The 72,089-nt window shown below is 36.8% G+C and overlaps 1 protein-coding gene across 2 annotated transcripts; it reads left to right on the forward strand.

The window, feature by feature from the left end:
* The first annotated feature begins 27,516 nt into the window (after positions 1-27,516).
* On the forward strand, positions 27,517-58,120 carry LOC145693542 (dnaJ homolog subfamily C member 27-like). Of its 2 annotated transcripts, none has more exons than XM_081769623.1 (6): positions 27,517-27,730; positions 33,541-33,693; positions 41,721-41,839; positions 43,072-43,237; positions 52,257-52,459; positions 57,600-58,120. In XM_081769623.1, the coding sequence occupies exons 1-6, from the start codon at positions 27,656-27,658 to the stop codon at positions 57,733-57,735; spliced, it is 852 nt and encodes a 283-aa protein (XP_081625749.1). In that variant the 5' UTR covers positions 27,517-27,655; the 3' UTR covers positions 57,736-58,120. The 2 variants fall into 2 exon arrangements, with proteins under 2 accessions (XP_081625749.1, XP_081625750.1); XM_081769624.1 differs by lacking the exon at positions 27,517-27,730 and adding an exon at positions 27,756-27,879.
* The last annotated feature ends 13,969 nt before the right edge of the window (positions 58,121-72,089 follow it).

Genomic DNA, 72,089 nt, shown 5'->3' on the forward strand with positions numbered 1-72,089 from the left:
ATACGAAAGAGGGTGGTAAGTAACTCACGGACGCCATGGACAACAGACAAAGGATATTCGTTTGTCTGTGTTCACCACGTGCTAACCGAGAGCGTTACTTTCGAAATTTCCACTTAACCCTTTGAGGCACGGTGAGAAAGGAAAGCTTACCACTTAAATATTCTGCGAAGTGTACGATGGGAAGCAGCACTTACCAGTTTATTTTTTAACCCGAATTTCCTGTTTATGGAAAACTTCATAGCTTTCCCTACTTTTTTGTTCAAATATTAATTGGTAGATGGAAAGCAAGTATTTTGATTACATGATTTTGCTATAGCAGAACTAGAACAACCATTCAATGTCAAAGTCATTGTGATATCATTGTTATGAAGTATTGGTATTGTTAGTAGGTTATTGTTGTTAACAATTCCTGAAGTTTATGATTGAACAAAATCAAACGAGTTAAGGGGTTCTCGCCTAATACTGTGAGAAGTGTAAAAATAATATTTCCTGCTCACTTGATCCTACATGTTGTAGGTAGTTGTGCTTCCCACCACACAAATTGTTGCTTTTTTGGTTATTGATGTACATATGGCATATGTTATTTGTGTGAATCATTTCGTAAACTTTCTTTTATTGTCTTATGAGCGTGAGTTGAGTTGAGTTGATTTTAGTTTAGCGTCCTTTAACGTGGAATCCGAACCACATGAGCTCCCGCCAGGAATCGAACCCGGGTCTCCCACGCCAAAGGCGCGTACGCTAACCGGTTTCTTATGAGCGTACCTTGTGATTGTGAATGTTTTTGAGTCATTTCTCTAGACAATTTTCCATATCAGAAATTTTTTGTCAATAAAAACTGTCGCAATTTCTTAATAACGAAGAAATTTTTGAGATTTGGGAGCAAATGCCGAGTGACTCCGATTGTGGTTCATCTGATGACTCTGATAATGATCGAACGTCCGAGCCTACAGGAAAGAAGATATTCCCTAAGCCTCTTGATGGACCTGAAACAAACTTGTTCAGTGTACATATTAGTGATTTATCTTGTGATAGTGAGAACACTAAATTCAATGAAATTATGATAAAATTCAACGGCCGAAATTTAATGAAACAATTTATTCGTGATAAGCCAATCAAGCGATGATTTAATGTATGGATTTAGTATGATGAGACAGAGCATAACCTGAAATTTGAATTGTATACTGGAAAAACCACGGACAAGGTGGGGGAGGTGTTGGTACTAAAGCTCTAATTTTTATGTTCAACAAGAACCACTTATTGCTCATTGACAACTATTTTATGTCCTCAGAACTGCTCCTCTTCTTGCGCAACAATGGAATGTTTGCATGTGGAACTGTGAATCCCGACAGAAAAATCTGCCATAGATGAAGGACGAGAAGAGGAAGAAGAAGAAGGGGAATACGATTGGAAGCATTGTCAAGGAGGAATATGTGTATTTAGATGGAAAGACAACAAAGGTGTAAATATGCTGTCAAACTGTCATCATCCATCTGATTCTGTTTCAGTATAAAGAAAAGAGAAGAATGGCACAATTAAAGAAATACTTTGCCCTACAGAATACAATTTTAATATGAATTATATGGACAATTTTGAACGCCTCAAATCTGACAACGTGCTTGATCGTAAGCCCCGTAAATGGTATTTACGTATTTTCTTTCATTTGATCGGCGTTTATTCTGCATAAAGAATTGATTAGTCCTGAAAAGCAGCTACAAACAAAGAATTTCGATGTGAAGTTTACAAAAATCTCTGACAAAGCGGCAATTAGTTGTGTCGTCAGCCAAAGCAGCACAACCAGTTCCTGTGGTGCAGATAAAAGGTGACAAACCCCATGTAGCTGAAAACATTAGGTACCAGGAGACAAAACATATGCCTCAGCATTCTACAATGAAGCGGTGCGCTGTCTGTAGCACAAAAAAGAAAGAAGTGAGGACAACATGGACATGTTCCACTTGCAAAGTATCACTATGTTTAGGAAAAGATAAAAACTTTGTTACCAATCTTATCACACTCGTTAAAATTTCCATTTGTACATTGTATGGTAATAAATGGACAGGTAAGGAAACTATTTTGAATGTTTGTTCTCTCTTTATGTATCTTTAGTAGCCTCTGGATTAGTAAAGTAATCAACTGAAAAAAAAAAAAAGTGGTGAACATTACTCCCCACCATTACGCGACAGATCGACTGGTTAGTTCCGTCGTCGTTGGTTGGAAGGCGCTACTGTTCCCCAAGTTTCCAGCTTTTCGCGGAGTTTGCGGTCTGTATATCCTTTGTCTGTGCCATGGATCTTCGCAGTTAATTCATGGATTATTTTTTTTTAATTTTTACAAACTGAAAATACAGGGAATTAGCGCACTCGGCCTTAAAAAATAAGGCCTAGTCCCAAAAATAAAATTGCAGCCAACGTTTTGTCACTTATTAAATGATATTCGAATATTCTTCACTATCGACAGCTTAATCCAATATTTTCATGTCAGTCTAAATGGCTTCCCTTTCTCTTTAATCCATGTGGATTATGGAAGAGACATTTTTTCCAAAACTTCCGATTTCTCCTGACTTTTCCAGTGACTCAGTTGCTCTTACCATTCTGTCGTCCATCGAAACATACTTTTTCTTCCTTCTCGCCCCATCTAAATTCAACTCCATCCTCATAATCATATATGAACGTTCTGCTTCTTTTTTTCAAGAATACACCACCGAACTGCTTGCTAACAGCAGTTAGCGTACGTGTCTTTGGCATGGAAGGCCAAGGTTCGATTCCCAGCGGGAGCTCATGTGGTTCAGATTCCACGTTAAGCAGTAGGTCTGGAACTAGCAAATATTAACCTATCACCGTCACAGTCGTCAGCTAGTAAAAAAAAAAAGTATTGCCATCTGCCATGACTAAATTTTCTAGATCCGAATTCACTTCCTCACGACTACTCGGTTCTATCTATATTCCATGAGATAAACGCCACTGTCTGGGCAATCTAGGTTTAAAAGCCTCAAATTGAGGAATCTTGCTCACCAGTTCAAATCCTGTCTGTTGAAGGTCTTTGAATCATCGTCAAAAGTCTGAAAAAACTAACGCTACTCTTGTTTGGAGGGTGTTCAAATATTCCTCTCCGTCTTCTTTGTATATCGATATTCATCAAATATCAAACTAGTTGATCTCTCCTAGTTTCAGAAAACTTCACTGGAGAACGCTGATACAAATAACGTTAGTAAGCCGCCTTTGGTGTGGAATACCCGGTTTCAATTTCCGGCGGGAGCTCATGTGGTTAGGATTCCAGGTTAATCAGTAGGTCCCGTCTCATATAGCCTCGCTGCTGAAAGGGATGTTATACTCAAAATCAATTCAACAACGTTAGCAAGTTCGTAGTGCCTAGTAGGTCTATCTGGTTGTGCTACCAACTAGTTTTTAGTTTCATGAACTAACGGTTGATCGACGTGTGAGTTATCACGTATGTGTCGCTGGGACGAAACTCTACTCATTAGCCCTTCACTAATCAATAAAAATAGCTCGAGACAAACTGCCATGCATTTACATTGGGACGAAACACTAAATACAAGGGGACGAAATGCCACGAATTTTGCCTTGAGACGAACACGAAACACTACGAAACCATTTTTAATGTCACTTTGGTTTTGCACCTTTTTGATCATTTTAACATTATACTTTTTTCTCTACACTTTTACTACTCACTAAACACTACTGATTTATACTTACAACACTAACACTCATTAATATCACGAACACTATTTCAACACACTTATACTAACCCCATATTCTTGTATAACATCAGAATTATTACCGTTTGACCTTGAAAATAGAATACATTGTTTAATTTGTTTGTAGCCAACTAGAAGCGTTTCCTATTTCCCATCCTGTTTTGATCACATGGTTTACTACTTTTTCAAATCTGTTTAAAAGTATCTGTATCATTGATGTTCATTTCTTGTAGGTTGTTTTATTTTTCTATCTTAATAAAATTATCACAGTTCCAGATCATATGTTCTGCGTATTGGGTTTCACCTTTTGTGGGGAGGTTTTTGTTCTAAACAGTTCCGGTTCTTTACTAATGAGTGCACAAGCTTTTAAAAATGTCAAACCAAAATTTGAAACAAAAATTTCAAACAAAAAAATTTCGAAACAAAGATTTTCAAACTAAAAATATCAAACCAAATTTTCTTCTAAGCAGTTCCGGTTCTTCACTAATGAGTACACAAACTTAAAAATTTGAAACCAAAATTTTCCAAACAAAAATTTCGAATCAAAAATGTTCAAATAAAAAATTTTTAAACAGAAAAATCGAACGTTTTTTTAAAACTAAAATCTCAAACAAAAAAATTTTCAGTTTTGAAACGAAAAAAAATAAAAATTTTCAAACAAAATTTTGAAACAAAAATTTCAAAACAAAAAATATTTCAAACAAAAAGTTTTTCAAACAAAAATTTCGAAACAATAAATTTCAAACTAAAAATTTCAAACGAAAAAATTTCAAACCAAAGTTTCAAACAAAAAAATTCAAACAAAAAAATTTTCAAACAAAAATTTTGAAACGAAAAATTTTTAAACAAAAAATATCAAACGAAAAATGTCAAACCAAAGTTTCGAACAAAAAATTTCAAAAACTTTTTACATGTTAAACAAAACTTAAAACTGAATGCAGCAAAGATTTGAAAATCATCAACCAATCAGATTGCGCGAAAGATAGTGATCATCCAATCAGATTGCACGAAAGATAGTGATCAACCAATCAAATTGCATCAACAATAACTTTGCCAGTGTCAGATTACATCACCTTGTGACTAAATTTCAGTGTTGTAGCATGTATTCCTTTAAGACTATGAGTCATAAGATTCAATAAGGTTAGCTATCAGATTTTCTAAAGCTCAAGGTCAAATCAATCACCACAAATGATCTTAGACTATGAGCTGTGACTAAAGTTCAAAGTATTGTTTCAAATTTCGCGCCTTATGTTAAAGTTCTGTTTATCACAATTCCCAAATTTAAAGAATATTTCTCTCGATATACCTGTCTTAGAATTAATCATATCATTATATGTTCAATAAGGTCAATAATGTCCGTCAATTGTTTACCTGAGTAGAACCAACTGTTTTCTGCAAGTGTGTACTCAAACTTAAGAAGTACCACAACAAAGGAAATGAATCCCTGTACACTACTTCATCAAGGTCAATCACGTGGTACATCGTATTGCTTACGTTTATATTTGGTCCATAGGCTGGAATAATCAAAACCAATGACGCAATTTCATTTGACAATTCTCAAATTATCCTACAAAGTTTAAATGTACCAATGTCCTGGGCTCCTAATCCCATCATAGGTCAATAACTGATCACGTGATCATACTAATATTTGACAATGATTTACCCAATGAATGAGATACTATCCAATTTTAAGAACAATTACCAATTATTGGTATGACAATAAGAAATGTACCCCTCCCAAAATTTAAGATTGGTACACAAATACACCTTTATCTTATGAAAAAGTAATAAATCCTGTACTTATTCAATAATAAAGCCGTATCAAAAAAAGGTCAATAAGCTTTAAATTTTGAATATTTGGCCATAAGAGGAACACCAACATCTACAATGGGTCCTAGAAAACGTTTACCGAATTTTGTTATTTAATAATTCCCAAATTTAAAAGGGAACATAAACATATGAAGGTAATAAACCTCTGTACATGTCCATATAACGTGTTAAATCCTTATCAAACGGGATCAATAATTTCCGAAATTTGACTTTGGTAGTTCTTTACCCATGAAAGGGAACGAGGTGGACCATCCAAATTTATAGTGATACATATTGAAGTCCTGTACTATGATACCAAATGCTTATATTAAACAATTTCTAAAACCGAGTGGATGAGCCAAGATACCCCTCCCAAGTTTTTAAAGGGTGCATCAATGTACCCATGTCTTCTGATAGGAAATGAACCCATATACATGACCATATAACCATATAAGGTAATAGAACCTCATCAAAGGGGAGAAATTGGGCCAAAAACCAAACACGTGGTACAACATAATGCTTATGTTTATATTTTAGCAATTTTTACCCATGAAAGGGAACAAGGTGGACCACCCAAATTTATCATGGTACATGTTGAGGTCATGTACTATGATACCGAATGCTTAAATTGGAAAATTTCCAAAATTTAAGGGGGTTGGCCATGGTACCCCTCCCAAATTTTTAAAGGGTGCATCAATGTAGCTGTTTTATGATAGGGAATGGACCACTATACATAATCATATAACCATATAAGGTAATAGGACCTTATCCAAGGGGATAAATTGGGCCAAAACCAAACACGTGGTTGGCATTTGGCAATTTTGTACCCATGAAAGGAAACGAAGTGGACCACCCAAAATTTATAGTGATCTATATTAGGGTTCTATACTATAATACCAAATGTTTAAATTGGGCAATTTCCAAAATTAAAGGGATGGGCCAAGTTACCCTTCCCAAAAATTTAAAGGGGTGCACAAATGTACCTATGTCTTATGATAGGAAATGGACCCCTATACATGACCATATAATCATATAAGGTAATAAGACCTCATCCAAGGGAATAAATTAGGTCAAAAACGAAATACGTGGTTGTACTAAAATTTGGCAATTTCGTACCCATGAAAGGGAACGAGGTGGATCACCCAAATTTATAGTAATATATATTAGGGTCCTATAGTATTATACCAAATGTGTAAAATGGGCAATTTCTAAAATTAAGGGATGGGCCAAGGTACCCCTCAACAATTTTTAAAGGGGTGCACAAATGTACCTATGTCTTATGATGGGGAATAGACTCCTATACATAACCATATAACCATATAAGGTAATAGGACCTCATCCAAGAGGATAAATTGGGCCAAAAGACCAAACACGTGGTACAACGTATTGCTTACGTTTATATTTTGGCAATTTTGTACCCCTAAAAGGGAATGAGGTGGACCACCCAAATTTATTATAAAACATGTTAGGGTCCAGTACTATAATACCAAATGTTTAAATTGGGCAATTTCCAAAATTTAAGGGGTGGGCCAAGGTATCCCTCCCAAATTTTTAAAGGGGTGCACAAATATACCCATATCTTATGAAAGGGAATGGACCCTGTATAGCCCATATAACTATATAGGATAATAACACCTCATCAAAGGCGATAAATCAGGTCAAAAACCCCCGAAATTTGAATATTTGGCAATTTTTTAGCCATGAAAGGGAACGACATAGACCCCCAATACTGATAGAGGCACATACTATGGTCCTAGGCTACCACACCCAATTTTTAGATTTGGCAATTTCCAAAATTTAATGGGGGTGGTCCTATGTACCCCTGCCAAAATTTGGGGGTGGCCCATGGTACCTCTCCAAAATTTAGAGGGGTGGTCCTAAGTACCCCTAGGTCATTGACCTTTGACCTATGACGTCACTAAGGTCGGGGTCAAAGTCCAAAGTGAGACAGGGTAACGCCAGTACTACTATAAATTTGATTCCCCTATAATAGTCTCTTTTTACATGGTTCATCAGTGTGCAGTGTTTCTAACCTGCAAAAAATGTAGTTAAGTGCAACACATGCATTCAGGTTATTTTCGACACTTACATTTGGGGCACTTTTCTACAGATGCTTTTCCTCCCCTTTCGTTGTGTTTTTTAATAACTATATATCAAAAATACTACATTAGTATTAACATATAGAAAATAAAATATCTGCATCCTTTTTCCATTGCATGAGATGCTTCTGAAATTTGAACAAAATGTCGGTAGCCATAGAGGCTGTAAAGAATGCAATGCTAATTGCTACTGCTTCAAGATCTTTTCAAGTCCCTCGGATACGTTAACACTGCACCACTCGAGCGGTGTTAGGTATCAACAACCCTCGCGTGGGGTTACAGTGACCCCACTTTATATTAAACGTATTTTTTGTGTACGAAAAATGTTGCAGTAAACAACTAACTAATTGTTGGCCTTGAAGTAGACAATACAACAGACAGCTAAAATAGTAGGGTGGCCGGGTCAGAATTGCCAACTGTCTAGGAGAGCCAAACAAAAAGTATCCCTCTGGGGTCATATTTACCCCGCGCGAGGGTTGCAGGGTTAAGTGACAGGTTATTGAAAGGTAACTGCAAGGAACATTTTGGTGAACATACAACATTTATTGAAGAAGATGAACACGCACTAGAAGAAAAGTTAATTAGAGGGTATGGGTTCATCCAAGTGAAAAATGAGATGTGGTACTGTAAAGCGAACCAAACTTGTAACATATGAACAGAAAAATAATAAGATAGAAAAATCAAAAGGTAGTGACACATAAAAGAATATACAGACGTAAAAATGTTGCAAAACACAGTAACAAAAATGAGAAAACTCGAAAAGAAAATTATTGTGCTATCTGCCGAGGTTAGTTTACGGCAAAAACAAATCGTCTGATTGAGTTCAATGTACAAAATATTTTCATCGGTTTAACGAGGACTGTGTTCTTCATCTAGACGATCCCTTCTTTGTGTATCAACAATATGAAATCTCAGAAAAATATGAGTAAATGTTTGCTCTTTCCTGTGTATGAAGCTAATACTAATATTTTAATCTATAACCACACTTTTGGTAACATATGATTAACATAAAATAATAAATACTTTATCATGAAGTACAGAATTTTTCTGCTCTCTGCACTAGCTCACATTTAGTACATTATTTTTTAAAAGAAATTCTTGTTTCATATATTTCTTGTAACTGAACAAATTTTGTGATGATTCTTTCCCTCATTTGTAACTCAATGACATTTTTCAAAATATTTTTCGGAGCTGTAAATAAAGGTATTCTACATTCCTAAACTTATAGATTCCCGTGTTTGTTTAAAGTCCATGAACTACTTTACGAACAGTAATGTGCGTTGTGGAATTATTAGTAACACTATCATAGTACGTAAGATTTTAATGTTGATGTCGGTATTACCCCCAACAACCTATCGGTCTTCCCATAGAGTTGAAGAAGACGGACACTTCTTCATCATCATTTCAATTGCGCCCAGTAAGTACGCCAGAAAATTTTACTTGGGGGTGTGTTCAAAATAAAAGGGGGGGTGCTCTCAGAATAGTGATATAATTTTAAAACAAACTCAAACAAGAAAACAGTATATTTTGTTACGCAACTATTGCAATACTACTACTACTACTACTACTACTACTACTACTACTACTACTACTACTACTACTACTACTACTACTACTACTACTACTACTACTAATAATAATAATAATAATAATAATAATAATAATAATAATAATAATAATAATAATTATTATTATTATTATTATTATTATTATTATTATTATTATTATTATTATTATTATTATTATTATTATATCAGCTCTTCGCAGTGGTAGGTTCAATAAAGTAAGTTCACACATTTGAGCATGTATTATTATTATGAAACTAAGTAATACAGTGAATCCTCTAAATACGGACATCGGTGAAACACGATTATTTGTCCGTAAATGAGAGGTGTCCCTAAAAGGGAGGATTCTCTCTCATAACACCACACCACACATATTTATGGAATGGAAGAATTAGAAAATTTGTTCTCTTATGAAGATGTCCACTATTAGGAGATGCCCGTGAAGAGAGGTTTCACTGTATTAGGAATTAACCTACACTATTTTACCCAGTAATTACACGTGAATTGATTACATGCGAATTATTATAATTATTTTGCAAAATTTTGCTATTATTTCAATTTATTCACCCCCAGTAAGTTTTAATGGGTGATTTTTAAAAATATTAATTGGGAAAAAATTCACTCGTCCCATGTTGAAATGACATTCGTTTAGTAATTTATACTTTACATAGTTCCAATTTCATTATTTTAATATTCTAACCCTGTTGTTAACGTTAATTGTTGTAATATTATTTGGTCTCTTAATCTACGTTCCTGCCCCTTCCTGGCTACGTTATTGGCTCTGAATATCTTTCATAAGAAAATTATTCATTGATTTAGTTGTTTTCCAGAAATACAGTTTTTCAATTTACAAATATTTCGTATCTTTCTGTTTTGTCTCCTTTAATATACCCTAATTTTAATAATCCCAGGGCTCATACTGGTCTTGTCTCTTGTAAATAGTTGAAAAGTGACCAAAAATGGCCAAAAGCACAGGTAAAAGTGACCAAAATCTCATCATGACCCTTTTTTCCTTTGTCGGTTTCTTCATCACCTCTCTCTTTGTTGTTTTGTTTCATCTTTACTTCTTTTTGAGCTTCCTCCTTTCTTAGGTTTTCAAAGTAAGCTTTGTAGTTACGGTAAGCAGAAGTAGCAGATGTAAAAAGCTTCTGAGTGGAACCAGTTCTGGCCTATTTCCGAATTTCTTCACCCCAGACATTATATTTAACTTCGCATTAGGAGTTTTGAAAAACGTGATATATTCAAATTCATCACCTACTCGTAAGAAGGACATACAGGAATCATAACACAAGACGAAGATGATGAACCACACAGACACACACACACAACGTTGAACGGAGCGTTAACTATTACGAGAGAAAACTAAAAGACTATTATGATAGAAGAAAGAATAGACACAGAAGGGTTCTCCGTCTACTGTGCTTTAGAAAGAATAAAAGCTGAAGTGAGAATAAAGCTGACTGTTTCACATGTGGCAGCAAATATTGAAGCTTTCAGAAAAGTAATGAGTAACAAATTTCTGCTTTTTCCATTCGTTTTTATATTTTTCTTAGAAAACTGACAATGCAAATCATACATCACATGAAAAAGTCACTTTACCTCTCAAAAAAGTAACTTTTAGTGATCAACTTTGAAAAAAAGTAAATTTTAGTTTTAAAAAAAAGTGACTCGCTATGAGCCCTGTGCCACTCAATGAATTTACGTGAATAAAAATATACTTTACAAAAAATTAAGCTAGCGCCAAATGCGTTCCTGCATAACACTAGACTCAGTCTAAAATATACAGGGTGGGCCATTTTAATTAATCCACGGAAATATCTGAAAAATTATAAAACATAGAAGAAATGTTTCAAGTACACGTTATATATTGCTAAGGGGGAAAACCAATTCCGCCAAAAGTACCCCTCCCGCCCCCCCTAAATGGGGGTAACGGGGGGTAACTTTGAAATGTCAAATGGGAACATGGGTCGAGTAATACCTCGTTCGAAAGGTCTTGGAAAACTAAGTAACGCTGTACCAAAAGATGTTTCATATTGTGCACCGGTTTCAATATGGCCGCCATAATATGGTTCGGAAACTCCAGTAGGCCTACCCGTAGTATGAAAACCATGGAAGGTAAATGAATGGAACAAAATGGAAATACGTAAATATCATAGGGCATATCGAACGGTGTGGTCCCTGTGATCCCAGTGGCCTCCTTAAAGGGGTCTTGGGGACTAACTTCAAAATTTCAAATAGTAACATGAGTCAAGTGGTACCTCGTTCTATGAATCTTGCAAAATCTAACATATTGCAGGAGAAAACGATTGATGTGAAATGGCAGTGTTCTCAAAAGGCCACCGAAACATAGTATCCGTGTCAGAGAAAAGGTTTAGTACCCGTAGTATGAAAGCGATTGGAGATAAATCAACAAAAGAAAAACTGGAGTAGCTAACTGACGTAAGGCACATCGAGAGGTGTTGTCGGGGTGACTCCAAGGGCCAACTGAAAGGTATCCGGGGCCAACTTGAAAATTTCAAATAGCAGCTTGAAGCGAGTAACATCACGTTACATAGACAAATTAATATCAAACAGCTTCTGTAAGAAAATTTTCGACGAGACACCGTTTTCAAAATGATCGCAAAGACATGGTGACTGTGTCTAAGAAAACGTCTAGTGCCCATAGTATGAATACGGTTAGACATAAATGAAAATAAAGAAAATTAAATAGGAAAACCACGGAGGCGTTCTAAGGCTCGAGAATAATACAACAGAGATAAAAATATTACTGTAAAATTGCCATAAATTATAGAGAGCAATCCAAGTCCTGCAAAATAATCTCTCCCTGCGCTCTGTATATGAGTGGGGTGGAAAGTAAAGTGAAAGTTTCAACGAGAACTCTACTTTAATTCGTAAATTAAGGCTAACCTTACAAATAGGTATGGTGTGGTTGAAACATTTGTTTGTAAGGATGACGCTGTAGTGACTAAAAAAAAAGAAACTTTTATGCAATGCGTGCTGGTTATTCAGAAAGCATTTCGGGGATATACGTACACACCGTTTCGTCCCTCAAGCTCACAATATGACATGAATGCTAATAGTTAATCAAAACGTAACTGTGGCCATCCGCGTTAACTTAGTGCTACAATTCTCTATGCATGAACTCTGCCTTCCAAACAGCATTGGGTAGGTCAAGCGTACGCCCGAACCGTTGTCCGGTCGGACATTGAAATTTTGAAGTTAGCCCACAAGACCCCTACAGGGAGGCCACTGGGGTCACAGGGATTACATCATTCGATATGCCCTATGATATTTACGTATTTCCATTTTGTTCCATTCATTTACCTTCCATGGTTTTCATACTACGGGTACTGGAGTTTCCGAACCATATCATGGCGGCCATTTTGAAACTGGTGCACAATATGAAACATCTTTTGGTACAGCATTACTTAGTTTTCCAAGACCTTTCGAACGAGGTATTACTCGACCCATGTTCCCATTTGACATTTCAAAGTTACCCCCCGTTACCCCCATTTAGGGGGGCGGGGAGGGGTACTTTTGGCGGAATTGGTTTTCCCCCTTAGCAATATATAACGTGTACTTGAAACATTTCTTCTATGTTTTATAATTTTTCAGATATTTCCGTGGATTAATTAAAATGGCCCACCCTGTATATATAATTCTTATTTCGATCGATCTCTTCATTTCTAAAAACGTTTTGACTACAGCCTTCTAACGTCCGTCCGTTGATACACCACTTGCAGAACAGGCTCGAAACCAGCCACAGAGCTTTAGGGGGCCATGAATATGTTAGGAGGGGCTAAGTCATTAAAAATTCTATTACAAATATCTAAATTGTGCATTTTGTATTGAGGTTTGAAGGGGACATGAAAAATTAAGGGAGGGCTAGGCCCTCCCTAGCCCCCTCTGGTTGCGAGCCTGTTGCAAAGTAGCACTTACCAACTGAATCTGGCATAGGCTTATTACTATATTGTCATATTTTTCCTTATTGAGGAGGAGGTAGGTGAATGACCGCTCAAGACGCTGCCAATTTCAGTCATCTGCATCTGTCCATCAATTTATTTTCTTGGAAACTACCGCGGAGCCCAGGAGGGTAGGTATGAGCAGGTCTGTTTTGTCAATTGTTTCGATCGAAACACTGTCCGAAAGGTCATGTGGTACTCGAAGCCGTACATGAGAACGAGGTCGCTTCGTATTTTGAAGTGAAATAAATAAATAAGAATATTGCCTTCTTTTCTAAACGCTAAACCGTTTTTAACTTGATGTAATAAATAACCTATATGATACTGATTGATACAATTGGATTTGGGGGAGTATTCCTTTTCCATCCAGGAGTGTGTGTAAAGAAATTTGGAGGGGTGTTAGGGGGGTGTTGGGGTGGTGTAGATTACTTCCTGATTGCGCCTCCACAGCCACACATTGCTTTTGTGTAACATGTATTGTATCTGTCAACTAGCTGAAATAATATACTTAGTCATGGGCTATAATTCGTTTCTTTAGTAATTCATTACAATCTTGTAGTAGCGTTAATGTCCTTAGGGTGTCGGTATTGCCCCAAATGACCATATTTAGTCTTTTTTGAATGTGTTTTAAATGGTCCATGTAGTGATAAAACTCCATAGTTTCTTTTCCATTTACCCTACTTTCTTATATATTAGTGTCGAATCCATAGTTTTTTTGGGGGGGGATCGCTATAGTGATTAATGGCTGTCCCAATGACATTTTCTCTGTGGTTAAAGTTAGACTTGAAAGATGTCGGAAATGTTACTATTCATCTCACCGACCCCCAAAACTATGAATTTGATATTAATGTCAGTCATTTTGGACACGTTATATTTCATTTCACCCAAGCCCCACGGTTAGGTATCAATCACGTCAAATCATCAACACCAAATCAACTGAATAACATCGACGCGACGGTATATTTCATCAACTAAAACATCGACACCCAAATAATCGACTGCCAAGTCATCGACAGCCAATTCATCGATAACCAAGTTATTGACGTAATTCATCTACAAACAAATCATCGTCAATCCATTTATTGACAGCTAAAATATCGACAGAAAATTTCTTGAGAACCAAATAACCGTTAAACAATTCATTAACAGCCAGATCGTAGATGATTAAATCATCGACAACAAGCTTAACGATCAAGTCATCGACAGCCAAGTAATCGACGGCCAAATTATTGATAGTCAATTCATGGACAACCAAATTATCGACACAATTGATCGTCAATCAATTCACCCACACTTAAAATATCGACGACCAATTAATCATTGACAGCCAAGCCATCGACTGCCAAATCATTGGTAGTCAATTCATCGGTGACCAAATTATCGAAACAATAAATCGACAACCCATCATCGTCAACCCATTCATCGACAGCTAAAATATCGACGACCAAACCATCAACAGCTAAATTGTCCAGAGCTAATTCATGCACATAAATCATCGACAACCAAATCATTGGCAAAACATTGACAGTGCATGACATCAGTACCCAAAATAGATAACCAAAATACTGACACCTATAACATTGGTAACCAGTGTTGAATTCAGACATTTTCACCCGGGGGGGGGATGTCAACTCCTCGGGGGGGAGGGTTGTTTTTCTGTATTTTTGCAAGAAAGTAGCATATTTAACAATTCCATTCACATACACATCTTACCTAATATTGAGACTAATTGCTGATAAATATTCAATGTGAAATTATAATTTAAAAAAAAACAATCGTTTGATTTCATCTAAAGCATTAAATAAAGACTGGCAAAAATATTTTACACTAAACTTTAACTGCTATTTACAGTAGCAATTTTTGTTATTATTTCCTATATTCAGTAGTTACTGTTTGTTACTAATGTAGAAGTTTTAAAAAAGATTTAAATTAACTCAAATATTTAATATACAAACACACACAGAAATATCTTAACAAAAAGTTATCATTCTTTCTCACACTTCTGATTCTAAATCAAGCATATTAGCCTTGGTTTCTTCACTGCATACACATCAATAGTTTAGTTTACGAAATCTTCAGTAGGATTAGTGCCGTGTCGTGGAAAATCAGCGCTTGGCGCGAGAGTATACGACGGCACCCCCGTATATATGAGTGAGGTCGACAGACCAGCCGCGAAAGTGAGAAAATTTTAAAAAGTAAACCATGCTTTTCCTTGATTTTGAGCACTTTTCATTATTTTTTTCCTTTCATTTTATATAATATGTGCACACACGTTTTATTCCTCTGTTTTTCTTTCCTTCTTTTCTTTTCTTTTTCCCTCCCGAATTTTGCACCCCTTACTTCGGTGCCCGAGGCCGTCGCCCCGCTTGCCCTTCCCCCATGGCACGGCTCTGAGCAAGATCATCACCTTCAATAGCAATCTTTCACTTATATACTACTATCATATTGATAAATTCTATATAAGTCTCTAATCCAGGAGGGATAACTGTTCCTCCCTGATCCCTCTAAATGACGCCCTCTGAATCTCTCCCTTTAACTGAATTATTTTTAATTAAAGAAAGGTGTGTTTACTTTAACAATTGTAAAACGCATTTACGTCTGTTACTTTCGATGCGAGAAATGGGATTTAGGTGCCCTATTTCAAATAATGCAAGAACTGAAGTCTGTTGACTTCAGAGATCATATGGAATGATCGATAGATCTTCCCTATCTTTCCTTTCCTATCTCAACCTGTGCTAGTGCTACCTACTAATATACACTCTGTAAAGAAAAAATAGCGACACCCCAATTCTCAAGGTAACTTACACAGAAAACCATAGTTGCAGCCGGCTAGAAGAGGAATAGAAGGAAATTATGAGTGTGATAACTTATTTCCATTATCTGTGACACTTGTGGTGTACAATGGCGCTTATTAATTATTTATGTATCAGTGATATTCTCTCCAGATGGCACTGAGAGCGTCTCGTAAATTATTTGGGTGAGAATTCTGCATTGCATTTGTGATGCGTAAGCCCAGGTAATTAGCATTTTGTGATTGTTCCACGCTTTGTAATTGTTTGAACAGTGTCAAGTGGCAACATTGTTGTTGTGCAATGTTGTTTTTGTATGAAATTGTTGCTACATGTGAACTGTAAACAAGTATGGTTGGTAAGAAATGTGACTTGCAGTCACGAGAACAAGACATACTTCTTGCTTTGCACAGCTAAGTTACATCGCTAAGGGACATGGCTGGAATACTCAGAATTTACCATTCGACGGCAGAAAGAGTAATGCACAAGCAAAAATATTATAACAAATCATCCCTTCGTCAATAGTGTAATAGAAAAAAGAAAGCATCACGCAGAGCTGATCGCCAAATAAAATGAATGGCACTGCAGAATTAAGGAATGACGTCCCCAAAAATCTTTTGATCTTGGAACTGCAGTCAGTCGTACGACTGTATTGTCTTAACTGTATGAGGAGGATATTACGAAGAAAAAACCGCCTGGAAAGTCGAAACTAACAAAAACACTGAAGACTTCAACACGTACGTTTGTGAGGCGCTATGCTACTTGGACTTATGGCAACTGGAAGCATGTTGTTTTCTCCGTTGAAAAAGGTTTAGAATAGTTGGAAACGATAGTGGTGTGAAGTTGTGGATACGAATGAGCGAGAAACTTGATACGTATTTTGTTTAAGAGATGCAAATATTCACTTACTAAGTGATGGTATGGGCTTGCTTCACTGTCAAAGACGTCAGAACAATTGATATATGTGATGTACAAAAATGTCTTCAAATTCTGGTACGTAAAATTCTTCAAACAGCTAAAGATAACTTCCCTGAAGAAGATACGGACTACTTCATTTTCCAGGACATAAATGCTTCATGTCAATGAACGAAAATCGTTAAGTTAATACGTGCTGCAAGAATATGACTATTCAAAGACTCATGTGGCCTCCAAGCTCACCTGACATGAATCCAATTGTAAAGTTTGGGTCGATATGAGCAGAAGACTCAACAGACAACTATATCGGATAAAATGGAACTCACGGAACAGATAATCCGGGAGTGATTCCATGAAATCAAGGTTGCATTTTGAAATAGCCTTGTCACCAAAAGGCCTCGACGATTCCCCTGGAAGTCCTAAAGCCCATAGTCCACATACGAAATCTAGTTCGATATATTGTACCTCTCAATGTTCGTACACAATATATCTTACTCTTAAGAAATTACGTTTTTTTGTTTTGTGCTAATATGGTGATTTTTCATACTTTTATGTATAACTCTTCCCACAGGCGTTTTTGCTGAAATCACATAGCTACTAATATATGTATATAAATTCATTATATGCATATAAAAAACCTGAAACTGCGGCGCAAGTGTTAAGAATGAACTGCTCATTAAGAATATGCATTGTGATATTATCAGCAATTCATGTTAAAACTCATATTGGTTAGTGTATGTTGTGAAAACCATATCCGAGCAAGTGTCGCTATTTTTTCTTTACAGAGTGTACAATATAGGGCGAGAGTTAGTGCCTACTAAATACAAACCTTTCTTCAACAGTTGACAATTTCATGTTCTGCCAAACTCGGTCATAGCGTTAAGAAATACAAGTTTTATTGGCTATTTGGTATTCTATCTTAGATGTTACATGTTTAATATTTATATAGAATGGGTCTGCATCATTTATATGTATATTGAGAGATTGGATTTCGTCTGCACGTGCACGGAAAGAAAGCAAATAATTATGTGAAGTAATTTCTACATTTTGTGACTGAAATTTTTTGTTTCTCCGGGGGGGAATGAATTTTCTTCGAGGGGGAGATTCCCCCCCGGCTACCCCCTGAATTCAACCCTGTTGGTAACTAGAACATAGACCGAACATAACATAGTCAACTAAAACTTCGATTGCACGTAAAATTGATAGTAAACATTGATAGTATATATCGAATAGCAGAAAAGCAAGGGAACGTAAAGTGTGGAGCCAAAGTACCGATAGTGCAAAACATTTATGACACGACAGACATATTAATAACCAAAACATCGACAATATGGAAATTCTTTTAATTTTTGAAGATGGCAAAATATTATGAATTACACAGGGCCGCATAGGTTCTGTTGTTTTTATAATGTTGGGTGTTTTATATGTATTTGAACATGCTGAAACCGAAACTGGCACTAGTTTCCTCATATCACGTAAGAATTTCTTACAATTCACGATTTATATATGTTGATTGCGGTATGCATGTTTAAGCATAATTCAACTGATTGACGCTAGATGTCACAAGTACGTGGTAAAATTATCCAGGCGGTAATAAAAATGAATGTGTTTTAAATGTAAGGAAGTTTAATTGAATTAAATTAACTAAAATTTTGCCTGCATGAATATTTAAAATATTTCTATATCAAACCTTGTTATCTCATTTCAAATAAATTTCATGGACTACAGAATTCACAGATCAGCCAACTTCTGGAGGACAATCAGAGCCTCGCCACACCAACACATAGCCACCATAGGAACGGCCAACCCAAGAAGACGAACTTACAAGATGCCACACCCCTAAAACGCACAACCACTAAACTGACATAGTAACAGCAAAAGAGGAGCGCGACAGTTGCGTCCTCTCTCACAACAAATACGCACGCAAAACAAACGACAGTCAACAACACAAATGGAAGGCAAGGGCCCAAGCCCGGTGCTTAAATCAACCACAAAAACCGCCAAGAAATCTCTGCTCTGCTCTGCTCTGCTCTGCTAGTTCTCACATATACTGAATCAAGAGGCCTAACTTCTCTTGTGTGAGTTAATGTGCGAGCGAGGATCAAGTGTTGCAAAACGCATTTGTGAGCAAAGCACACGTACTGCACTTAGAAGGTTGACGAAAGTTTTCACTTTCGGAGGGCAGCTTGCTTTTTGAACCTCATCTTACCATACTTTCTTTCACCTTCATCCTCATTTGGGCTTCGGCCCTAGGGTACATTCTTACGATGACTGACTCTGGCAAAACCACTGGACAAATGAATCTTGGCAGACATTCGGGTTTACCATCTGTATCTCCTTCAATACCCAGCACTTCAATAGCACAACCATCCACTCGCACTCGGCATTTTTCTTGGGGCCATGAACCGATCAATGTATCTCGAGATAGACACCCATCAAGCGAATCGACACAATCTGCTAAACGCATCCGGTCTCGCTCACCTATAACATCAATGGATATCGAGGTTGAACGACTAAATACTGGTGTACCTTCTGCAGTCTCTCCAACTATTTCATCAAATCATACGCCTCTATTTCATTTCATACTAACTGATTTTGACGCGAAGTACACGAACCCTAAAATGATTTTTCTTCAAATTGCCAAGTATGTTCCTCGGGTGCGAGACACCCTAGTTCAAATCGTAAAAACCAAAAATGGCTATATTTTAAAATCTAACGATCCAAATTTTGGTATCACTGTCCGTAATAAAGCTTCTTACGAAATTTTTGGTAAGAACGCTAAACTCACGAAACTCACGGACAAGCGAACGAAACAACAGCCACCTCCTCGAAAACTACCATTTCTGTCGGTTGTCATTAGGGGTGTTTCCCCCGAACTAACAGACGCAGAAATCCAAGAGGAATTAACGCAAGAAGGCATTTCAGTGGAAAAGTGTATTCGCATTCGCAATAATAATGGTCCTACATATATGGTACGCATTCTATCACAGCGGCAAGATACCATTGACTATCTTCTTAGATTTGGGGCACCCATCTATAAGAAAATTCATCGCGTCGAACCATCTAAAACGCAGGGTCCGCTTCCAATACGTTGCGAAAAGTGCCAGTTATACAACGACCACACTACGGCCAATTGTCGTAATCAACGTAAATGTGGTTACTGCTCCGGACTCCATGACACCAAAACATGCCCCAACTTGAAAGGACCACCTAAATGCAATACATGTGGTAGTGGGCTTCACCCTACATATAGCTATCGTTGTAAGGCAAAACCAGCACCCACTCCTGAGCATCCGGAACTAACTGTTCCATTAAAAACAGCAGACAAAACTACACCGCCTACACAATCGCTATTGCCTCCGTTAACAGTCGAAGATCTCATACGCTATGTTAGTCTGGTGTTACAAAACATTTTCCCTTTTCAACGAGCTCACATCATTCAACATATCATTTCTGCCGCCAAATCTATTTTTAATATTAATCTTCATGCAACTTATTCTAATAATTATGTACATTTTCACATTGGAATCCTGGAAACCGCTGTTTAAAACGGTCTACACAGTCTTCTTCATAATGGGGATTAACTTTCTTTTCGTCAATATTCGATCCTTTTCTCAACATAGACTGTTACTTGAATCTTTATTAATGGAAGAACATATTGGTGTTTTCGCTTTAAATGAAACTGCCTTAAAGCCGAGTATGCTTGCTCGTATTCCTGGATACCAACTGCAACGCTGCGACTTCCAAGATCAAGCTCAACGGGCCCAAGGGGGAGTAGCAATAGGATATTTCCCAAAGTACCCAGTTCGAGCCTATACTCCACAAGCTTTAGGTAATCTCCCGGAATACCTATTATTCACTATATACTTTCCATCGATCATTATCAACTTCAGTACAATCTATATTAGACCACGTCAACGTATCCCATTCGAATATTTCCGATATATAGCCACCAACTTTCGAAATATTATCATCATGGCGGACATTAACATCCACAGTCGTACTGATCGCGAAAAAGCCGACTTTGAGGACTACTTAAGTAACAATCTTCAGCTCCATCTTCATGTTCTTCCTGCACACACCAGGCCTATCAGTCAAACTACACCGGATGTCGTCATCACCTCTATGAATTTCCTTAATGACTGTCAGCTTACAGTACTGGACTCTATTGGCAGCGATCATCATCCAATAAAATTAACGTTCACTCGGGGACAACCCCAATGCCCTGTACTAGCACCTCGTCGAGTTCCGAGGTTTGATAAGGCGAATTGGCCTCATTTCCGGGAAGACCTAGAGGAATCTCTTTCTACCATAACACCTCCAACTACTGAAACTGAACTTGCTTCCTGTCTTACTGCTATTACTGCGGCAATTCAAACCAGCGCTCAGCAGCACATTCCGATGCAGCAAGTACATCCACACAAACCGGCCCTTCCACCGACATATCTTCCGCTCATACAGAAAGCCCGACAACATCTTCGGGAATATTATCAGACCGGGAATGACGCATGTCTTCGTCAGCATCGCCAATGGCAACGAGCTGTTCATAGCTACCTTGTTGCCTATAAACGCCGCAATTGGATTAAAACTTGCAACACCTTATCCGAGGAAGCGCATCCATCTCGCTACTGGAAGCGTTTTAATCAACTTACGGGCAAGAGCACCACAATAACCTACCCGCTAGTTGCAGATGGCATCCCTCTGTTCTCCAACGAAGAAAAAGCAAACGCCTTTGCTACACAACTCCAGACCGTTTTTACACCAACAGCGGCTTCTAAACGCTCTGAACGGAAAGACCTATCTAGCATCCCTGCTTTACAACCGTCAACAAATCATGTCATTGATCCGGAGCATCCACTTACCACACCCATTACTACCAATGAAATCCATTCTACACTAAAACGGAAGAAAAATACAGCACCTGGGATTGACAACATCTCTTATCGACACATAAAAGAAGCTCCACACTCATTCCTGCTAACCCTGGCAACAATATATACTTTCATACTTCAAACTGGTTTCTATCCTCCTGATTGGAAAATCTCAAAAATTTGTATGTTTCATAAACCGAATAAACCTGTCCATTCAGTTTGTTCATACAGACCAATCCAACTCACATCTGTTCTCAGCAAGATCCTCGAAAAAATCCTTGTCTGCCGCCTTCATAAATACCTCGAAAATACTGGTCTATTACCTATTCATCAAGCAGGTTTTCGACCTAGATTCTCCATCCATGACCAACTGCTTCGTCTCAGTACCATAGTTACAAATCAATTTAACAAAGGCTTGCCATCCTGTCTCATTCTAATGGATTTAGAAAAGGCATTTGATAAAGTATGGCACTATGGGCTAATTCAAAAACTGCAGTCATTCAAACTTCCCGTCTGCTATTTAAGGGCAGTTTACTCTTTTATTACAAATCGCATTGCGTATGTCGCAGTTGGTAACACACTCTCTTGGCCTATATTTCCGTTTACTGGAGTACCCCAGGGGTCTGCACTCAGCCCATTATTATATATTCTTTACGCTTCAGACATTCCTTCAGTGCCACGAAATGTTTTCACCTTCCAATATGCTGACGATACAGCTTTTCTTGCACTTGGCAACACTGTCCAACAAATTAGTCTTGCTCTACAAACAACTCTCGACAATTTCATCAAGTGGTGCCAGAGATGGCATCTGACTATTAACAATGACAAAACGCAAGCGCTGGTTTTCCTACCACCTAACAGGCGTTCTAGGGTTCACCGAAACCCCACTCTCTTACGAGTAACTGTTGATGGGTACATTGTACGCCCTACCAAAACTGCTACCTACTTGGGCGTCGTCTTCGATTCCAAACTGACTTTGAATGCACATTTGCAAAAATTAAGAGCTAAGGCTACTATACGCTTAAATCTTTTACGTCGTCTCACAGGCACCACTTGGGGCCTCAAAGCAGATGTTTTACTCCACACCTATAAGATGTTTCTCCGACCTATACTCACTTTTGGACATACTGCCTGGTGCAATGCTTCTGCTTCCTTCTATGAAAAACTTTGCATATTGGAGCGTCATGCTATTAGACTAGCTCACCGACTTAAGCTTCCATATCCCACGTGGCTCACGTATGAGTACATCAACTTTCCTAAGCTCACAGAACATGTTGCACAACTCCGTATTCGGTACATCACTTCTCGCATTGAAACGGGCCATCCGCTATTTCTGGACATACTTCAATCTGATGCTGTCACCGATGCCGCATACCGCTACAAGCATTCTCCTTTAAATGTACTCATTTCCTTATATGTCCAACATGCAAACCTCACAGAGGACGAACGTGACATCTATGCCATTTATATCATTCATGATCATATTCCTCATGTTTTTCCATCTTAGCACCGACATCCTCACAACTAACAAGGGCTTCCCCTTGTGATCATTAGTCCCGAGTCGCCCCGGGACAGAAGATTTAACCTGCATATGTCTAACTAATTTCTATTTGTTTGTGATGTGCTGGCACTTCATCTCATCTTTCATTTACATTATCTTACATTTTCAATCAGGTAAAATACTATCTCGCATTATATATGCTCTTTTATATATATATATATTAAATATTTTCTTGCACATTTGCACCTATGTATTCTTCACTTTATTTTCGATATTCACATAAGTTCTTATCTTTTTCTTGCCTTATTTACGTTATGTATTTTGTTATATATTTCCATTTGGCACCTTGATTGCACTGTTTCGTTTTGTGTACCATATAATAAAGATGAAAAATGAAATAAAGAATAATAAAATGATGATATAACTCCCTTCCAAAACTGATGCACAAACACCACTGTTAATAATGAAGCTTCCCTTAGACCACCACATTCTTTTCAATAATATATATTTCTGTAGAAAATCACTTGCCAAAGAGAGGGCGTAACCCTCTGAGAGGCTGGAGAAGTATATAAATTTTCAAGAATCACATGATTTGTATAATAAGTAAATTTTCTTTTCTCCTTTCCGTAAAAAAAAAAGCTAGTTCTCTTTAGTAGTTCCTTGAATACTGTGTTGCCATGGCATCTCGTGGTTGTAAGAATAGACCAGATTTATTTTGTTACATCTATGGTGAATTTGTTCCACACAAACAGAAACAGAAAAATACAGATTTTGTATGAACGGCATATTTCGGATACTTCCGTATGGGACTTGGAGATCAAGATAAATCGTGGACTCTACACAATCTGTGTAGATCTTGTGTGGAATCATTACGAAAGTGGAGCACTGGAAAACGGTCATCCATGCCATTCGCAGTACCAATGCTGTGGAGAGAACCCAAAAACCACAGCGACGATTGCCACTTCTGTTCCTGTGAAATTGTAAGACACAATACTCGAAACAAGACAAAGATAGTGTATCCCAATATTTCTTCTGCAATAAGACCTGTGCTGCACGGCCTAGACTTGCCTGTTCCGACACCTCCATCAAGTCTTGAGTCCGTAATGATAATAGTTCGTACAGTGATTCAGTGGAAAATAGTGAAATAGAAGATGAAGTTTACAACCCCCCTAGCGGATTTCGTGACCCTATACCACTCACTCAACGCCAGCTCAATGATCTAGTTAGAGACATAAATCTGTCTAAAGAATCTGCTGAACTTCTTGGTTCCAAACTTAATGAAAATAACTTACTGGCCTGTGGAACATTTTCCTGGTACAGATATCGGGGGAAAAAAAATTGTGCAGTATTTCTCAAAAGAAGGTTTTGTCGTGTTTATTTTGATGTATCAGGTTTGTTGATCAAGTTAAATTTCCCTTGCCTTTCTAGTGATTGGAGATTATTTATTGACTCGAATAAAACAAGTTTAAAATTTGTTCTGTTATATAATGGAAATAAGTTCCCCCTCAGTTCCTATTGCTCATTCTGTGTCACTGAAAGAAACATACGAAAATGTGCAATTTATTCTTAATAAAATTAAATACGACGTACATGGTTGTGTGGTGTGTAGAGATCTGAAGATTTTGAGCATTGTATGGGCAACAAGGTGGGTATACGAAAATACCATGTTACATCTGCGAGTGGGATAGTAGGGCACGAAATGACTTCTGGGGAAGGAAACAGTGTCCATTACGGAAAACACTGAACGCGAGATCAAAAAACATCATTCAACAAAATTTAGTCAGTCCTGAGAAAGTTATACTACCTCCCCTTCACATAAAATTAGGATTGATGAAACAATTTGTTAAGGCACTCGACAAGGAAGGCGAATATTTCAAGTTCATATGCAACAAATTTCCTTCACTTTCAAAGTGAAAGAAGGTGTCTTCGTTGGCCCAGACATGAGGAAGTTAATGAAGGATAAAAACTTCGAGGCAACAATGACTAATGCTGAAAGGGATGCTTGGATAGCATTCAAAAGCGTGGTGGTGAACTTCTTGGGGAACCAAAAAAGTGCTGAATACAGAGAAGTTGTTGAGAATATGTTAGTTAAATTTCAAGAACTGGGTTGCAACATAAATCTCAAGTTGAGTTCTCATCTTGATTACTTTCCACCAAATCTCGGAGAATTAGGTGAGTAACAAGGAGAACGGTTCCACAAAGACATGAGAGATATGGAGAAAAGGTATCAGGCACTTTGGAGTGTTACCATGATGGCTGACTACTGTCGCACACTGCACACAGAAACTTCAGAAGAAAATCACAAGAAAATTAAACGATGTGAAAAATAAGTATGTTATATGACTGTGTTGATTTCCATTTTACAACGTATATATTTATGTATATATTTCCATATTATATGTATATATGTAGTAATCTGTATGTGTAGAGAATCTTATATTCTTTTCTTTGTCAGTCTGCATTCACATTAAACAAAACATGTTCAGTTATTTACCATAATAAGCTCTTTAGTCTGATAGGAGATAAGAAATAAGGTATAATATAGCAGTATTGAATACGGAAGAAGGCCCAAATTTGGACATTGATTTGTAAGAAAACCTTACGTGACAGGGAAAAACGAATTCATTATTCGTAATCAGCTAGGAACAAAGAATTAAGTTCACCTATTAATCAAAAAACAACATGAACTTTTTTTCAATTTGCAGCCCTGTGTTATTACGTAGTAAAAATACTTCTTCTATTTTAACTAATATGCAACCAAAAAACAGAAAAATTTGTCAATTGATATTTACATATATGGTGCCTGTGTTTCTTCCGGAGAGCTTTGTCCTCCGAAATGGTCAACTGCTTCTCTCACAACTATGATTAATTACGGTTACATGTGACTCTTGCGCGGGGTACCTTTTTCAGCAAATTTTGTTTTAGTGTATAACTTCTCAACGGGTGCCATGGGCCACAGAGTTAGTTACAGTTAGTTAGTACTAACAATATATTGAGAGCAGCGTATTGGTCTAATATGGACAAAATGTGTTTTCGTCGTCTGCAGACATAATACTGAAAGGGTTACATTTTCCATTGAGGAGAGTGCAACTCCTAGATCTGCCACTAGGCTACGGAAGGATTATATATCTTCACTCATGCTCAGAAGAATGGAAGGTTCGGAGTAGGCGCAAAATATTACCGCTGTAACACTTATGGATATGAACTAGTTTGTAGGCCTTCTAACAATGGATTGAGAGAAGATTGTTGGTTTAATATGTTGACACAAAAATATTTACACATCTTATTCTATTGAAACAGCACAGGAGTTAGCTATATTTCCCTAGAAGGGAGCACGCAAACCCTTCTGGATCCATCCCTGATGCCCAGAGTTAATATTTCTTCATTCATATTCAAGTGGATGGAAAATTCGGAGGGAGTGCAAATAATTTATTACTCATTGTTACACATGGGGATATTAGCTACTTTGTACTAATGATAGACTGAGAGCAAATTATTAGTAATTAACTCAAAAATACTTGAGTCATCTCGTGTCGTTGGAGTAACAGAAAAGTGTTATATTTTCACTTGAGGGTGGGTGCACGACCCATTCTAAATCCACCACTGGGTCAAGAAGGTGGGTGCCATCTCTTCATTCTTGCACATAAGAATGGAACGTTCTGAGGGGACGCTAAATTAGGGCGTCATTTCAGATTTCGCTTGAGGGGGGCGAGAGCACCACCGACATAAGACCTTCACGTTTTGTACTACTATATTAGTAGACAATCTATTAAAGTATACATATTCCTCAAAATCTTGGGGAGCGATTGTCCCTCCTGCCCCTAAATGACGCGCCTGCACTAAATATTACCCACGGTAACACTTGGAAATTGCCAGTTTGTACTAACAATATATTGAGAGCTTATAATTGGTCTATTACATTGACCAAAAAGAAATCTCCTCGCCTCGCTGAAATAACGCAAAAGGATTATATCTTCGCTTCAGGAGGGCGTCCTTTTTTTTTTTTTTTTTTTTTTTGATCCACCACTTCTCTCCCTTATATCTCTAAATGCATAATTTGTATTTACATTTTCTGTCCTTCTTAAGAGTGTAATTCAGACTTCCATTGGATCTCCCACACAACTATAGATTTTACTGATTTAACTTCCTCTTCACACCGGCTGCTGCAGGGAAGCCGTATTCATTTAGTAATGCTGTCAATCCTATTCTACAAGTTCTTCGCGCCTGGCACCACTGTAGAACAGCTGAGGAACGAATATAATTTGGCGTAAATACGATATTCATTTTTTTCTTTTCTGTATCCATGTATTTTTAGTGCAAGGCATAAAACAAATTAGCGATTACGAATGTTTTCTGCTAAGGAATTAGTGAGACTCTAAACTACTCAGTCAATTATTTATTTACAAATATAAAAGATCGTCGCAGTAGAGTTATGGATGCAAATTATGAACCTATAAAGCCAACAAGAATTAAAATTTTGAGCCTAGGTGCTCAAGGAGTTGGAAAGGTGCAGAATTCCGTAATGTTAGGGCGTTTCCTAGTTCAAAGGAAGAATGAGTTCAAACTATAAAGTTGTATTAATTTGTAGAGTAATCATAGTAGCATGTGTAAAAATTATCTATGGATATGTATACCTTCCTGTTTGTATTGACTCAGGTTACTGTATACCCATAATCTCATTGTCTTAAAGTGCCTTTTTTTGTAGCCATGTGGCTACCACATTATCTCGTATCATTAATGCCAAGTGGAAATTTGCCGCGCACTCAAAGCCAGGGATTCTTTGTTTTCCTCATGTACAGTTTCAGAATTTCAGTACAAAATAGCACTCAAATAATGCCAATAGACAACCCTCTGCTGGCAAAACCAATCCGTAAATGTAGGGTTATCATATGTCCGTATTGTGTACGGACTGTTTGTATTTTTTGGTCCGTATCCGTATCGTACAAAGTATGAAATAGGAAAATGTTCGTGTTTGACAGTTTTTGGAGCTGCCCGAAAATTTCTTAGTCGGGAATCGCTAAAATCTCAGGCAAAAAGAATTGTTTTCATCATATAACATACCGTATTTTAGTTACTATTAATAAAATAGGTTATGTTTTTAAAAAGTGTCATTTTTCCAGTTCAGGGTTCTTTTGGTTAAATTTAATTTACGTAATTTAATGGCATGATTTTTTATATTTGTGTTAATGAAAAAAAAAAGAAATAAAACATGTTAGTTTCTAATAGTGTTTGGACTATGTTTAGCAGAAGGGGTCCAGCAATTTTTTCTAAAACATGTTACAATTTTGGGAGTTTCCGTTCTCATTAGGTTAGGTTAGTTTCGATTAGGTTATGTTACTTTATATTAGATTATATTAGCGTAGGGGTCCGGCATAATTTTCGAAAAAATGACAGAATTTCGCTTATTTTTATTAATATCAGGTTAGTTTAGTTTAGGTTAGGTTAGGTTAGGTTAGATTAGATTCATTTCTCCCGTAAATTTTGTGTTTTTTACGTACATCTGGACCCCGTCTGATAACCTTTAACCAATATTTATTCTGTGTTTGGGCACCGTATCTTTGATGGGTCGTCATTTTAAGGTTTGTCTATGTTTTGGATCAAAAAATTATGGCAACCCTACGTTAATGCGTTATACGACCGTGCCTGATGAGTTTCAAATTTTCAAGCAGGTTATATAATAGAAAGAGATGTGAGAGTCAGTGGCTATTTTTCCTCTTTTTGTCACATTATTATTATTATTATTAATATCTCGAATATGTATCGAAAAACGCTCCTGAGGCAATTCTTGGTTAACTGTATCACTCCTACACGTAACCGGCAGGAACTATCTCTACTTACACGTGAAGAAAATTTCTTAAGTAAATTTGGGCCAGTAGTTGTTGAGTTTTAGTAAAGCGTAGTGCGAGATCAGGCTTAATTTTAACGTTTTTAATTTTTATTTGACCACTGCTTTCATCGGATCAAACTTTTCTGTGATCTTCAGCATGTTGAAACGGTGGGAACAGAGCCGAGGTTTCAATGGGGAAAATATTCTGAAAATGGCGCTATTTTAAATAGCGTAGATCTAGGTATCGTGCAGTTTTACTACACGGACTCATAGTATAAGTAGTAGTTAAAGTAGGCGTAGCAGTAGGAGTAGAAACGGGTTAGAAGCCCCGAAGGGGTTCGTTTGGTTCTGTTCTCGACATAAAATGGGCAAATTAAAGACTTCCCTAAATTTTTTGGGCCTTGTACAATCTTTGGATCCGTATAGTAAAACTGCACCGTAGATATAGCTGATAATAGTGATACGAACCATAGCATTTTGTTGGTTGAGATTGTAGTTATAATTCTAGTGTCAGTGAAGATTACGATAGTGTTCACAGCTTCCAAACCACATATCCTTTGTCTGTGCTCCAAACCTTATCCGACCGGTTTCCAAGTCATTTGCAAGATATTGTGAGGAAAATGGAAATAAAAAAACGAAACTCTTCGCAAACAATCGCAAAAACTTGTGTGTAATACTTTTAATTATGTAAAAATAAATAAATAAATAAGGAATTGGAGCAGTCACTGAAAGTAGAAAAATTCTTTCCTTCAAGCACGGAGAAAATAGCAAGAGTCTTGTTATGTTTTCTGTGCTTCAAAATGAAATGAAATGTAATATTTAAGTTTTATGTCCCACGATTATGCCGGTTAGGCTAAACGAGGCGGTAATAATGAGAAATGAATGAAATGGTGGAATGAAGAAAGTGGGAGGAAACGGGAGAACCCCGAGAAAGTCCACGAGCACGGTGTTTGTACACCACAAAGTCCACACGGCAGGAGCTGGGATCGAACTAGGAACCCCAAGCACCAGTGGTGAACGCTCTACCACTGATTTTTGAAAATTGATTCGAGCACACAGGGCCGGCCTTATATATATATATATTGCGCTCTCCCTACTGGCCTAGTGGTTATACCCATTTTCCTTTATAACGTTTTCCCGTTTGCAAAATATTCTGGTGAAAATTCTCAGCCTGTTCACTGCTTATAGCAGCTAATTTTTCAGAGAAATAACTCAAATGGAAATACAGACAGTGGATGAGTTTTAAAATACGTATTTCACTCTTGTGTCTCGCAATTTTTCAAGAATGTTCTGTACCAGTATTTCATAGTTTTTTTATCTTACAAGTAAACCTATCGATGTCGAAATTTAGTTTATTGACAAACTTGGAAAAGAAATGTAGGATATCAAGAAACGAGCGTAAGCAAAATTTAAAATGCTTCTGTCCACAAAGATGGCCGCAGTATCGAAAAACCTGATTGATCAGAATAAGCTATAACAATGTGTTTTTAATTTGAAAATTTCATTTTATTTCTAAAACGGGTAAAGGGATTAAAAACAAAACCACATTAACCTACACGGGAGGAAGTAGACTCTATATGAGGGTGTGCTCATCATGGCAGCCATCTTGAACTCGGCCATCTTATATCTCGCTCGAGTTTTTTAATTGGGAGAGGGGTCATGTAACATATCAAATTGTGCTAGAATTTTACGAGAAATACAATGGCGAAGTCAACGTTTCCATAAATTTATATTTGTAAGACATAATGAAATGCACATTGATATGAATTCGTTGGTTCAAAGGTTTCTTAACAGCTGTAACTTTTTTAAAAGAGTTCTAGTCAGGAAAACCTAATGTACGCTAGTGAGAATATCGTAGGTAGCTCTTATGAAAGTATACAGCTTGAAATCGTCACCGACTGCAGACAAAATGAAATGGTGATGAGACGATTACAAACTTTAAGGAACTGATTGAAGATGAATGACACATTTTGCATTGGATTATCCCAGTTAGAAGGCAAACCTTCACAAGCAGCCACCAGTTTAGTAAGCACTAGTATACATTCAATTTTCCTGATTTCATTTTAAAAAAATCCACGGGATTTTTCGCAGGAAAGGGCAAAATGGTTTGTCCTATGGTTTTGTGCTTTTAATATAGCTATAATAAGAGGAAGGATATACAAAGAAGTCGCACTGAGGCTGATTTATTTGATACCATATCGGTAGTATCACATGACGTAATCAGTAAAAACGCCAAGAACCTTTACATAGTAGGGTGTTCAAAATAAAAGAGGGTGTGCACCCAAAATAATGGTTCAATTCCCATGGTTCAAATATGCACTCATCAGTAACTTCATTATGTTATGAAATTTTAGAATGCAATACGTTTGAAACTAATTTAATGTAAATGCAGTGCGTTTAAAAGTAATTTAACGTTATACAAGGAGTAAAAATCTCTACGACTGGACCGAAGATCGAACCTGGTCTTCTGATTATCGTGCCGATGCGTTAACCTCTAGCCACCCAATCTGCTCCCTGAACAGCAATAATTTTATTACTTCTGAAGTGGATACTCAACCACTCAGACCACCTCAAACCGTTCCTCTTATTCTAATTTAATGTTACTTTTTCTTTCTACTAAACTAGTTATTTAAAAATGAATATGAAACTTTATTAATATAACAAATAGACTATTAAAGTGCTTTCAAAACTAGAAACAAATTGACAGCTCAAAAACACGTGCAGATTTGTCTTGAAGAAGGGAATCTATGTCACATAGTTATGGTGGTCACTCAGCGAGGGTCGAATCATAAACGTCATTTTAGCAATAGTTAGTGGAGGGTTTCCTTGGCAACAGACCTTAACATTAGAATGTTGTCGCTAATAAACACATGTTTTCAGAAGGAAAGAAGCTGTTTTAGTCTTTCGTTTCTTTGTGCGTGGAAGTGATTAAAAAAAAGAAGAAGAAGAAAAGAAAAAAAAAACAAGCAGACAGACACAGCTCCTCGGACAGAGCCAATATTACAGAGATTTTCCTTTTCGTTAAGACTCACATTACAATTCCAGCTGATGACTCGCCGGGATGCACACGAAGTGGCAACAGCGTACCACATGCTTTTCCAAACGTCAATATGTTTTAGTTTTGAAGACACTATAACAATCTGGAGACACGGTGCTTCAGTAGGCACTCACCTCTGGTGCGAGGGATTCCTGGTTCGTTCCTAGGACATGTGAGAGTATGGTGGACAACATCGTATCCGTGGGTATTCTCGAGTTTATCCCGTTTCGTCACATTCTCATTCCACCAATTCTTTGATTGGTTGAGTCGGAGTTTAGTGTACTTTTCAACATCGAGGCTATATGAGACGTAGACCTACAGCGTAACATGGGATCCGGACCAAATGAACTCTCGGTTGGCATGTATAGCGCCCGAAAGCGAATAGGCTAACCATATAGCTACGTACAACTCACCAATTCTTTCAATAATCATCTGTCTGCAGACCATAGGCCATTCTAGGAATTAGAGATGGCCACAAAGTTTCGGTTCTGCGAGGAACCAACTCTTGGAGATCCGGTTTTCAGAACCGGTTCCAGACCTGGATCTGAAAACCCGGTACCAGAACCGGATCTTAGGAACTGGTTCCATACCTGGATCCGAAAACCCTCAAAGACCCGTAAAGGAGGCACAAAGTTCACCTTCAATACACTACAAAGGGGCCCACGCGCTTGTGCCCTCCCGTCCAAACCCGCTTATGCCTCCCAGAAAAGAAAAAAAAAAAAGATTGGTTCACAAGTGGTTGTTTAGCCAAATGAGTTTGCCAGTTTGCCTGTTTTTCCAGTTACACAGTTTGTTTAGTCAAATGAGAAAGCGACCGCTGCTTGTCGCTTCCACCATTTCATCTAGCACACTGTTCACAGCCTGCCAGCAGTTCGGGTTTAGCGTAGGGATGTCCACCGAAACCGGTTCCAGAACCGGATCTGGCCATCCCTACTAGGAATGTAAATCTAGAAATTCCTTAATAATAATAATAATAATAATAATAATAATAATAATAATAATAATAATAATAATAATAATAATAATAATAATAATGTGTAATTCAATCAAATTAGTCGTGAGAAATGTTTCCTTTTCTTTCATTTAACGGAGCTGTAATTTGCCTACTATATTAACTCAATGCGTTATAAAAAAAAGCCGCTAACATAGATGGGGTTACCATTGAAAATTTTGAAATTTAATAAATATTTAGGCGCATTCCTTGGTATAAGTTATTATTTGTACATGCGTCATTTATCCGTTAATCTCCTATAGTTTTTCTTAATTTCATATTATGATTTCTGTTCTTTTCAACCACAAGAATATGCCCAATCAATGTAAAATAAATTTAGAAAAAAAAAATTCAAGATGACCATTACAAATACCTTTCTGTGGTATATTTCTTATGCTTTGCCGTTAAAGGTAGTTTTTATTTTCATTTTTAGTTCAATCATTCTGTTATTTTGCATTTCAGAGCTGTCTCATCAAAAGATATTACGAGAAGAGATTTGTATCGAAGTACCTAGCAACAATTGGCATTGACTATGGAGTCACTCGTACGGAAGTGAATAATGTTGAAGTCTGTGTGAATATCTTCGATGTGTCAGGGGATCCTTTGTTTTACGAGGTAAGTACTAATCTAGATAAGGATTTTAGTAGATGGCATAATAATGAATACCTAGTTAAATATTTATTGTCTTTTCAGAAAAGTAGACTGAATTGTACCGTGATGTACTTTGCAGGCTTCTGCTGAGTCAAATACTAGTTTTTGTCACATGTAATTAAACTAAATTAAACTGCTGGCACAGGATTTTATATATATATATATATATATATATATATATATATATATATAGAGAGAGAGAGAGAGAGAGAGAGAGGTTAGAGCCTACCGGTAGGTTTTTGGCACTCATGGCTTTTGGAAAATGTGTAGTAAGTACATTGGATCCTCTTGCTGTAATGCTGTCTTTCTAGACTGCAGTTCGCTACTTTTCTTTGATGTAAATCTCCAACTGTCGTCACGTCGCTAGGTGGACGCCGCAATAACACTGTCTGGTGAGTACGAAAGGAACGGTCATGTGTTTTTCATCTAACTACATTCGCCACTGCCTTACTTCACTGATTTTACGAGAAGTGCTATTCTAGTACGGCTAAGGTGTTAACTACATTTAATGAACCCAACATTATTTCTAATTGACGTTATAGGATACATATTACATACACGAATAGAAAGTACTAACCTCTGTCCTGTTGAAAAATTGAATTTATATTGTTTCGATCCTTGCTGGAATTTTTGTCAACAACATTCCGCCTGAGAAAAGTGACTTGTATTATCCTCCCGTGCTTACTTTAATCCAACTTACGACGCACATTTTCGATTTTAACAATATTGCTCTGGCATGCAACCAATCCGAATATGTATTTATAAAAACTATAGGGCACACATTCTTAAGAAAAGTGACGTACCTTGTGTCTCCGTGTTGACTTGAATCCAATTTGGGGCGCAATTTTTTAAATTGTAGCAGGATTGCTTTGGCTTGTAACCAACCGAATACCTACTCATAGAAACTTACTTAAAATATATCTATCTATATCTATATCTATATCTATCTATCTATCTATCTATCTATCTATATATATATATATATATATATATATATATATATATATATATATATATATATATATATATATATATATATATATATCGGGTGTTGCAAAATAAGTGTTACAACTCTTGGGAGGTGACTCCTGCCACTGAGACAAGAAAAAAAGTTCTCTTCAACTTTCTGCTATCGGACATAGTTTCAGATCTACAAGGTGCCGAAAGCGTGGGAAAATGACTTTCGGACGCCAACAGTTCGGAAACTATCCAACATAAAGAGGGCGGGTAAAAAATTCACTGAAGAAGTCATACCTGCTCTATTGAATTTTGCATGTTTCACAATCCTACCGTGCACGCGCAAGGGATTCCCCAAAGGAACGTAGGGAGTTCCGGATAATCTGCCAAATGAAACTTGGTCTAAATGGATATGAATTGATAGAGTTTCTACCAGGTAACAATAATTCGTTTGTCTTAATTCGATATCTGGAACAAATACAAAATGGCGGACACCTTTATGCCCGTTGTGTGTGGTTGCATAATCGCCAGGTACCGATGCTGGCCAACAGTGACGTTCTGAGTAATAATTGTAGCGAATTTGTACTCAAATGCTCTAGAAAGACATCTGGAGTGTCGGTAGAGCATAACAGATGAAGCAGGGTGATTCACATGTGTGGAAACACTTAACGAAAAATAACCAAAAATGCACTCATACTCAGTAAACGTGAGTTCAAAGCGTCGGAAATGTAAGGATTAGCGTCAAGAACATGAAAGCCATTGCCAATTCACCAATAATATTCCCTCAAACCGATGCAATATGATGTGCACGGTTGCATACCAACCAGGATGCAACAACTGAGTCCAAGTTCAAATTGTGCACTGACTCAGTAAGAAACTGGGTAAACTAAATGAATGTCACTAGTGGGATCGCATGATCGATATTGAAATAGGCCAATGTGTGTGTTGATATCAACATGTAGCTAATGATCAAATGTCAACATGTCCCACTACTGCCGGGACATCGTCCCACGTGCGAAAAATAGGAAAATAACTACTCGGGTTTTGAATCTGAGGCCGTGGGCTCCCAGTAGGATTGGAAACTGCGACCACGCGAGCAAAAGCGAGCGCTCTAGCCTTGAGGTTCGAAGGAGCCTTTCTCTGTATTCATTTCTTTGAGGAGTACGCACTTTGTTTGGCAAGCCATCTTGTACAGCCTCCCGACATACTTGTGTGTTTCATTTTGTTACTCCTACTGCACAGTTGTAAACAATCAGAGCTTTAAGACGTTTCTTCCTATTTCTCATGTCGTTTTAATTTCGATATGTATGGTGTTCCAGCTGTAGTGTTAAATGTGCCAAATCGGTTCATTTTCGTCTTTGTCTTGGCATGTGCACTGTGTGTAAGATACGATTTTCTGGAGGTATTTTCCTATATTTCGAGTACGTCATATATCTCACAAGACGTGGGACATGATACAAGTTTGTTATTTTCACGCCCTATCAGAATTTGAACCATGCATTAAGAGATTTCTTTTCATATGTGTCGACTGTGGGACAATGTCCCAAACAAAGAGGGACATTGATACAATCGTGTTCTAGTTACATTCTACCAAAAGTTGCACCAGATGTAATAGCAGAAAGTACAACGTTATTTTCCTAGTTTTCGCAGGTGAGATGGTGTCCCAGCAGTAGTGCGACATGTTGACATTTCCATTAGCTACATGTTGATATCAACACACACATTGGCCTATTTCAATATCGATCATGCGATCCCACTAGTGACATTCATTTAGTTTACCCAGTTTCTTACTGAGTCCATTGCACAATTTGAACTTGGACTCAGTTGTTGCATCCTGGTTGGTATGCAACCGTGCACATCATATTGCATCGGTTTGAGGGAATATTATTGGTGAATTGGCAATGGCTTTCATGTTCTTGACGCTAATCCTTACATTTCCGACGCTTTGAACTCACGTTTACTGAGTATGAGTGCATTTTTGGTTATTTTTCGTTAAGTGTTTCCACACATGTGAATCACCCTGCTTCATCTGTTATGCTCTACCGACACTCCAGATGTCTTTCTAGAGCATTTGAGTACAAATTCGCTACAATTATTACTCAGAACGTCACTGTTGGCCAGCATCGGTACCTGGCGATTATGCAACCACACACAACGGGCATAAAGGTGTCCGCCATTTTGTATTTGTTCCAGATATCGAATTAAGACAAACGAATTATTGTTACCTGGTAGAAACTCTATCAATTCATATCCATTTAGACCAAGTTTCATTTGGTAGATTAGCCGGGACTCCCTACTTTCCTTTGGGGAATCCCTTGCGCGTGCACGGTAGGATTGTGAAACATGCAAAATTCAATAGAGCAGGTATGACTTCTTCAGTGAATTTTTTACCCGCCCTCTTTATGTTGGATAGTTTCCGAACTGTTGGTGTCCGAAAGTCATTTTCCCACGCTTTCGGCACCTTGTAGATCTGAAACTATGTCCGATAGCAGAAAGTTGAAGAGAACTTTTTTTCTTGTCTCAGTGGCAGGAGTCACCTCCCAAGAGTTGTAACACTTATTTTGCAACACCCGATATATATATATATATATATATATATATATATATATATATATATATATATATATATATATATATATATATATATATATATATATATATATATAATATATATATATATATATATATATATATATATATATATATATAACTTCTATAAGTAGATAAACACTTCGTTTAATTACATTAACTTCCTTGAATTCTAGAAGATTTGAAAGAAACTGAATCATCCGAAAAGACAATTGTAGTGTACGTCAAATTTTCCCCACAGAATTTAGTAATTTTACTTAACGCATTTAGCACTGTTCTTTACTTACAGAGTTTCGTTTATAAAAGCTGAATTTTGATTATGAGTGTTACTGTATTATGTTTGGAACTAATTTAATATCTTCCTCTCGTAGTATTTGACTCAGAACAAGGTGTAGTACATAACACATGTTTTTCACCGTTATAAGTATTCTACCATTTCTAACAGGTTAGAGAATTAATCTCTGAGATTTGATGTACGAGTTGCTCTCTAATATTGTCCATTAATTGTCTTCTTCTTTCCCTCCCTTTCTTACCTTTTATCATCCCTAACAAGACATTTCGTTCTCAAATAATACCGTAATTCTTTATTAATGGATGCTAATACACATAAACTAATGTTCAAAATCACCTCACACTCAGTATCCCTTGTAGTCTTCTTTATATCAGTATATAATGCCGGTTATCGCTATAACCTTCGTCAGCACCTATTCTTATAAAGCTTGATTCCTTATATAACCACTATAAATGATGCTATCTTGTTGTTTTATTTTATTTATTTTTGTCGAAAACAGAATCATTTGTTTTTCTCCCTTACTACTTTTTCCCGTTATCCTCCTTTTTACGTCCACGTTTTTCTGTATTTAGGTAGGAAAACGTACAAAAAGAAAAGAAATCTATAAAAATTCTACGGTAAGAAAAGTTCTAAAATAAAACTAAAAAAAAGTGACCTTGTGTCCTTTTCTCTTCTAAAACCAAATTGCTCCTCTTTAATTTCCTCATTTGTTCGAATTTCTGTTTAATATTCGAAGGACATTTTTCGTCGCATATGATATTAGATTAATTGTTCTGTATTCCTAATATAGTTTCGTGCTTTTTTTCCCCCTTTCTTTCTCACTGAAATCATCGTAGACTGCAAATACTGATCTGGTCATTTTGCTTTTTCTTTTATTATATAGCATATGTGAAATAATTTTGTCTCCTCCTCCTGTGTTCTTATTCTTTATGTTCCGAAGTGCTTTTCCCTAATTCATTTCCTTAGTCTAGCAAACTTTTAGTTTTCTTCACTCGTTTGTTTTTCATCTTCAGCATCTTGTCTGTGCGGTCTGTTCTTTTTCATACCGTGCCTCTAAATATTTTTTTTCGATCTATCTATTTTCCCTTACTAACTTTATCTTTTCTTTTGTGCATTACTTTTCTTTTTATTGTTATATTTGTCCTTTGTTCTCTCTTACATATTTTCATTGATTTAACTTCTTAGTACATTTATTCATATTTCCTTATTCTTGCTGATTCCTCTATCTCTTTACGCTTACTTAAATAATATTACTTCCTTCGTTAGCATTGTCGATTTTTCTTCGTAGTTTTATTATTCAGGTTTCTGTATGTACATTTTTTTATGTGTCAGTACTACTCTCTTTCCATGCCTTCATACCCTTCTTTGCCCTACTTGCTTAAATATCAGCAGCTCAACAGTCAGCTAACCATTTGAAAAGACAGGACATTTATACGTTGATATTAAAATGTCTCAGTTCTGTAGCCAGAGTGTAAAACATATGTGCGCTATAATCAATAGTTCTTTGCTAATCTTTTGTGCATTTGCTTTTCACGTTTAGCTGTAGAAGAGATGTATTTTTTAGACGCTAAGAAGGTAACTTTCAAATCAAAACATTAAAAGGAAGGAATAAAAATAGTATTTATGCAACCATTTATTTAATTTTGCCTTCTTTTGTGAGTTTAATTTATAATACTTGCTATTCCAACGAAGTAGGAAACTCAATTTGTCAAAATCATTTTAAATATAAATATAGGAATAAAAATACATGAGTATGAATTTATTAATCTGTAATCTAATTATCGTATTGTCATCATTCATAATTTCTTGCGAACTATTTGAAGATAAACAATTCAGTATCATTGTAACCCTCAAAGTCATGAGAAGTCTTAGAGCAGGGCGCAAACTTTTCGGTCGCCGTTAGAAATTTAGAGCTGGCGACCAGTATTCAGTAGGAATGGTTTCTGCCTGAACGCAAAGGGCTGCGCAGAAACAATTGTCACTGAGTGAGAGAAAACACGGAATGTGAAGTGTTTCTTTGTCAAACCAAAGGCCTTTTTTTTTTTTTTTTTTTTTTTGAGGGGAGGGGGATGGTCATAATTTGTACGTAAGAGATACTGACGACCATCATTTTTGGATTGGCGAGTGCGTCTGACCTTGAAATTTTGCGTCCAGCCTTAGAGCAATAGTCCAGCCCTTTTCCATTAGCGAGCCACATGGAAAACATTGGGGATTGCTATAAAATGTTTTTCTCCTGTGCCTCATACGTAAGGTACACTCTGTCTCCCTTGAGTAGTTTTCTTCTGATCTGGGATGTAACTTCGATCACCAAATGGCATCATTTTTGATTTTTTGGTTCAGTGCGAGATCTGGATTTGATTTCTTTGAATGCTTCTTTTTTCCTCTTCTATAAAATTCTGCTCTCTAAGTGTCTCTACTACCTCGTCATTACTAAAGTCTGCTTGGACATTGGCTAGAAGGAGTGACATCTTATCCTGAATAGGAGTATGATCTATTACTGTATTATTCCATCATCGCAGTTATCTTGAAGTCTGCCATCTTGGATTCAGGTTGAAACATTTTAATAGGAAAAGACTCATATGACATCATTTCGGGATAGCTTAGGAAAAGAGTCTTATGACATATCATTTCGGAGTAGCCTTTCACCACATATACACATCTGACGTTATTTCCAATTAATCATTTAACAGTTACTATCTGAACCTGCGCTCACTGCACTGTGCATCATTCACATATGAGTATGAATTTCCTTGACATTCCTCACGATATCTGTACTGTACATATTACTTTACAGACACAAGTGAAAGACGTCTTGATAAAAATCGGCAAGGAGTACCATAAAGGGGAGATTTTTTCCATTATTTTTTCAATATCTTGCACCGTTTGCAAGATTGAGCCTACTTCCGGTTGGAGATTCTAATTCATCTATGACCAGTGTTTTCTTTCTTCTTGCGTGCAGTGTGTAGTAAGCAAATACATTTCATACACAATTAATTATAATATCAGTGATGTATGGTTTTCATTGGGCAAAACAATCCAAACAATATAGTTTCATCTTAGCCTGGAGAAATGGTTATCCTTCGTTTTTCATTATTCTTTGGCCATAAAACAAACACCTGAGAGATATATAATCCCTGTATACAACTATGTTATGTTGTAATGTATAACTCATAGGATATGATGCTGTACTTTTTAAAATTTTAACACTTCCAGGGTTTCCCTAAAAATGTAATAAAGAAATAACGGCCACTTTTTTAAATATTCAATTAGAACTGGACACTCTACACAAAACTTGAAATCGACCAACGAAAACGGCACGTTTCTATTGCTTGTGGTGTTCGAGATCTCATTGTCGAAAGGATTGGAGACAAAGATATAAACTGTTCTTTGGAGACAAACATATAAACCTAGCATTTTAATATATAGATTACCTTCATAATATACGTTCATTAAGTTACAATTGTCTTTTTCATCTTACGAGATACCTTTATCTCATGTTGTAAATACATAGATACATTAAAATCTTCAGTCGCTTGAGGCACCACTTAATATTACCTAGGTATTTAGATGAGCTAATTTTTTCATGGGTTACTTTGGTTTGATATAGAACCATTTTAGAGGGTGGAAAAGAAAAACACTCGAAAGATGAAATATATATATTAATATTAAGCCAATATCCAAAGTCATACCAGGAAAGGGAAAATAAATTTTAAATATATATATATATATTCTTACTAATTTTCCTTTTCCTGGCATGACTTTGAAAGGGTAGTACACAGATCCCAGGTTCGATGCCCGGTGGAATCATAGATTCATATGTGTTGACCCATCGTTGTAAAGCAATTGTAGAACTACCTCGATTAAGAGGTGTCGAACTCAGGCCTAAGAAGACAGACAAAAAAAAAAAAAAAAAAAATGATGGTGGAATTCGATGCGATGGCTCATCACCCAATTGAATATGCGCTTTTTCCCGAGTCGTAGCCATTCATGAGCTGTTGCTGTGTGCGAAATGCAGGTTGGTGTAGTTTAATTTTTTTTTTTCAGACTTCTCTACAAATTTTTTACTGTGTAACTTGCTTTTTGTAGAATATTCTTGAATTTTAGTGCGTCGTATAATATATATATATATATATATTGTTCTGATTTTTTCCAGGTCAGAAATGAATTTTACAAGGATACTCAAGGTGTAATTCTAGTGTATGATGTAACAAACAGAAGAAGCTTCGAATCTCTCGAAATATGGCTCTCCGAACTGCGAGATGAAATGGGAAAGTAAGTTGTATTCAATTATTGTTTATGATATAGAGGGAATGAACGCCAAGATAATATTACACACCCTTGCGGTAGAAAAGAAGAGATCACTTTATTAGTTCAACTTAATTACAATTGCAAAGTTTTTATTTACAATTCCATATAGCATGAAAGAATTTTCATCCTAAACTGAGATTGTAATGTTATTTGCCGGTGGCCTAAGATTTTTCTTTCTTTCTTCGATATTTTTCTATTCTATACCATGTGAACTTTTCAAGCCGAGTTAGTATCAAGCATAAACCTACCCTTTTCTTCTCCATATCAACTCAGCTCGAAAAAGTCTATAAGGGGTAAATCGAACGAAATAACACCAGGAAAACAGGCATAGATCACAAATAACATTGATTTGTGATAGTAATGTTTCCAATGTGGTAATTTCTTAAAATAATCTTATATTGATTATCACAGAAAGAAGACTAAATATAAAAGCAGTCCAGTTACACATGAATCATAAATTTTGGTGTCATATCGTAAATCAGCACTTTCTGGTTCTTAATGCATTAAAAGATGTTTATTTGACCACCTGTTGTATTTGATACATACCTTGGAGAAATGGTAACGCTCTGACCTTCGGTGCGAACGGTCCCGTGTTCGATTCCCGGTAGGAGCACTCGGTCGAAAAAATTGTAAAAAGCTTTTTCAGACCAGCCATCCTGAATGAGGTTTTTCCTCTTTCACATCAGGGAAATGTCATGGTGGTACCTAATATATAGGTCCCAGACCGCTTCCTTCCTTCCCCAATCCTTTCTTTCTTCCCTTTCCCCGAATAGTGTGCTCTCCAAGGTACGTCATCCCTCAAATGTGACAGGCTAACATGGCCATAGATGCCGAAAACCTAGAAATCTAAAATTCTAAATCCTACTTTGTAGGAAATGGGGATGCAATTATGTGCGGCTATTACAACATATTAACTTTAAGTTTGTAGTTTTCTGTAGAATCAACTTTAAAAAGTCTTACTGTACTTATTAAAAAAAAGAAAGAAAATGCATTGAGTTTAACATACAGTATTTTTCCTTATCAAAAGATACAGTGTGTTCATTTCCTGTTAAGTGATATGATATTTTAGTCTTTCTTTCTGCAGGTAATAATAAACTTGAGTTTTTTTTCTTTTTTTTATAAGTATTTCGCTGGTAGGTTTAGGTTCTTTATTAGTGTCAGAAGAAGTAAAAGATTTTTTTTTCTTTCTCTTACAGTTCCATGGCTTTCGATAGAACAGTGATAGTCCTGTGTGCAAATAAAACAGACAAACAAAAAAGAGTTGTTGATGAAGCCGAAGGGAGACTTTGGGCAGATCTTCACGCTTTTCCCTACTTTGAAACTTCAGCCTACTCAGGTGCTGGAGTACAGGCAATGTTTCAGGTAACTCACTATCATTTTTCTTACAGTAGTATTATTCAAGTTGATTCAAAACTCAAAATGTGTTGTTGTAATTACCAAATCAGTGACGAAAAGGACGAAATCGTGTAGCAAAAGTGGTGGATATAATTTGTAATACAGTAAGAATGTACGTTTTTCACATCGTACATGTTGTTACATATGAAACAGATTTAAACGAAGACCTCACCGTTCTTTCTTTTATCAGATTGGTGCGAATGAAATGTCACAATTTTTTGACGTCTTGTAGGAAACCCACCTCAGCAACACATATAGGGATAAACTAAGGGCGCACGTCTAACGTCACTCAGGTCTTCAAAGAGTCAGGAGAGGCAGTGCATTATTGCATAGTCGTATGAAACTGCAGCATGGGGAACGCGCAATTGCTAGTGATTTTTCTGTTCAAATTCAAACTGGGACATTCTTCATAGCTAGCTGCAAAAACCATTAACGACAAATGATGTTTTCATTCGTCATTTTTGTCCACCACTAATTTGTGTCATTTTTCCCTTAAGTAATCCAATATAATTGACAGCTGAAAAAGAATCAGACGTTTTGTCTCATTTCTTTTTAGTCTATTGTCTGTCGTTGAGACTGACGATTGTGTCTCAAAGCTTACTTTTGTTTACTGGTGTTTTTAATATGTATATGCAGTGGCGGATCCAGGATATGATCAAGGGAGGGGCTAAACCATAGTTTGAAGTTCTATCCAGTGTAAAGCAAAATTGAAGCCCAATTTATCCAGTGTATACTTGAGCGTCAAGAAGGGGGGCTATAGCCCTCCTTTGAATCCGCCTCTGTGTGTATGTATTTTTTTGATCCATCTCCACTATGAGGCGTGTTCAAAAAGTAAGTTTCCCTACGGCGTTATACACAAAGAAGACAAAGTGATCTTGAAACATTTATTGCCACAGATACAGCACAGGTAACATTACTTTTCAACATATTCACTACCGGAATTCAGAATCTAGCCCCGACATACTTTCATGTCTTCTTACACCTCAAGAATTTCTTGTCCGGTATGCATTTCGATAATAACTACCAACTGCAGACGGCTGTCATACACTGGTTCCACTCCCAAGTGGCTGACTTTTACGACATCACAATACAAAAGTTTACCGCACTGACTGAATTCCGGTGGTAAATACGTTGAGAAGTAGTGTCATCTGTGCTGAATTTGTGCAATAAATGTTTAAGGTCACTCTGTCTTCTCTCTTTACCATTCTTGGGAAACTTACTTTCTGGACTATCTTGTAATCTCTGAAGTAGGTAGTATTTTTTATTTTCATACCCCTGTGCTAAGATTCTTAAAAAAAATACTAAATATATACTTTTCAGCACACATAGGAATAATACTATTCTCGTTTGTACGTTTCCTGCCTCCTGACTGCTGAACTGAGTTGTGACGTGCACCCTTACTTTATCCCTATGTGTTGCTGAGGTGAGTTTCCTCCCAGACATCATAAATTAGACATTTCATTCGTACCAGTCTGATAAAGAAAGGACTGGACAAGTGTTCGAAAAAGAGAATACTGGAAGTTTAGTGGTTTCATTATTATTCATTTGATGAATAACGTAATTTATTGGGATGTGATGAAATAAAAATATTAAGTTATTTCGCATTTTTCATTCTTATTAATGCAAACTAAAGATGCAAAACACACACATATATATATATTAATTTTGCATGTAAATCTGTTTGTTGCAGCAACAAAGTAATTTTTCGTGCATGTTTGCGTTAGTTAAAATACTAATACTTGAATTATGTAATGTCTTAGAAGCAGAGAATGGAAAGTCATGTCGCTTCCTGTATGTACTAATGAAGTATTAGTTCTTGTTTTCATTTAACGTATGTGTGTGTGAAAGGTGGAAACAAAAATCGTAAAATACGAGTATAGTGCTGTTTGCTATTATTTAAGAGTGAATTTCATAAAAGAAACTTTCTCTGTTTTGTTGAACGTACTAATTAAATCATTTTAAAGATATGCAGCAGCCACCGAGAACCTTGACTGCATGGAAATATGAATCTAACCTAGCCCACTTATAGTCAATGATCCATTCGTAACATCATTCCCACATCCCCAGTTCTCGTCTGCTAGAAAACAACTATTTCCCGTGAATCAGCGAGGCCTGTTTTGTAGGTAAGTTACACACATAAGGACTTTTATATACTGTTTAACGTGGTTGATAATAGCATGAATGAAAGATGTTTATTTTGATCTTTGCCATTGCATTACTGAAACATTTACCTAAAAGTTTTTTCCGATAATAACTCTTTGTGTGTGTATACACTTTTTAGTGTTATGTCATTATGTTTTCACTATTTTCTAGTAACAAATCATTTTCCATTTCTTTCTCGAGGTTCCTTTGTAAACATTTCCCTTTTTCTAACACCTCCCTACCTACATATCTATATATAGGATGCCCACATAGCTGGTACGCCTGTACACACATGAGAAGAATATATAGGAAGTAACATAACCAAATATGAGCAGTACAAGTCACTTGTCGAGTTCCACAATCATAATAGACCTTACTGTAAAGAAAATAATTGACGTAGCGTATCCTACTAAACTGTAACTGCTGTAGTAAATGCCTTCTACGATTATCCAGACATTGCTGCGCGTGTGTGATCATGTTTTCAGTTACACGTCCTAATTCTAAGGGAGAGATATTTTGGATCACATTGGTAAAGTTCTCTTTCATTTGATTGGTGGTCTGATAGTTGTTAGCATAAATCATGCCTTTATGCTAGATAAAGCTAACCAGTAAGTAAAAATCAGAGGACGATCGGTGATCGAGAATGTATAGTCTTCTGCTGACAAGCCTGTTGATGGGAAACATTATTTTAATGATGTGCGTCTCAGTCAATTTGATGGACTCGTGCAATAGTATCATTTGCTCCGTCTCGTAATTAGAAAGAATATCCCCTTCCCTCGAAAGAAGATATATTAAAAGCTGTATTAGTACGTCACCAAATCATACAGAGGTTGTTCAGTCTACATTTGGTCAATTTCGACTTACCTAAAAATATAGAAGAATCCATGGCGCCAGGTCCGTAAGTGCTCGATGTGTTTCCCTTAGTTCCTAACAATAGCCCAACAGCGTAATTTCCACTGTAATAGGCTTCTCTGAAGAACTGGAAGGGGAATCTTGTCCCATTCCCTTTGCACTGCTTTCCAAAGTCTTTCCACAGTTGTCACACGCCGTTTTCCTAAAGAACGCTTCAGCAATCCAAATCCACAATAGTTCATAGGACTTGCATCTGAAGATTTAACAGGTACCTCATTGAAAGTTATCACCTGTATACCACTTGCCTCCTCCATCTCTCTGTAGAATGAGAGGGATGATCGTGAGGTATGTGATGAGACCTTGTCCATGTGAATGCGCACCAGATTGACGTCATTTCCGTACATTGTTGGAATCTCAAGCTCGTAGATCGGCCGCATGATCTGCTCCTGAAAATACTACTTTTACAGTTCTTCGCCACCATACGAATCTTCAGTTTACCTCGGTAACAATAGCCAGTAACGACCATTAACCCTTTTGGGAAGGATTCTTTACAGACACGGACGCACCTTCTGAAGTTCTTGGCGCCTTTCTCTCGGTACATGATGGCTCTCGGTTTGCCGCAGTCGGAAAGGTAAATTGATGCTTCATCGAGTGTTACGACGTACATCCACCTTTGTTTTGCCAGATACTGTTCGTACAGCTTCCGGGCGTTACAGTTTCGTTCCTTTTGGTGGGCATCCGTGAGAAGATGGCCGCGAGCTTTCATGATTTTTTCCAGCTTGAGTTGATGGTGTAACGTCCGACTCACAGTCCCCAAAGACACGTCAAGACGATTAGCCGTACACCTTTGTATTGGCGGATTTTCTTGTATTGCCATTTTGCGAATCCTCTGCATGGTGGAGGTGGCGTTGGTGCACTCCCGCTTCCTAGGCAACTTCGTTGATGATCCAAATGGTGGAGCTTCGTTGCCCTTGTACTTTTTAATAATCTTTTTTATTCCACTTAAACTCATGTTTCAACCATTCTTCTTGCACTGTTTTCTAATGACAGAAACACTAAAGTGGGCGTCATAAAGAGCCGCAACATAGTCTTCCCAAAACTGACTTAGTTTGGGCGGCATTTTGGTCAGAGAGCGGAAACCCACACACTTGGAAACAAATTTAACCCAACACTCACAGCAATGGTCCTGTTTTGTGCATTAAAACGTCGTCGCAGAAAAACATTTCCGCGCGGAAAAAACAATTCCGTTCCCAGGAAGCCACTGCACAACACTGCAGGACGCTACGGGCCAGGTCGGGTGAGTCCATTCTGCCCGAGAAGGGGAAGGAACGAAATCGGCCAAACGTAGGCTGAACAACCTCTGTAATTATAGTAGCATCAATGAAAACAAGATTCACCGAATATTGATAATAATAAGTGTTGTAGATCGGTGAGAACGTACAAAGTTACAGTATGTTTTGTTTATCAGAAATTAAACTTTAAATTACAGATATGCATTTTAAATAATAAGCTACATTTTTCATATATTTCAGTTTTGTATACATTATGCCATTTTTTTTTTTAACTGTAAAACTTGCTGTCTCGTGCAAGTGCATGTGTTATACATACTGTAGAGGCTGTCCTAGGTCCTTTTTTGTTAAAACGCTGTGGTTGACCTTAATTCCAGTTGCTGAAGAAGTTATAACTCAGTGGCCATCAATAGTATTACATTTTACATCTGAGCTTTTCGAAAGATACTAAAAGTTGGAAGAAAACGATTGCTGTAAATGGATACTGCAGTGTGTGAAAGATTTTCCCTTGAGAATCATTACCATTTGAGAAGTTTTTAAAGCTCTTTCAGAAAGAGGAGCCACCAACTTACTTACTTTTTGAAGAAGCTTACACCCTTGTCAAGAGTTTGTTGGGTCGATTCGAAACTGTCAGTTGGTTTAGTTCAAAGTTCTCTTGAAGAACATATACAGACAAATGTTTTCAAGTTCATAATCAAGAGTCAAATAATACTAAATTGAAAGTGAAATGAAAAATGAATTATCACCGTTCGTTACTGCAATCTTTTTCCTTGCATGTAATAAAAAGTTTTTATCAGAAGACCACTGAACACGGCTTTTCGAAACTTCCATTGAATGAGTCTGTCGAAAAAAAAAAAAAAAAAAAAAAAAGAAAACGTTATTATATCTTGTGTGAAGCATTGTCCCCTATAACTGTTACTTTTGTTACGCAATTTATTTCTTTAGTTGTATCTTTGGATGAAGATTTGGTTGTTGCTAAGTAGATGCTACAAAGTAAGCACATTTTAGCGTATAAGTAAATTGATACTCTCTGGGTAAACATTTTATCTTTAGAACCATCTCTAGTAGAAGAAAAATGTCATCATATGTAATATAATTATTGAATATTATGGAAAATATAACAGGTAGTAAACATTATGAAAATTGCGAATCAATTTCACATTTATTAAAAAGGGAATCTAGGTATGTAAGGATATGTAGAAAGAATGTATAAAAGTGGCCCTACTTACGCTTACTTTTTCATCCCTAAATTCCTACTTTTGTTACTTTTTTTAATCGTTAAAATTTGTTTCAACTTTGAAAACAATAATGAAAGAAGATGGCCGATTTAAGAAAGAAGAATATATATTTTTTTAAAAAAATGGGATTAAACGACATTAGTGTTGTGAGATAGGATATAACAGACGGTGAAGACTAAAGACTGTTCGTGGAGAGGGTGGTAATGTCTTCCCATCTTTTTCTGGAGAATTTTCAGGACACTTACGTGGAAGGTACATATAAGTGTACTATTGTGATGAATTGCGTGTTCTGAGAGAAGTAAATGGGAGATTTTGTCGATGATGGTTGATGAGAATCGAAAGAGGATTAGGATTAGGAATTAGATTTTTGGGCTTTCGGCATCTAGGGCCATTTAGCTCGTCACGTATATGAGGGATGGCGTCCCTCGGCTATCACACAATCCGAGGAAAGGGAAGGATGAAAAGATTGGGAAAGGAAGGAAGGATCTTGGAATCTGTATGTTAGATACCATCCCGACATTTGCCTGGTGTGAGTGAGGAAAATCCAGGAAAACGTCCCTCAGGATGGCTAGCCTGAAAAAGCTTTCACACTTTTTCGACCGTGTGTCCCCATCGGGAATCGAAAGAGGAGTTACAGGTTTCATTAACAAAGAAGACTGGATATTCTGAGGGTTTAAGGATGTAAATTATTTCGAAAGAATCACAACTACCGTAATGATAGAAATTAAGTGTTTCTTCGTCTTCCGTTACTCTTACCGATCTACCTGGGCATTAATTTTATCTTCCTCCATTAAATTTCATATATTTTTACCCTGGTTACACTATCACGTACCCTGCATTCCAATGTTGTGATATTCACCTGGACACCACAGCTTTTTTCTGTTCTATTTTTCTTTTCTTCCTACTTCTCCCCTTTTCCTGCATTGCAATCTGGCATCCAACCAGATCCTTTTCTGCATTTAGTTTTTTTCTTTTCTCTTACCCTACTTCTACTCTTACCCTTTATAACGAAACGTTTTAGCGTTAAGTGCTTAATAGGGCACTTTCTGTTATTATTTTGTGTTGATTACTTTCTGGTAAGTAATTCATTTTCCATTCTTGCTTCAGGATTCTTTGTTTTAACTATCGAATATATATAGATAGATACTATCAAAAACTGAAAATGGGGGCCGCGGTAGCGCTCATCTCTGGCGCGTATGGTCTCAGGTTCGATCCCGGCTGCTGTCAAATGAGCTTTGTGGTGGACAGATACTGTGTGCGTGGATTTTCTCAGGGCTCTCGTACTTTCGTCATTCCACCATTATTATTCACCTCATCATTACCCTCTTCTTTAGCCTCTGTACATAATCACGTAACGCTAAACAAAAAGGAAAGGAACTGAAGTCGGTACGTCTTTCTAAGTCGAAAATCATTCTTTGTTGTGTACATATTTGACTGCATCCAATAGGTATTTTAGTTTTAATAGGATTGTTATGGTTTTCATTTTGTACTATGCGCGCTTAACAGTAGCGTAGCTAGAATTATTTTTAGGGAAGGGCATTGTGGGAGTAACTAAAATTTGGAAGGGTCCATTCGTGCTTACACACTTTATATATGTTGTAATGCTCATTTTTCGAGCGTTCACCTCTGGTGCTTGGGGTCTCGGGTTCGATCCCAGCTCGCGCCGTGTGGACTTTGTGGTGGACAAACACCGTGCTCGTGAGTTTTCTCAGGGCTCTCCCGTTTCCTTCCACTTTCTTCATTCCACCATTTCACTCATCTTTCATCATCACCGTCTCCTTTAGCCTAACCGGCATATCCGTAGGACGTAAAACTTAAAGATTTAATTTCATTTTTCATTATTTTTCGACGTCCGATTTATTTATTTATTTATGTTTTTATTTTTTTTAAGTGTCACTCATCTAAAATGTTTGCATATCAGATCAACTTAACCCATGAGAAAAAATAGCTCAATTTATAGTGTCCCAAGTGACCTCAAATTTACAGTGTACAATATGAGGTAAAGGTATCTGATAAGTTAGGAATGGCTAGAGGGACTGATACCATATTTTGGTAACGGTAATGGAGGTAGAACCGCATCTACTACTGTATGGTACAGCCATGGCGGCCATCTTTAAGTCCGCAATCTTGGATTCACGTTCAAAATTTTTAATAGAAAAATAGTCATATAACATATCATTTCGGGATAGTTTTTCACCGTATACATACATTAAAAATATTTCCAAATTATCTTTAATCATTTGGTCTACCCTGAATGTTCCTTGTAAGACTATAATTTTGGCACCTTCGAGAATTTTTAATGCCTATAATTCATTAATATTTTAATGTGACATTGTTACAGTACTAGTGCAGAAGTTTTCAGAACAGGTGTATGATCAATGCCAAATGTGGGTTACAACTAGGATCTTCATCTTCAAGGTAAAATGACATGATAAATGTACCAGAAAATCTCATAGGTGCTGAAATTATAGTCTTACAATGAATATATACGCATGGCAAGCTACGTACACTCATGTCCAAGGTTATTGTCGCATGTATATAAATATGTTGTAAGAATATAATTTGTTAACGAATTCGCCCGGTATTTCGTATAATCTTAGTATGTGTATAATCGGCAAAGACATGTATGTGGCAAATTTCATGTCAAAAGAGCAGTAAATAAGAACAATAAAACGAAAATAAAACTTTCGTGTTCATTTAGCAACACTTCGTTTTACTCATTCTAATTTTCGTATTTATAATTCTTTTCCTATGAAATTTACCACAAATATACATTTCTCGATTATACACATAGTGTCAGTATTAAAAGTACCCTGCAAAATCATTATCAAATTATATTCTTACAAGAAGACAGTAATAGATATGCGAGAATCATTTTGGACATGAGTGTACATCATTTTGCTTTTATTTAATAGGTTTGGCTTGGAAAAATAAAGAAAAGATAGGTTTAAGAAAACGAATTATTATTATTATTATTATTATTATTATTATTATTATTATTATTATTATTATTATTATTATTATTATTATTATTATTTATGAGTATTTTAATTTAATATTCATAATTAAGTCTATGCAACTTAAGAAAAGTGTTTTAAAAAGAAATTGTGCGTATGTCCTTTTGAATAACATAAAGTACATTTTCAATGAAACTTGAGTACGCGTCTTTAATATTTATGAACATATAAAGGGTAAAATGTACAGTACAGTTTTGTCTTATATTTGGCTTACTTATTTTTCTGTTTCTTTTGCAATTTCTACGTTATTAACTTCCGTAATACTTACAGTTAATAGTACGTCGCGGAGCTATAATCGAGTATACAATGGGAAATGGTGAGTTGTAATATAATCTTTCTGAGAATACATTTTTTTTTAATGACTGATTTTCACAAGTTAGTGTATATTGCCTCAATTATCTATCAAAATACTATGAAATCTCTGATAATTTTTCTATTCTGTTCGTAGACACTTTTCACACATATTCTAAGAGCCCAGGGAGTGCCATCCAGCATGAAGGATTCGAAATTTTCAGTACCACCGAATATACCAAAGAATTCGCCAAGACCTTATGCAGATAGTGGCGCTCCAAGCAGGGAAGAGGTGGTCTATCGGCTTTTGTACGCGAAGGATGATTACGTGAAGCTAGGTCTTTTCAAAGGAGCGTGCGTGTAAGTAATTCCAACTTAAAAGATGGTAATTTTTGTACTGTATCTTTTTAACAATTATTTTGATAGTACAGATCTGATCTCATTACAGCCTTTTTTATTTTCTTTTTGTCCTCATCCTGCTTTAAAACTATAGGATATTATGATGCCCATCGTTTTCCAAAATTTTCACTTCAACAAAACTACTGAGTTCTAAACATCATATCTCTGTTGTTAAACATCTTGATTAATACGTAGAATACTGGAATGTATTCTTATTATCATTGAGCTCCCCTATGGTTATACAGGGTGTTTCGAAACAACACCGACAACGTTTCGCTGTCGGTGTTGTTTCTGGTATTCCTGACACCAAGATAAGACAAAAAAATATAAACCAACCTGGGTGCACAAATGCTTCCTTTCTAAGTTATAGGCTGCCGAAAAAAAAAATGAACTTTAAAGATCCATAGCTCTGAAACTATGGGACCTACCATAGTCGGGTCAACACTTCACTTAGGAACTAGTATGTGCCCTATCCAAGTTTCAGAATCCTGAGGTACTTTCCACAACAATTTTTATAGAAATAGTTGGTGAGCACTTAAAATTATATGCCGGTAGCCAAACTCCCTCTATAAAAATTGTTGCGTGAGTACCTTGGGATTCTGAAACATGTATTTTTAGATAGCGCACATATCAGTTCCTAAGTGAAGTCTTGACCCGACTACGGTAGGTCCCATAATTTTGGAGCTATGGACCTTTAAAGTTCATTTTTTCATGTTTTCCGCAGCTTATAACTCCGAAAGGAAGCATTTGTGCACCCAGGTTGCTCTATACTTTTTGTCTTATCTTAATGTCAGAAATCATCTCCCAAACGTTGTCAGTGCTTTTTTGAAACACCCTGTATATTTACCGCACGAGCCTTCGATGCGGGAGACACTTGTTCGATTCCTGATGGGAGCTTAATTAGTTGGAATTTCATGTTAAATTGAATTTCCACATCTCGTATAGCTTCTGTGGCGAACGGGACGCTAAACTAAAAATTAATTTTATTTTCGTTAACCTGTATACAAGTAATTAACAACGTAAGCATGCTTATATATTAAATTGATAAATATCTGCATAAATAAATTTAATGGAAACACCTGGAAAACATGGGAACTTATTAGATTAATGTGGTGCTAGATCACCTTTCGCTTTTAGAACAGCTCTGATGCGACATGAAATGGAATCATAGAGGTCGTGAATAATAATAAATGGAATATTACATTATACGATTCCACATGCAGTGCATCACTCAGTTCCGTAAGAGAGGATGAAGGCGAAAATCTTCGCCGGACTCGTATCTTCAAAACGGACCACAGATGTTCAGTTGTGTTTAGATCTGTGAATTGAACGGGCCAGGGGAGTTGTTCAACTTTAGCCCGATGTTGCTCAAACCATGCCGCAATAGCCGTGTAAATGGGCGTATTATCATTCTGAAATAGATCGTCATTGTCCGCAAAGCAACATCTGGACCGTAAGATGTACATAGTCCCATAAAATGGCAACATATTCACGAGCAATGACGCAACTGGTAAGCGTCAATACAAAATCCACTAAAACCCAGGGTATTGCGGCTCACAGCATCACAGAACTGGCGCCATGTTTCACGGTTGGGCGGAGACACTGCAGATCATACACTTCTTTGGATATTGGTCACACACAAACACGGTCTTGTCCGATCATATCACACATTTTCAGTCATCAGCGTTCATATATCATTTTCGAGGCACCACTGGCGTCGTGCTAAAGCGTGATGGTTCCTTTATCAGGGGTTTCGCTCGTACAACCTGACATCATATTAGGGATGGCCAGAACCGAGTTCCGAACTTGCATCTGTCATCTGAATCCGGATCCGAATCCGGTATCTAGGTCTTCATTCGAGGTCCGGACACACTGATTCAGCGTGTTAATATTTTAGTAATCATTTCTCCTTAGCATTTGGTGTACTTAAACCATTGTAAATATTTCAAAGGTGTATATTTCTTACAAAGTTTTGACATAGTAGATTGATCCTCGTAGAGCATTGCTGTTTTGTAGAAAGTGTCTTATCTTTTGTACCGTATATAGTTCTAATAATTGGAAGGGTCTCCTTACCAGTAGAGAAACTAATCCTCTGCACACATATTCATTAAATGTCCATTGTAAATGTGCTTAAGATTGAGGTATGAAATTCGGGGGATACGTTCTTAACTAAAAAAACTGAACAGTAAACTGCAATATCAAATAGGACTTGTCAAACGAAGGTATGGTGTGGTAGAAAGAATATCGACAAATGGGTCATCATGAACGAAGTTAACTTTTTGTAATGGAACGATACACAAAAAGATGAATAACATGAAAGGGCACACACGGATAAATACAACGCCGTTTGTCTCACGCTTCTACTGCACAAAGAAACGGAGATATAACCATGGAAATGATTATAAACAGAAAGACAAGTAACCACTTGGCCGCCAGCATTGCGGTAGTGTGAATTGTCAGAAGTGATAGGAAGAGACGAACAGGAATGTATGGCATTCAAGAGGGAACAAGAAAACATGAGACATCGTCAGCACCATTTATTTGATAGTGTACAGAACGTAATAATAATGTGCATGACAGTGTGTCGAAGAACCATAGAGACTAACATAGTGTAGAATGAGCGTAAACCTAATCTGTCAGAGTGTGTGTTTAAAATTGTGGTCATCCTCTGCGATACAGACATCGAGGCGCATACGCAAAGATCGTTCCACAGAATGTAGCATCGTATATGGAATAGCCTACTGGCTGCAGTAGTAATGCGTTTTCACATACTGTCTGGTGTTATTGACACATCCCGGTAGACAATGTCCTTCAATTCCCCCCTCCTCCCCCCAGAAAAAATCTAACGGCGGTAAATCTGGAGAACGACTCGGCCATTTGACAGCTCCTCTTATCCACCGATTGGGAAGCATATTATTGAGACATGCTGTAGTACATCGTGCACTGTCGGCTGGACACCTGTCATGTTACTGCTACATTTCCCTCCTTGTCTGAAGTGGTATGTCCTATAATAGTGTTGGCAGTTCAATTTCTAGGAAGTGTATGTATCGGTCAGCGTTCAGTGTCCCATAGATGAAAAAAAAAAAAAATGCCCAAAGAGATGTTTACCCATTATTCCACATCAGACGTTAACACTTCATGGGCGCTGAAGTTTCTACTTGGCGAAGTCAATGTGGATTGATTATGAGTAGAAAAGGTTGTCTCATCGGCAAATAAGATACGCGACAAATCTGTTGTGTCGTGTCTTAACATCCATGTGCAAAACCAAACACGGTTCACAGAATCATTCCCGTGCAATTCCTGATAAATAGAAATATGATATGGATGAAACGTATGTGTATGCAGAATGCGTAATACACTTCGCTGATTCATATCACCGTCCCTGGCAATATTACGGGAGTTAATATATTGATTCACAGCAACAACGGCTAGAACATTTGTTGCACCCACCTCACCTATAATTGACATGTTTCGCAAACGTTGTTGTGGTGTTAACACTTCCGGTGTCCCTTAATTTCACGAAAAGCTTAACAAAAAAACGTCACGATGATTGACGTCTGTGCAGATATCTCTGCATACAAACGGCAGGCTTCTGAGGCATTCTTCCTGCATTCTGCATAAATCAGGATCTTGTTGGCGTTTTCCGCGTTTGTAAACACTGTCGTCTTCATTCTAACCACTGCGACTGCCTGCTATGATTGTGACTCGGCAATCACAACTTGCTGTGCCCCAAGGACATCTCTGCCAGACACAGATGACATACGTACTGAAGTATTGGCGCTCAAGTGGGTCACTTGTTTTTCTGCTTACAAATATTCCCACAATCATATCTCCGCTAGTAAGTGCAGTAGAAGCATGAGAGAAACGTCGTTGTATTTCTTCGTGTATGTCGTTTCATGTTATTCATGTTCTTGTCTATCGTTCCATTACAAAAAATACACTTCGTTCCTAATTCTCCATTTGCCGATATTTTTCCTACCACACTATATCTCTGTTTGACGAGCCCGATTTCATACCGCAAACCATATATGGGTAGCGTTCGTCGTTTCTTTGGTATGTTATGTGGTATTTTTAGATCCCTCACCCTGCATATGCACAACTGTTCGCAAAGAACTATCGTTCATGCCAATGGTGAAAGCACCCAGGGTTGGATACATTTCTAATTGCACTTTTTATACTAATCTGAGGACGCGGAATCCTATGGAACTATTGTTCAACATATTCATCTTTGGAGTAATGGGAAAAATTGCCTCTATTTCAGTATATATCACACTATAGTATAAACATTACTTCATCGTATACAAACACTTCTTAATAAACTTTCAGTTCTTTTCTACGATAATTAAAAATTTAATACCATTTTAAAATACAAAATGTTTTTATTGGGTTTACGTAAGTATAACAAAAGTTGTGGTTTATCTTTGGGTACACAAAAATATTAAAAGTAAATGCTCGGTTTAACTACTATTATTAGGAGGGATCGTCTTTAGTTCTCGGTTTATAGCCAGATATATCATACTCTTCAGCAGGAGCACTTACATGTTAGATTTATACAAAAAGTATCAACTTTAATGTAATTATGCATTTTGAGGCTATCGGAGAAAAAAAGATAATTTAAGCATAATTATCCGCATATGAACACGTGTTTATACCTGCCTCAAATACAATAGGCTCGTTAACTTTTTCTGTTGTTTTTTTTCTAATTATGTGTTGTCATTATTTCTTAGCTGTCGTATCTGCACTTAAAAACTAAACTATACAGGAATTGTGTTTAACTATCCATGATTTTGAAAATAATAATCTGCTATTAATAATATATTAGATATAATCAGTATATCTCAACTTTGATGTCATTTTTCTCATAACCTCATAAATTGATATGGTTAACAATAGTTACATTGTATTTCACGTCCCCAAACTAGTATAGAAAGCACAATTAGAAATTTATTTTAGCGTGACCACTTTTACCATTACTATGAATAGTAGTTTCTTCCTGCCGTGAGAGCTAGCAGTAATTAAAATTTGTAATGGTTAGAAATTATGCTTGGAAATTACCTTTAGAGATGATAGGTAAATAACTTCTCTTTTCTTGTGTTGTTAGGGATGAAATAAACAAGGCGTATAGAAAGCTGGCGATGATTCTTCATCCAGACAAAAGTGTTGAACCTGGAACAGAAGAAGCTTTCAAAACATTAGTAGCTGTGAGAGCTAATCTACTTCGAAGCCTAGCTGAATAACGATCACTTGTAGGTTACCATAATTAATATCTGTCATCTTTATGAGAACACATTAACATCATTAATTTTTTAAATGTTTTATTGCATAGATGAGACTTATATTACAAGGAAAAACAACGTTTTTTTTTTTAACTTGAAAAGGCAAACGTATGTAAATTAAATTAAATTCATTGCCAAAAATAAAACCTTTGTATTCTGTATATTTTCGTGTGTTTATATTTATAAATTAAGCCTAAAGCCTTATGTATACCTACATGCGTCTAGTGTAAAGATTTTGCTCATTTTTTTCCTGTGAGCTTTTTATATTTTGATGTGTGTTTACTTACGTAACCATTTTGTATTTTATGTATTGTATATGAGATTCTTCAATAAAGTCACAATGTTACACAAATTTTGCTGTTTTTGTTTGTAATTATTGTTTTTCAAAATAATGTATCTGTAATAAAATATTTTAAGGGCATACGCTGCAAATATTTCATAAAAATGATATAGTTCATCTTACAAATACTTATATTGACTCCGAACCATCAATAAGATTGAGCTTTTCACAAATCATCTACATTTGGTTTTACAGCTTTTGTCCTCATTTACTTGTTTATTTATTTATTTATTTATTACCCAAGATTCAGTTACAGATGAATCACGTTGCATGGATGTAACAAAAAGAAAGGAGGAGGCAATTTCCAGAAGCTGCAGGCTAGGGTGTATTTATACGAGGGACGGCTAATATATTTTTGCCCTCGTATAGATATGTTTTAGCTATTTGTATGCAAATTACGCACGATGAGACTAATGTGTAAATTTTATGCTTCTAGGTTCAAAAGTGTTGAAAATATGGCGTCCGGAAAGAGTGAAAGTGTAGAAGTGGAATATCGCGCGGTCATAAAGTTCCCCCATCTAAAGGGGATGAAAGCCAAGAACATATATGCAGAGATGAAAACTGCTTATGGTGAAAAGTGCCCATCCTTAAGCAGTATTAAAACATGGAAGAGACAGCTGAAATGTGGACGGATGAGTTTGGAGGACGAATTTCGAGAGGGAAGACCGTGTTCAGAGATTGATGATGACATGATTCGGAAAGTGGAACTCCTAGTAATGGACGACAGACGAATAACTATAAATACTATTGTTAATGAGTAGAAGATTTCACATGGTTCAGTATCCACTATCTTGCATGATCAATTGCACCTATCCAAAGTGTCCGCACGTTAACCCCCCATGTTACTCACCCTTTTACAAAAAACAGCAACGCCTGATTGTGCATCGGAAGTGTTGGCTGTCTGTATACCCAATGAGAACAACTTTTTCGATCGTCTCGTGACAATGGGGGAATGTAGAGTATATCACTTTGATCCAGAGACTAAAGTGATAAGTAAACAGTGGGAACAGCTATTCCCCACTCCCTAAAAGGGCCCGTGTGTAGCCTTCTACTAAGAAGGCCATACTTTCAGATTTCTGGGATTGCAAGGGGGTTATTCTTACGGATAACCTATGGACATAATGTGACTGGAACATATTACAGAGATCTGCTGGAAAACCTTCGCGATGCCCTAAAGGAAAAGCACATGGCATCCTCACCAGAGGTGTTCGCCTGTTTGTCAATGCTCCCACCCATAAAGCCCAGGAAACCATGAATCTTGTCCAACGTCTAGGGGTACCAATTATTTCCCCACCCTCTATATTCACCTGACCTCGCACCGTCAGATTTTTTCATGTTTCCAAAACTGAAACACACACTGAAAGGACGGCGTTTTTCTTCAGATGCGGAGGTCATTGCTGCAGTGGAGCACTGGCTTTCCAGCCAATGTGGCACTTTTTACAAAGAGGGATTGTGGAAGCTGAAAGATAAGTTGCAGAAATGTGTTACTATCCCTGGCGACTATGTAGAGAAAAACTAATCATAAGTCTATATTAGGCCCTTTGTAGTGAAGACAAAAACTTATTGATTGCTTCTCATATCTAAAAGTGCCATCCCAGTATTCTGGAGAAATCGAAAAAATCTGAACCTAGCCCGGAGAGTCTCAATCTCAGGCTTCAAACAGAATCTCTCCCGATTACAATTAAGGACATGTATATATATATATATATATATATATATATATATATATATATATATATATATATATATATATATATATATATATATATATATATATATATATATATATATATCACATACACCCACCAGTAAATGTGTCTTCTCAATAAGAATACTTTCTGTCTTGCAAAATGGTTTTCGGTTTTTCATCAGTTTTTGCTGCAAACACGTTTAATGTGTAAAGTTTATTCTTAGACTTTTCCATATCTTAAAAATACTAGTTATTAAATAATGGTTATTAAGATTATATACGAATTGGTGCTTCATTTTAACAACACTTCATTAATTTATTTAAATCCTTTCATTGTCATGCAGTTTATTGAAAATGACCATATGTAATAAACCTTCTCGGTTTCGAATGCCCATTGGTGCCAAACAAATAACTTTTAACCTCCTATTATAGCCATTATTTTTAGATATGTTATACTGATTTCACTTGTTATAGAGTTATAGGTTTTTATATGAAGGTTTCGTATGGTTAATAATGAGATCGTTATCATTGCACTATTAGGATACAGACGCTAAATCTATTAAGAAATTCAACTACGTGTATAATGTATAGTTTTCAAATAGCAAAGAGCTTGTATGCCATCGGCTGTTTTTAATGGTGGCAGCGGTGGAATCCACTCAGGTCGATCGAGTGAGGTAAAAGGTAAGAAAAATTAAAGAACAATTAATCAGCAGGCGAAAATATTCATGGTGTGGAATCTAACCCAGATTCACGATTAAAATAACTCCATCGCTTCAGAATTGTGTTAGAAGTTCCAATTATATTATAGAAGAGAAACCAAATATTTTTCAGCAAGCTGAAGAAGTACACTTGATGCAAGACAATCAATAATTCCAAAGTACGAAATAGACTGAGAAAAATTAGAGTTATCTTGGGCAAGTCCGGTTCCACATAATAACACCACAATCCAAAGCAAACAATTCAATAGAGCACTCAGTTTCTTCTTTCATCGAACTAAGAATCTTCTACATAAGCCCAAAATAGTATCTAACACTAAAAGAATTACAAGTAAGTACATCCGTTGTTTCTTTTCTGCGAAGACAGGTATTTCGTCCCATTAATTTGTCAAGAAGACAAAAAAGAACAACCCTGTGAACGTAAGCAGTCACTCTTCTTTTAAAAGGAGAGATTGTAGATTTAATCTGGAGAGGTTGTCAAATAAAGGTTAATAACGAATATTTTCGAAACGTAAAATTAACAGATACATTGTTACTACGACCATTTAAAAGAATAACATTATTGTAATACAAGGAATGACGAGCTGTATGAACATTTCTCTATTTCGAAGACTATGACCAGATTCTGAGCAGTAAAAACATTCCATCTTTACAAATATGAAAAGTAACTTTCGTGACAGATCGCCGTTCTCCTATTTGCGTATTCCATGTCCTCAATTCCAGTGTCACCTGCAAGTAGAAATGCGCTTTATTTTTCAAGCGTGTATTATAATTGCCTGTTTAAGTAAAATGAAAATGTTACGTAAGATGTATTATATACACACAAGGTGGCCCACTTAAAGCTTTCTACGGAAATATCTCGAAAACGGTTGAACATAAATGAACTGAACAAAAGCTCAAATAGGAAAAGCCATGAGGCACATCGAATGGTATCGCGATGCCCCGCCCTTTGTTTCCAAAATACACGATTGAAATTCTGCATACATATAATGTACATAGCAACGTATTTTCTTTTAAAAAATCAGAGTGCTACGTGAACCCAGGTCCGGACCAGAGGGGCAAAATGTTTTGGCGGGATTTTTTTTTAAAAATTCCGTTTTTTCCCGAATTTTCCGGTTGAGATATACGTTACGTACATGCGAGTGGTACCGTTGGAAAGGGCTCGTTACACTGAAGAAAATGGCGTTTGAACCATGACTAGGCCAAATACTAATGAGACAGAACATTTTTGAAGTGTATATATATATATATAATGATAAAATGGGTTACCTTGAGACTTTCAAAAATTTCTCCCGACCTTAGTTTTCAAGATACAAGATTAAAATTTTGTACATGTATTAAAGTGCTTTCAAAAGTAGAAACAAATTGACAGCTCAAGAACACGTGCAGATTTGTTTTCAAGAAGGGAATCTACGTCACTTAGTTATTGTGGTCACTCAGCGAGGGTCGAATCATAAACGTCACTTTAGTAACAGTGGGTGGAGGGTTTCCTTGGCAACAGACCTTAACACTCCAATGTTACCACTAGTAAACACGTGTTTTCAGAAGGAAAGAAGCTATTTTAGTCTTTTGTTTCTTTGTGCGTCAAATGATTTAAAAACACACACTCAACCCCCCGCCGCGTCCTTCCCAACATGCACAAACTGGGACGACAAATATACCTTTAATCCATCCAAACAAACCAATATTTAGAGATTTTTCTTTTTTGTTAAGACTCACAGGACAGTTCCAGCTGATGACTCACCGGGAAGCGCACGAAGTGGCAACAGTGTACCACTGCTTCTCCAAAATTAATTTGTTTCTAGTTTTGAAAACACTATAGGTATCTACATAGCAACATATTCTTTAAAAAAATCAGATCCTTACGTGAAACCAGGCCTGGGCTAGAGGGGCGCAAAGATTTCGAAAACTCCCGGTTTTACCCGATTTTTCGTTTCTGGTGTACAATAAGGACAAGCGAGTGGTACTGTTGGAAAGAATGCTCTATCCTGAAAAACACGAGGTATGAACCACGATCCTACGATAAATAGTAAGGAAGCAGTAGCTTTAAGTAACTAACTCTATGGCCTATGGAACCCGGAGGTTCAATGCCGCGTTCACAAAAGCTCTCCACTGACTTCTATCCTTAGCTAACTGCATCCAGTTTCTACTTTGTATTCCAATCTCTGCGAGATCCATATTATTGTCCTCCCATCTGCGCCTGTGTCTTCCTAATGGTCGTTTTCCGATTGGTCTTCCAGTTAAGACTTTGAAAGCGTTTCTACTTTCTTCCATTCTAGCTACATGACCCGCCCACCTAAGCCTCCTAGACTTAACGACCCTAACAATGTTAAGTAAACCATATAACTTATGTAGTTCCTCGTTATGAAGTTTCCGTCATTCCCCATTCCCGTTCCTCTTGGGTTCGAATATTCGTCTCAGGATCTTGTTCTCAAATACTTTCAGTCTGTTCTTCCCTCAGAGTAAGTGACCATGTTTCGCAACCATACAGAACAACAGGCATGATTATCGTTTTGTATATTTTAAGCTTCAAATTCCTCGACAGAAATAGCGACGACAAGAGATTTTGAACCGAATAATAACACGAATTCCCTGCTTTTAATCGACATTTAATTTCTTCGTGAATATGATTTTCATCTGTTAATATTGATCCTAGATATTTGAAACTATCCACTTTATCAAAAGTATTATTTACTATTTTAACGCATCCATAATTTGCTGTATTACGGTCCCGACGCACTTCCATGTATTTAGTTTTCTCTGCATTTACTTCTAAACCCATGTCCCTGCAAGCGTTTAATAAGATCTCTGCATTTCTTTCTATTCTCCTATTATCCCCTTTAAATTTACATCATCAGCATATGCCATAACCTGGTGAATACCGTTCAACTGTAAGCCCTGGTTGTCATCTTTGATTTTCCTTATAGCGTATTCCAGAACAAAGTTAAATAATAATGGCGACAACGCATCTCCTTGTTTCAGGCCATTTTCGAGGTGAAAGCTCGTGGACAAAAATTTTCCCACCCGGACTTTACTTTGGGATTCATTTAAACATATCGGGCCTTATGCAAAGTCGTTTTGAAGCGCGATTAGTGCCCTACTAAAGAGTTTGACTAACATGTCTCCAGCAGTAGTCAGTAGTTTAGTATGACGCTAATCATACGTCGAAACGATTCTGCATAAGGCGGATCTTAATTAATCTAATTAGCTTTCTCGGTATTCCAAGTTCTGTAAGAACGTTGTATAATATTTCTCTCCTAACCGAGTCGTATGCATTTCTAAAATCAATAAATAGTTGATGTACCGGGGTATTGTATTTCCACTTTTTTTTCGAGTATTTGGCGAATGGTAAATATTTGGTCGATAGTTGATCGATTTCGTCTAAATCCGCACTGATAATCTCCAATGATTTCATCTGGGTATGGGGTCAATCTTGTTAATAGAATATTTGAAAGGATTTTATAAGATGTTGACAGAAGAGAAATGCCTCGATAATTATTACAGTCAGTTTTGTCGCCTTTCTTGTGAATTGGAACAATGATTGATTCTTTCCCTCTTCTTTGCTTACTTTCATGGACTCCCTCAGGTATATCAAGAACTCTGTTATAATCGTTCACAGCTTGAATATTATATTCCAAATAAATATAATAATTAGATCTTATTATTTATATGTTATTCTGTTGTTAGTAAATAAATTATATTAGAATAAAATATTGAATATTTTATACTTTAATATATTGGGGGGATGCGTCCCCCCGCCAGAGACGCCCATAGCAATAAAGAAAGTTAAAAGGTCGTATGATAGGAACTTTATTAGTGAATTAGTTCAGGAATGTAAATACACTAAGGATATATATATATATATATATATATATATATATATATATATATATATATATATATATATATATATTAGAATAAACTAAAAATAAAGACAAAAGAAAGAAATGTAAGAGAAATTAAAGCAGTGGATTGTTCGAAAAAAAAACTAGGCATCTTTAGTAACCACACTTACAAAAGCGGCGTTATTCCATGCAAAATACATATCTCAGTATTTTTCCATAAATGATAAGACAAGCACTCAAAGAATATCTCTTTCGGAGAGAGTTTCTCCTCAGAGGGTTTATTTTCGCTGAAACAAACAAGATCATTCAAACATGTGTATCTCTTCTTTTAATGAATTCTATTGCTTGAATTTTAATTAATCCTAACTTGATTAATGTAGTACGAATTTTGATCGTTGATGTAATGTTTGATTCTGGTCAATTCTCCTGAGTCAACTTTCCTCACAGCCAACATTCACAGTCTACTCAGTCAGCTCATGAAACCTACCACTAAAAACAATGGACTTCTCCTTTTACTCGACTTCAATACGACATTCGGTCCTCGGGTTATGACTGTTTCTGCATTTTCCAGCCAAATTTTCACCTAGTCATGCCGCCAAAAGAAAGAAATTGTGCACTCAATTTGGTATACACCTTTTGTCCTATCTTGGTGTCAGAAATCACCTTCCAAACGTTGTCAATAATGTTTTGAAAACCCGTGTATAAAGTGTCTATACTCTTTTGTTGCTTATACCAAACTCTTGGCTCTAAATTAGGCTCAACAAACCGGAAGTGGTTAACCGGATGCAGTAAAAATCGGTATTGATCAACGTCGGAAACTAAATTAGGCTCAGTAAACCGAAAGTAGTTAAAATCGGTATCGATCGATTCGTTTTGTCAAGCTGAATCGATTGAAATATAGATTGTATATGTTTGGCTGCTGATAGGGTTGCCATATTTTAAAATTAGAAAAGCGGGGGATTATAAATCGTAAATACTTGATGTGAACTTGTGTATTACAAATACTGACCTGGGATCCTTCGGACCTTTTGCTTTTTTAAAAAAGTGATTTCTTTGTTAAGGGACACTTCCAATGTACTTTTCTAACAAAACTAAAGGAAAGCAAATTTAGTTTTTGTCTTTAATGATTTATTAAGTTCAACAAATGTGAGTCTCGGATTGTAAAGTAATAAGTAACTATTACAATAAGATATCTGTAATTGTAAGAATATTTGTAAGGCAAGTTTTCAAAAAGAAAGCGATATAGATCTATGGCAGATATTGTTCATACGGTTCTCTCGCTAAGAAACACAAAATAGTTTATATGAAGTCATAATTCAGGTATGTTTGTCATAACATACACAAATGAATATTCATTCGTATAGAATCTCCAGTACATTACATTAAAAACACATCAACTACACAAGGAAACCCACTATGCATTAGAGCAAATCTCTTATTAGAAAACGGCTCTGCGCACTCGCACTGGGGAAATAGCTCACAGTTTTATCCTGAGCGCGAGTCCAAATTTAACTCAATCGCGATTGAAATTGACACAGAGATGTAGCGGTTTACGTTGGATACTTTATCAATAAAGTCGTCTTAGGTTTTTCTCCAATCCAAAAAAGCGGGGACGGATATAGAATCTGAAAATCGAGTGGTACCCGCTAAAATCGGGTAATATGTAGGGTTACCACCCGTTCGGGTTTGACCCGGACATTCCGGGAATTAAACAATTCGTCCGTACATGTACTCCGGACGCCAAATGTCCGGGAATATGAAAATTTATAAATCTACATTTCATACCTGTATCATAATACGTAATTCAAATATAAGGAAACTTAAATGGCAGTTAACTTTATAAGTACTAAAATGAGGTTTGAGATCATTTTTAAAGTTACTTGGTAAGCATTTTAGTAATGTTCATACAATGTGAATGTCTAATGTAACTGAATTTCATCCTATGTACATGTTTAATTTCGATAAACTGAAGTTACAAAGTAAAAGAGAACAAGTAAAAAAATGGCACTTTTAAAGAGAGCAAATCTGAGGTTGCGTGCTAAAAGGTAATAAGTTAAAAAAACACTCTTTTTCAAGAAAGAATAGCTGCTCTCTTGAAAAGAAGCATTCTTGACTTTTTGCCTTTTGCAGTGCAACTCCAGGATTGCTCTCGTTAAAAGTGCAATTTCTCAGTTATTCTCTTTCACCTTGTTACGCTAATAACAAATAAAAAAGTTTTTAATATTGAGAGTCTACACTTACATGTGGGTGTGTAAAATGGATACAATATGACTAGTATTGCATTTCTATCTTTTAACTCGACTTCAGTTCTCGGTATTTCCGGATTTCTAGGGAAATCTAGATGGAAACTGATAACCCTAGTAATATGGCAACCCTAGCTGCTATTATACACCACCCTGGAAACTAAATTAGGCTCAGTAAACCGAAAGTGTTTAACCACAAGTAGTTAAAATCGGTATCGATCGATTTGTTTTGTCAAGTTGAATCGATTGATATATAGATCAGTTCTCGAAGTGAGACGGTATGCGATGGTATGCCATACCGTCTCTGGCTTTTCATTGATGAAGGCATAGTCTACCGTCTCTGGTTTTTCACTGATTAAAACACACCGTCACTGGAGAGTAGATGCTAAATACTTTAATATCATAAATCCATTTTTATACACAGTAATTGAGGAATGGCTTTACACATAAAAAGACTTATTTCTGATGTAGGAATAATTTCTAAGTTGACCACACTGACATTTTTGTTATATTTCTCCTACATATCGTTTTTAAAATGAGGTGTCTTCAAAGAAGTTCACCTACTTTATATTTTGATGTGCCATATTCAATGGTGCTATTCAGCCGGTTCGCAAGAACCGGTTGTTAAAATATTTCGAGTTCGCAGAACCGGTTGTTAAGTCCAGTCATAAACTCATATACAAACACGCATGACCTAGCCAAGAGTGAGAGAAAGAAACCAAAAAGGTATTGAAATACCATTTCCTGAATTTGTCTCCTTAAATTCTGAGCTCCCACACTACTTATGCTAGGTTTGTTCTGAGACAATTTTTGTTATATAAATACTTACATCTCAAATGATAAAACTCGTTCTCTTCACAATAAACACTTCATAATATGTACATTTCAAATTTCAAACACTATAACGCACCAATTTGTACCCGCATACGCAAAACTAGTAGAAAAGAGAGATATTTTATAATATGACGAATACAAGTAGAGTGGGGACACTTGGGCCTGTTTTTTTCCTATTGCGCATGCGCAAACCCTCGACGCTGATTGGCTGGCGCAGGTCACGTGACCCCGCCCCCTTGTCCACGCCCCCTGACGCTGATTGGCTGGCCACGCCCCCTGACGCTGATTGGTCGGCGCAGGCCACGCCCCCGGCCACGCCCCTTGACGCTGATTGGTCACGCTCTTTTACGACCTCCTATCTACCGAGCTGACTGGCTGGCGCGGGACTCCCGCCGATTGGCTGGCACCGGACCCCCACCGATTGGCTGGCACCGGACCCCGCCCCTTAACGGCGATTGGTCACGCTCCCACCGATTGGCTGGCACCGGACCCCGCCCCTTAACGGCGATTGGTCACGCTCTTTTATGACCGCCATTTTAGGAGTACCGCGCTGATTGGTCGGTGCCGGGCCCCACCCACTGGACTCACGTACCGCGCACATGCCACATTGCGGTAGAGAATACGAACACATAGCAGAGCAGATATCACATTCTTCATCCACCTATTTAACATAGCACATATTACACAGAGACTCGTTCCCTTTTATGAGCACTCTTTTAAACATAGCAAAAATTACACAGAGACTACGAACACATAACATAGTACATACAACATAAGACTATCTAACATAGCAGGGGTGCACTCGTTCCCTTTTATGAGCAATTCTTTCAACATAGCAGAGAATGGAGACCAATTTTTGACCTACTGCGCATATGCGCAAAACTGTTCCTATTCCGCCGGAGCAGAACTGTCGTTCTATTTATCAATGGTACCAGAACACACACATACACACAGGAGACCGCAGATTGTTCCAGTTTAGGAGCAGACTACGGCTATGCGCAGAAACATAAAATAAGACATAACAACCCCGTTCTCTTTTACGAGCACTTTATAGCAACATAATAGAGCAGAGAATAAAAAAATAACAACACACACACATACACACAGCAGATCGCAGATTGTTCCAGTTTAGGAGCAGACTACGGCTATGCGCAGAAACATAAAATAAGACATAACACCCCCGTTCTCATTTACGAGCACTTTATAGCAACATAATAGAGCAGAGAATAAAAAAATAACAACACACACACAGCAGACCGCAGACTGTTCCGGTTCAGGGGCAGATTACGGCTATTCGCAGAAACATAAAATAAGACATAACACCCCCGTTCTCTTTTACGAGCACTTTATAGCAACATAATAGAGCAGAGAATAAAAAAATAACAACACACACACACACACACACACACTTGATTGTTTATGCGCAGTAAAATTAAATTTCCAATTAATTACACATTGCACGCATGCGCAGAAAAATTACACTAGACTACAGACTGTTCCAGTTGCAGTGCTGGTTCCGGTTCAATAAAGAAGACTACGTGCAATGAGCAGGTCATAAAAGACTGTGACCTATTTTTCATCCCCTAAATAACATAGTATACACCCACACATGGTTGCGTATGCCAAATCCGATTTAGTACAAATAACACGCATGCCCAGAAACATTTACATTTCCGGATCGACCATGCTGGTAAAGAATACCACACTTATTTCTACCAGGGTCTTATAGTTTATGGGGGATACGCCCTTTCTATGACAATTTTAATCGATTTGGATGAAACTCGGCTTATGGGGGTTTTCGAACATGCTGATTACCTGGGTCTTATGGTTCATGTGGGATTCGCCCTTTCTATAATAATTTTAACCGATTTGGATGAAACTCGGCATATGGGGGTTTTCGACCATGCTGAGTACGAATATCATACTTATTTTTAACCGGGTCCTATAGTTTTTGTGGCATACGCCCTTTCTATGACAATTTTATCCAATTTGGATGAAACTCGGCATATGGGGGTTTTCGGACATGCTGATTACCAATACCACACCTACTTTTACCTGGGTCTTATAGTTTATGTGGGATACGCCCTTTCTATGACACTTAAAACCTAATAACTCAAAAACGGATCCACATATTGAGATGGTGTTTCCAAATCTAGTAATTGGTCATCAACTAGTACATGACGTACCGACTTTCGAGGTCAAAGGTCAACATACTTAAAACCTAATAACTCTTAAATGGATCCACATATTGAGATGCTGTTTCCAAATCTAGTAATTGGTCATCAACTACCACAAGTTCCAAAATAATGACCATCGAGGTCAAAGGTCAACATACTTAAAACCTAATAACACGAAAACTGAGCCACATATCGAGATGCTGTTTCCACATTGAGTAATAGGTCATCAGGTACCACAAGTCCCAAAATAGTGGCCATCGAGGTCAAAGGTCAACATACTTAAAACCTAATAACTCTTAAATGGATCCACATATTGAAATGTTGTTTCCACATTTAGTAATTGGTCATCAGGTACTACAAGTTCCAAAATCATGACCATCGAGGTCAAAGGTCAACATACTTAAAACCTAATAACACGAAAACTGAGCCAAATATCGAAGTGGTGTTTCCACATCTAGTAATTGGTCATTAGGTACTACATGTTCCAAAATAATGATCATCGAGGTCAAAGGTCAAAATACTTAAAACCTAATAACTCGAAAATGGAGCCAAATATCGAAGTGGTGTTTCCCCATTTACTAATTGGTCATCAGGTACTACACGTTCCAAAATCATGATCATCGAGGTCAAAGGTCAACATACTTAAAACCTAATAACACGAAAACTGCGCCAAATATCGAAGTGGTGTTTCCACATCTAGTAATTGGCCATCAGGTACTACATGTTCCAAAATAATGATCATCGAGGTCAAAGGTCAACATACTTAAAACCTAATAACTCGAAAACGGATCCACATATTGAGATGCTGTTTCCACATTGAGTAATAGGTCATCAGGTACCACAAGTCCCAAAATAGTGGCCATCGAGGTCAAAGGTCAACATACTTAAAAAATAATAACTCTTAAATGGATCCACATATTGAAATGTTGTTTCCACATTTAGTAATTGGTCATCAGGTACTACAAGTTCCAAAATCATGATCATCGAGGTCAAAGGTCAACATACTTAAAACCTAATAACTCGAACACGGAGCCACATATTGAGATGGTGTTTCCAAATCTACTAATTGGTCACCAATAACTACATGTTCCAAAAATACTGACCATCGAGGTCAAAGGTCAAACTCGAAAACGAAGCAACATATTGAGGGGCGGTTTCCACATTTTAGTGACAGGTCATCGACTACTACATGTCCTAAAGGTACTTACCACGGAGGTCAAAAATCAGACTAGTAAACGAAGCAACATATTGAGGTGCTGTTTCCACATTTAGTAATTGGTCACCAGCAACTACATGCCCCAAAAAGGTCAAATATTTAAACCAGAATAACTCGTAGATTGAGCGTCGGAAAATTTTTTGTACCAAGGAGAAAAAGTGAAGGAGGAATAAATTTGAGCGCCCTATTGAATTTTGTACCAACGAGAACTCTCATTTGCAACTAGCTTAGAATTTCTGTACCTGTTTGGGTTATTCAAAATTTGGATAGACTAAGAAAGCAAGATATGCCATTTTAGCTAGCTGAGAATTTAAAGAAACAAAGGGAACCTACTCAATTTTCTATCAACGAGAAATGCCATTTCATCTACCTCAGAATTTATGTGCCTTTTTGTGCTAAGGTCTGTTTTAACTCTTCTTGACTAATTAAATAAACGAAGGAATATTGTACCAATGAGAAATGCCGTTTTTTCTAGACCATGTTCTAATATTTAAACAAACGAAGGGGTGAATTTGAGTGACCTATTCAATTTTGCACCAACGAGAAATAATTGCGTATTTTAAACAAACAATCGGATAAATTTAACCGGCTCAAAAGTGTACTATTTAAACAAACGAAGGTCTCTTGAGTGAGATTTCCAATTTTGTAGCAAGAAGGACTATTTTCTAACTAACTCAAATTTGGATGGAGTGTTTAGTTTTGTTCGAACCAGAAAAATTTGATTGGATTATTTCCTTATGTACCAACTGGAAAAAGTGAAGGGCCATTAATCAAATAAACGAAGGAATAAATTTGGGTGTTCTACAGAAGAAAACGGGGAAGTGCCATTTTATTTAATTTTGTAGTACTCAAAATATACAAAGATATAAATTTGTGTGACCCGTTCAATTTTGTACTAAGCGGAAAATTTGTTGGCTCTTTTAGAAAGACCATTTTATCTTTTGTATTCAGATTATCCGGCTACTTTTTGTGCTCTACAAATAAACGGAGGAAAAGCAAAGAGAGATCATTTTATGTGCCTTTTGTAACGAAGAAACAAATTTGAAGGAGGTTCATTTTAACTAATCCTGCTGCGAGTAGTTCAATTAGTACATAGTAAAAAAATAAAACAATATGGCATTATTGCGACTTTCATTTTCGAATACATACGGATTAAGCCACTATGGCAAAAAATACTACTCTCTCCTTATGCTTATTTGGAGCAGACTTAAGAGGACCAAGCATTAGAAACCCGCTAGTAGGGCGTCGATTCAG

This window comes from Thermobia domestica, chromosome 8 (assembly GCF_964235325.1).
Source record: "Thermobia domestica chromosome 8, izTheDome1.hap1.1, whole genome shotgun sequence".
NCBI lineage: Eukaryota > Metazoa > Arthropoda > Insecta > Zygentoma > Lepismatidae > Thermobia > Thermobia domestica.

Bases quoted from the DNA above. Each gene is read 5' to 3' on its own strand.
- LOC145693542 (XM_081769623.1), top strand. From the start codon at position 27,656: ATGGATGCAAATTATGAACCTATAAAGCCAACAAGAATTAAAATTTTG. The intron at 33,694-41,720 runs GTAAGTACTAAT...GATTTTTTCCAG, and splicing joins GGGATCCTTTGTTTTACGAG to GTCAGAAATGAATTTTACAA. The intron at 43,238-52,256 runs GTAACTCACTAT...TTCTGTTCGTAG, and splicing joins GAGTACAGGCAATGTTTCAG to ACACTTTTCACACATATTCT.